Below are 69571 nucleotides of genomic sequence, written 5' to 3' on the forward strand. Positions count from 1 at the left end.
CCTCTGCCACCCTGCACTGGTCCCTATCTGCTTCCCGGCCCTGGTCTCCTTCTACATCCAGGCCCGTTGAGTCTCTCCCCATCCCAGCCCTAGGTCACCTCTACCTCCCAGCCCTGGTACCCCATTTCCCGGCCTAGGTAACCCTCTGCCTCCTGGCCCTTGTCCCCCTCTGCCTCCCCACCCTGGTCCCTCTCTGCCTCCCGGCCCTGGTCCCCCTCTGCCTCCCGGCCCTGGTCCCCCTCTGCCTCCCGGCCCAGGTACCCCTCTGCCTTCCAGCCCTAGTCGCCCTGTCTCCCGGCCCAGGTACCCTTCTGCCTCCTGGCCCTTGTCCCCCTCTGCCTCCCCACCCTGGTCCCTCTCTGCCTCCCGGCCCTGGTACCTGGCCCTGGCTCCAGGCCCTGGTCCCTCTGTGCTTCCTGGACCTTGTCTCCTTCTACCTCCAGGCCATTGGGTCTCTCTCTGTCCCGGCCCTGGGTCCCTTTTACTTCCTGGCCCTGGTACCAATGTCTCCCAACGCGGGTATCCCTTTGCCTCTCGGCCCTGGTCCCCCTCTGCCGCTCTGCCCTGGTACCCCTCTGCATCCCAGCCTTGCTCCCCCTCTACCTCCCTTCCCTGGTCCCCCTCTTCCTCCTGGCACTGGTCCCCCTTCGCCTATCTTCTCTGGTCCTGCTGTCTACCGGCCCAGGTACCCCTCTGCTTCCAAGCCGTGGTCCCTCTCTGCCTTCCGGCTCTGGTCTCCCTATGCTTCCCGGACCTGGTCCCCCTCTACCTCCCTGCCCTTGTTGCCCCTGTTTCTCCGTCCTGGTCCCCCTTTGCCTCCCGGCCCTGGTAAGCCTCTGCGTCTATGACCTGGTCGCCCCCTGCCTCTCAGCCCTGGTCCCCCTGTCTCCCAGCCCAGGTACCCTTCTACCGCCCGGCCCTGGTCCCCCTCTGACTCTCTGTCCTTGTCAACCCCGCTTCTCAGCCCTGGTCCCCTTGGCCTCCCGTCCCTGGTACCCCCCTGCCTCCTGGTCCCAGTCCCCATCTGCTTCCCTGCCCAGGTACCTCTCAGCCTGTTGGCCCTGGTCCCCTTCTACCTCCCCGCCCTGGTCCCCCGGCCCAGGTATCTCTCTGCCTCCCTGCCCTGGCCCACCTATCTCCCAGCCCAGGTACCCCTCTGCCTCCCGGCCATGGTCCCACTGTCTACCGGCCCTGGTCCCCCTCTTTCTCCCAGCCCTGACCCCCCTCTGATTCCCTGACCTTGTGCCCAGTGCTTCTCGGCCCTCGTCCCCATCTCCTGGCCCAGGTATCCCTCGGCCTCCCGACCCTGGTCCCCCGTCTACCGGCCCTGGCCACCCTCTGCTTCCCAGCCCTGGCCAGCCACTGCCTCTCTGACCTGGTCACCCCGCTCCTCTCGGCCCTGGTTCCCCTCTGCTTCTCAGCACTAGGCCCCGTCTCCTGGCCCAGGTAACCCTCTGGCTCCTGGCCCCGGTTCTCCTGTCTAGCGGCCCTGGTCCCCCTCTATCTCCTTTCCCTGGTCCACCTCTACCTCCCTGACCTTGTCACCCATGTTTCTCAGCCCTGGTCCCCCTTTGCCTCCCGGCCCTGATCCCCGTTTCCCAACCCTGGTCCCCCTCTGCCTCCTGGCCCTGGTCCCTCTCTGCCTCCCTGCCCTGGTGCCCCTCGAATTCCAGGCCCAGGCCAGCCTCTGCCTCTCTGACCTGGTCACGCCCCACCTCTCAGCCCTGGTTCCGCTCTTCTTCTCAGCCCTAGTCCCACTGTCTCCCGGCACAAGTACCCATATGCCTCCCAGCCCTGGACCCCCATCCCCTGGCCCAGGTACTCCTCTGCCTCCCGGCCCTGGACCCCTATCTACCGGCCCTGGTCGCCCTCTGCCTCCCTGACCTTGTCACATCGCTTCTCAGCCCTGGTCCCCCTTTGCCTCCTGGCCCTGGTTCCCCATCAACCAGCCCGGGTACCCTCTGCCTCCTGACCCTGGTCCCCTGCTGCCTCCTGGCCCTGGTCCCCCGCTGCCTCCTGGCCCTGGTCCCCCGCTGCCTCCTGGCCCTGGTCACCCATTCATTCATTCAATCATATTTATTGAGCGCTTACTGTGTGCAGAGCACTGTACTAAATGCTCGGGAAGAACAAGTTGGCAACATATAGAGACGGTCCCTACCCAACAACAGGCCTCCCAACCCTAGTTCCCCGTCTCCCGGTCCCTTTGGGCCTCCTGGCCCTGGTCTACCACTACCTCCAGGCCAATGGGTCTCTCTCCGTCCCAGCCATGGGTCCCGTTTACCTCCATGCCCTGGCCCCCTGCTCTGACAGCCCTGGTCTCCCTCTACCTTCCGGCTCTGGTCCACCTGTCTCCTGGCCTAGGTACCCCTCTGCCTCCCTGCCCTGGTCCCTCTCTCCCTCCAAGCCATGGGCCATGGGTCTCTCTCCGTCCCGGCCATGGGTCGCCCTGTTCTGCCAGCCCTGGTTTCCTGCTACCTCCAAGCTCTGGCCCCTTTCTCCATGCCGGCAACGGGACCCTCTACCTCCCAGCCCAGGTCCCCCTGTCTCAGGCCCTGGTCCACCTGACTGCAGGCCCAGGTCCCCCTCTGCCCCCCGGCCTTGGTCCCCCTCTGCGTCTCAGCCCTGGTACCCCTCTGCCTCTTGGCCATGGTCCCCCTCTGCCACTTGGATGTGGTACCCCTGTCTCCCGGCCCAGGTACCCCTCTGCCTTCAGGCCCTGCTCCCCCTGTCTCCCAGCCCAGGTAGCTCTCTGCCTCCAGGCCTTGGTCCCTCTGTGCCTCCTGTTCCTGGTCTCCCTCTATCTCCAGGCCCTAGTGTCTCTCTCCGTCCCGGCCCCCGGTCCCGTCTACCTCCCGGCCCTGGTCCCCCTGTCTCCTGGTCCAAGTAACCCTCTGCCTCCTGGACATGGTCCTCTTCTGCCTCCCGGCCCTGGTCCCCATCGGCCTCCCGGCTCTGGTCCCGCTCTACCTCCCTGTTCTGCTCCCCCCTACTTCTTGGGACTGGTCCCGCTGTTTCCTGGCCCAGCTACCCCTCTGCCTCCCAGCCATGGACCCCCTCTGCCTCCCGGCCCTGGGCCCCCTCTGCCTCCGGGCCCTGGTCCCTCTGTGCCTCCCGGCTCTGGTCTCGTTCTACCTCCAAGCCCTTGGGTCTCTCTCCATCCCAGCCCTGGGTCTCCTCTATCGCACAGTCCTTATCTCCCCATTTCCTGGCCCAGGTACCCCTCTGCCTACTGGCCCTGGTCCCCCTCTGCCTCCCTGATAAGGTCCATCCCTGCTTCCCGGCCCGGGTTCACCTCTGGCTGCCTGCCCTGGTCCCCCACTCCTCTTGGCCCTGGTCCCCCTCTGCCTCCCGGCCCTAGTCTACTTCTACCTCTAGGCCCTTGGGCCAATCAATCAATCAATCGTATTTATTGAGTGCTTACTGTGTGCAAAGAACTGTACTAAGCGCTTGGGAAGTACAAGTTGGCAACATATAGAGACAGTCCCTACCCAACAGTGGGCTCACAATCTAGAAGGGGGAGACAGAGAACAAAATCAAACATATTAACAAAATAAAATAAATAGATATGTACAAGTAAAATAAATAAATAAATAGAGTAATAAATATGTGCAAACATATATACATATATGCAGGTGCTGTGGGGAAGGGAAGAAGGTAAAACGGGGGGATGGAGAGGGGGACGAGGGGGAGAGGAAGGAAGGGGCTCAGTCTGGGAAGGCCTCCTGGAGGAGGTGAACTCTAAGTAGGGCCTTGAAGGGAGGAAGAGAGCTAGCTTGGCGGATGTTGGGAGGGAGGGCATTCCAGGCCAGGGGGATGACGTGGGCTGGGGGTCGATGACCAGACAGGCGAGAACGAGGCACGGTGAGGAGATTAGCGGCAGTGGAGCGGAGGGTGCGGGCTGGGCTGTAGAAGGAGAGAAGGGAGGTGAGGTGGGGGGGCGAGGTGATGGAGAGCCTTGAAGCCGAGGGTGAGGAGTTTCTGCCTGATGCGCAGATTGATTGGTAGCCACTGGAGATTTTTGAGGAGGGGTGTAACATGCCCAGAGTGTTTCTGGACAAAGACAATCCAGGCAGCAGCATGAAGTATGGATTGAAGTGGGGAGAGACACGAGGATGGGAGATCAGAGAGAAGGCTGATGCAGTAGTCCAGACGGGATAGGATGAGGGCTTGAATGAGCAGGGTAGCAGTTTGGATGGAGAGGTAAGGGCGGATCTTGGATATGTTGCGGAGCTGAGACCGGCAGGTTTTGGTGATGGCTTGGATGTGAGGGGTGAATGAGAGAGTGGAGTCGAGGATGACACCAAGGTTGCGGGCTTGTGAGACGGGAAGGATGGTAGTGCCGTCAACAGTGATGGGAAAGTCAGGGAGAGGGCAGGGTTTGGAAGGGAATACGAGTTCAGTCTTGGACATGTTGAGGTTTAGGTGGCGGACAGACATCCAGATGGAGATGTCCTGAAGGCAGGAGGAGATGCGAGCCTGGAGGGAGGGGGAGAGAGCAGGGGCAGAGATGTAGATCTGGCGTAGAGATGATAGTTGAAGCCGTGGGAGCGAATGAGGTCACCAAGGGAGTGAGTGTAGATCGAGAACAGAAGGGGACCAAGAACTGAACCATGCAGAACTTCCACAGTAAGGGGGAGGAGGAGCCTGCAAAAGAGACTGAGAATGAATGACCGGAGAGATAAGAGGAGAACCAGGGGAGGACGGAGTCTGTGAAGCCAAGGTTGGATAGCGTGTTGAGGAGAAGGGGGTGGTCCACAGTGTCGAAGGCAGCTGAGAGGTCGAGGAGGATTAGGATAGAGTATGAGCCATTGGATTTGGCAAGCAGGAGGTCATTGGTGATCTTTGAGAGGGCAGTTTCCGTGGAATGTAGGGGACGGAAACCAGACTGGAGGGGGTCGAAGAGAGAGTTGGTGTTGAGGAATTCGAGGCAGTGCATGTAGACAACTCATTCAAGGAGTTAGGAAAGGAATGGTAGGAAGGATATGGGGCGATAACTAGAAGGTGAGGTGGGGTCGAGAGAGGGTTTTTTTAGGATGGGAGAGACATGGGCATGTTTGAAGGCAGAGGGGAAGGAACCAGTGGAGAGTGAGCGGTTGAAGATGGAAGTTAATGAGGGGAGAAGGGATGGAGCAAGAGATTTCATGAGATGAGAGGGAATGGGGTCAGAAGCACAGGTGGCCGGAATAGCACTTGAGAGGAGGGAGGAGAGCTTCTCTGAGGATACTGCTGGGAAGGATGGGAGAGTAGCTGAGAGTGTTGAGAGCCGGGGGGTTGGAGAAGTAGGGGGAGTGACTTTGGGGAGGTCAGACCTGATGGATTTAATTTTGTTAATGAAGTAGGAGGCCAGACCGTTGGGGGTGAGGGAAGGAGGAGGGGGAGAAACCGGGGGCCTGAGAATAATAATAATAATAATAATAATAATAATAATAATAATGGCATTTATTAAGCACTTACTATGTGCAAAGCTCTGTTCTAAGCGCTGGGGAGATTACATGGTGATCAGGTTGTCCCTCGTGGGGCTCACAGTCTTCATCCCCATTTTACAGATGAGGGAACTGAGGCACAGAGAAGTTAAGTGACTTGCCCAAAGTCACACATCTGACAATTGGCGGAGCCGGGATTTGAACCCATGACCTCCGACTCCAAAGCCCGGGCTCTTTCCTATTGAGCCACGCTGCTTCTCTGAGAAGGGAGTTGAATGTACAGAAGAGCTGACGGGGATGATGGGCATGGGTGTCAATAAGGGAGGAGAAATAGTTTTGTCTGGCAGAGGAGAGGGCTGAGTTAAGGCAGGAAAGGATAAACTTGAAGTGAACGAGGTTGGCACGGCATTTAGACTTTCGCCAGCAGCGTTCGGCAGCTCGAGCATAAGAGCAAAGGAGGCGGACAGTGGCAGTGATCCAGGGCTGTGGGTTAGTGGTACGAAAGTGGCGAAGGGAAAGGGGAGCGAGTTACTCTAGCTGAGTAGAAAGGGTAGAGTTGAGAGCAGTAATCTGATCATCAAGACTGTACCCAGGAGAGGAGAGGAGAGGAGAGGAGAGGGAGGCGAGGTGGGGTGTGAGGCGCTTAGAAAGTTGGATGGGGTCAAGAGAGCAGAGATCTCTGTGAGGGAGTAATATGGATTTACAGGGGAAAGTAGTGTGAGTGAGGAGGCAGGTGAGAAGATTATGATCAGAGAGAGGGATTTCACAGTTGGTGAGGGTGGACACAGTGCAGCGGTAGGAGATGAGGAGGTCGAGGGTATGACCAAGTTGGTGAGTGGGTGAGGTGGGGTGGAGCAAGAGGTTGGCAGCATCAAGGAGAGATAGAAGGTGGGCGGCAGAGACACCAAGTTCATGGTGAGGTCATGGCAGGGATATCCATGTGGATGTTGAAGTCTCAGAGGATCAGAGTGGGCATGGAAAAGGAGAGAAGGAAGGTGAGGAAAGGGTCAAAATCGTTAAAGAAGTTGGAGGTGGGGCCTTGGGGGCGGTAGATGATGGCTACAATAATCTGGAGGGGGTGGTAGAGGCGAATAATGTGGGCTTCAAAGGAAGGGAAGGAAAGGGAAGGGGGAGGAGGGATAGTGCGAAAACGACATTGGGGGGCGAGAAGGAAACCGACACCTCCTCCTTTTCCGGTGAGTCTGGGGGAGTGGAAGAAGAAGAGGCCTCCACTGGAGAGAGCAGCAGAAGAGACCGTGTTGTCCGGAGACAACCATGTTTCAGTTAGGGCGAGGAGGAGTAGAGAGCTGGAAAGGAATAGGTCCAGGATGAAAGGGATCTTACTTAAAACGGAGCGGGGGTTCCAGAGGCCACACTTGGCAGTAGCTGTCGAGGGAGGGGAGGGAGGGGGAAGGGTGCGAGGGGTGGGGAGGGTTTGGATTGGGATGAGTTGGCAGGGGCCTAGGCGGGGAGAGTGGGAAGAGGGGTGGCGATGGGAAAGGAGAACTGGGATGGGCTCGGGGCGGGGAGAAGGGGAGGGGGGGCGCTGGGAGGGAGTAGCAGAGGAGTGGCGCTGGTACAGAGGGATCCTTGGTAGGGGGTAAGGAGGAGTGGTCTTGGTGGGGGAGAGGGAGGGAAAAAGCTGGGTGGGAGAGGGGAAGGGGAAGGTGAGGAATGGGAATGGCAGTTGGGAGCAAGGGAATTGAAAGTTCATGGTGAGGTCAGCAGGGTGAGCTGGAGGGAGGAGCGGGAGGGAGGTTAACAATTGAGATGCAGAAGCGATAAAACAGTAGCAATGATATAAATAGGCGATGGCATCACAGGGGGTAGTTAAACGATTAACATGCTTTGGCAATAATAAAATTGGCAGATAATGATGTCACAGAGAGCAGAGCCGGGACGTAGAAAGGACCCATGGCTGGGACGGAGAGACCCAGTGGCCTGGAAGTAGAGGAAGAGCAGGACCGGGAGGCTTAAAGGGAGCAGGGCAGGGAGGCAGAGGGTGACCAGGGCCTGGAGATAGAGGGGTACGAGGGCCAGGAAGCAGAGGGGTACCTGGGCCCCGAGATGGGGGACTGGGGTCGTGAGGCAGAGGAGGACCAGGGCCAGGAGGCAGAGGGGGACCAGGGCCAGGAAACAGTGACCAGGGCCGGGAGGCAGAGGGGGACCTGGGCTTGGTGGCAAAGGGGGCCAGGGCTGAGAAGCATGGTGGACAAGGGCTGGGAGGTAGAGGGGGACCCGGGCTGGGAGGCAGAGGGTTACCTAGGCCGGATACAGGGAGAGTAGGGCCAGAAGGCAGTGGGGTACCTGTGCCAGGAGACAGGGACAGTAGGGTTGAGAAGCAGAGGGGAACAAGGGCCAAGGGCCAGGGGGCGATCGGGTCAGAGAGGCAGAGGCAGACCAGGGCCGGGAAGCAGAGGGGGACCAGGGTGGGAAGGCAGAAGGGGACCAGGGCCAGGAGGCAGAGGGTTACCTGTGCCAGGAGAAAGGGGGACCTGGGCCGGGACACAGAGGGGACCCACGGCTGGGATGAAGAGACCCAGTGGCTTGGAGGTAGAGGGAGAGCAGGACCGGGAGGCTTAAAGGGAGCAGGGCCGGGAGGCAGAGGGTGACCAGGGTCTGGTGGTAGCGGGGGACGAGGGCCAGGAGGCAGAGGGGTACCTGGGCCCAGAGACGGGGGACCAGGGCCGGGAAACGGTGACCAGGGCCGGGAGGCAGAGGGGTACCTCTGCCTCCCTGTCCTTGTCCCCCCAGCTTCTCAGAAGTAAGGGGAACTAGGGCCAAAAATCAGAGGGAGACCAGGGATGAGAGGCGGGGGGGTGGGGGGGGGAACCAAGGCACGGAGGCAGCGGGGTACCTGGGCCGGGAGCTGGAGGGGGACCTGGGCTGAGAAGTTGGGGGGGACAAGGGCAGGGAGGCAGAGGAGGACCAGGGCCCGGTGGGGACCAAGGCCTCTAGACAAGGGGACTAGGGCCGTTTGGAAGAGGGGTACCTGGGCCGGGAGAGAGGGGAACCAGGGCCGGGAGGCAGGGGGATCAGGGCCGGGAGGCAGTGGGGCACCAGGGCCTGTAGACAGGGGGACCAGGGCCGGGAGGCAGAGGGGGACCAGTACCGGTAGACAGAGGGGTACCTGGGTGGAGAGACTGGGGAACCAGGGCTAGGAGGTAGAGGGGGACCAGGGCCGGTAGACAGAGGGGTACCTGGGTGGAGAGACTGGGGGACCAGAGCCGAGAGGCAGAGGGTGACCAGGGCAGAGAGGCGGGGGAACCAGGGCAGGGAGTCAGAGGGAGACCATGGCCAGGAGGCCGAGGTGGTCCAGGGCGGGGAGGCAGAGTGGGACCAGGGCCAGGAGGCAGAGGGGTACATGGGTCGGGAGACAGGTGTACCAGGGCCGGGAGGTAGAGGGGACCCAGGAACGGGATGGTGAGTGACCCAAGGGCCAGGATGTAGAAGCGGGCCGGAGCTGGGAGGCACAGAGGGACCAGGGCCGGGAGACAGAGGGGGACCAGGGTCAGGAGGCATAGGGGTACCTGGGCCGGGAGACATGGAGACAGGGGCAGGGAGGCAGATGGGTACTTCTGCTGGGAGAAGGGGGACCAGGGCCGGGAGGCAGAGGGGGACCAGGGCCAGGAGGCAGATGGGTACCTGGGCCGGGAGGGTTACTTAGGCCAGAAGATTGGGGGACCAGGGCCGGGAGACAGTAGAACCTAGGCCAGGACCTAGAGGGTCCCAGGGCCAGGATGGAGAGAGGGGCCAGGGCTTGGAGGTAGAGGAAGACCAGGGCTGGCAGAACAGGGGGACCAGAGCCTGGAGGTAGTGGGGACCCATGGCTAGGATGGAGATCATCATCATCAATCGTATTTATTGAGCGCTTACTATGTGCAGAGCACTGTACTAAGCACTTGGGAAGTACAAATTGGCAACATATAGAGACAGTCCCTACCCAACAGTGGGCTCACAGTCTAAAAGGGGGAGACAGAGAATAAAACCAAACATACTAACAAAATAAAATAGAGTAGATATGTAGAAATAAATTAAATAGAGTAAAAAAAATATGTACAAACATATATACATATATACAGGTGCTGTGGGGAAGGGAGGGAGGTAAGATGGGGGGATGGAGAGGGGGACGAGGGGGAGTGGAAGGAAGGGGCTCAGTCTGGGAAGGCCTCCTGGAGGAGGTGAGCTCTCAGCAGGGCCTTGAAGGGAGGAAGAGAGCTAGCTTGGCGGATGGGCAGAGGGAGGGCATTCCAGGCCCGGGGGATGACGTGGGCCGGGGGTCGATGGCGGGACAGGCGAGAGCGAGGTACGGTGAGGAGATCAGCGGTGGAGGAGCGGAGGGTGCGGACTGGGCTGTAGAAGGAGAGACGGGAGGTGAGGTAGGAGGGGGCGAGGTGATGGAGAGCCTTGAAGCCCAGGGTGAGGAGTTTCTGCCGCATGCGCAGATTGATTGGTAGCCACTGGAGATTTTTGAGGAGGGGAGTGATATGCCCAGAGCGTTTCTGGACAAAGATAATCCGGGCAGCAGCATGAAGTATGGATTGAAGTGGAGAGAGACACGAGGATGGGAGATCAGAGAGAAGGCTGATGCAGTAGTCCAGAAGGGATAGGATGAGAGCTTGAATGAGCAGGGTAGCGGTTGGGATGGAGAGGAAAGGGCGGATCTTGGCAATATTGTGGAGCTGAGACCGGCAGGTTTTGGTCACGGCTTGGATGTGAGGGGTGAATGAGAGAGTGGAGTCGAGGATGACACCAAGTTTGCGGGCTTGTGAGACAGGAAGGATGGTAGTGCCGTCAACAGAGATGGGAAAGTCAGGGAGAGGGCAAGGTTTGGGAGGGAAGACAAGGAGTTCAGTCTTTGACATGTTGAGCTTTAGGTGGTGGGCAGACATCCAAATGGAGATGTCCTGAAGGCAGGAGGAGATGCGAGCCTGGAGAGAGGGGGAGAGAGCAGGGGCAGAGATGTAGATCTGGGTGTCATCAGCGTAGAGATGATAGTTGAAGCCGTGGGAGCGAATGAGGTCACCAAGGGAGTGCGTGTAGATTGAGAACAGAAGGGAACCAAGCACTGAACCTTGGCGAACCCCCACAGTGAGAGAATGGGAGGGGGAGGAGGAGCCTGCAAAAGAGACTGAGAAAGAACGACCAGAGAGGTAAGAGGAGAACCAGGAGAGGACGGAGTCTGTGAAGCCAAGGTCAGATAGCGTGTTGAGAAGAAGGGGGTGGTCCACAGTGTCAAAGGCAGCTGAGAGGTCGAGGAGGATTAGGACAGAGTAGGAGCCGTTGGATTTGGCAAGCAGGAGGTCATTGGTGACCTTTGAGAGGGCAGTTTCCGTGGATTGTAGGGGACGGAAGCCAGACTGGAGGGGGTCGAGGAGAGAGTTGTTATTGAGGAATTCTAGGCAGCGAGTGTAGACAACTCGTTCAAGGAGCTTGGAAAGGAATGGTAGGAGGGATATGGGACGATAACTAGAAGGTGAGGTGGGGTCAAGAGAGGGTTTTTTTAGGATGGGAGAGACATGGGCATGTTTGAAGGCAGAGGGGAAGGAACCAGTGGAGAGTGAGCGGTTGAAGATGGAAGTTAAGGAGGGGAGAAGGGATGGAGCGAGAGATTTCATGAGATGAGAGGGAATGGGGTCAGAAGCACAGGTGGCAGGAGTAGCACTTGAGAGGAGGGAGGAGAGCTCCTCTGAGGATACTGCTGGGAAGGATGGGAGAGTAGCAGAGAGTGTTGAGAGCCGGGGGGATGGAGAAAGGGGGGAAGAGACTTTGGGGAGGTCGGACCTGATGGATTTAATTTTGTTAATGAAGTAGGAGGCCAGATCGTTGGGGGTGAGGGAAGGAGGAGGGGGAGGAACTGGGGGCCCAATGGCCTGGAGGTAGAGGGAGACCAAAGGTGGGAGGCTTAAAGGGATCAGGGCCGGGAGGTAGAGTGGGACCAAGGCCTGGAGGCAGAGGGGGACCAGGGCCAGGAGGCAGAGGGGTACCTGGGCTGGGAGATGGGGGGCCAGGGTCGGGAAGTAGAGGGGACCAGGGCCGGGAGGCAGAGGGGCACCATGGCCCAGAAACGGGGACCAGGGCCGGGAGGCAGAGGGGGACCAGGGCCTTGGAGCCAAAGGGGTAGAATGGCAGATAATGATGTGCCTCCCGGCTCTGGTCTCCCTCCTGGTCCCTCTTTCCATCACGGCCCTAGTCCCCTCTACCTCCCGGCCCTAGTCCCTGTTTCCTGGCCTACGTACCAGCCTGCATCCTGGCCCTAGTCCCCCTCTGCCTACCTGCCCTGATCAACCTCTGCCTCTAGGGCCTGGTACCCCTGTCTCCTGGTCCAGGGACCCTTCTGCCTCCCTGTTCTGGTCCCACTGCCTCCCGGCCAGGTACCCCTCTGCCTTCCTGCCCTTGTCCCCCCCATCCCCGCTTCTCGACCCTGGTGCCCCTTTGCCTTCTGGCCCAGGTACCCCTCTGCCTCCTGGCCATGATCCCCCCTGCCTCCATGCCCTGGTCCCCCTCTGCCTCCTGGCCATGATCCCCCCTGCCTCCATGCCCTGGTCCCCCTCTGCCTCCCAGACCTGGTCCCTCTGTGCCTCCTGGCCCTGGTCTCCTACCTCAAGGCCCTTGGGTCTCTCTCTGTCCTGACTTTGAGTCCCCTCTACCACCCAGGTCTGGTCCCCCTGCCTCCTGGCCCAGGTACCCTTCGGCCTCCTGGCCCTGATCCCCCTCTGCTTTCCTGTCCTGGTCCCCCTCAGCCTCCTGAACCTGGTCCCCTTCTTCCTCCCTGCCCTGGTCCCACCGGCTCTCGGCCCTGGTCCCCCTCTGCCTCCCGGCCATGGTCCCTCTCTGTCTTTCAGCCCTGGTCACCCTCTACCTCCAGGCCCTGGTTCCTCTCTCGTTCCTGGCTCTGGGTCCTCTATCCCTTCTGGCCGTAGTCCCCTTGTCTCCCGGCCCAGGTACCCCTCTACCACCCAGTCCTGGTCCCCATTTCCCAGTCCAGGTACACCTCTGCCTCCTGGCCCCCCTCTGCCTCTCTGCCCTGGGCCCCCCGCTTCTCAGCACCTGTACCCCTCTGCCTCCCGGCCCAGGTACCCCGCAGCCTCCTGACCCTGGTCCCCCGTCTCCTGGCCCAGGTACCCCTCTGTCTCCTGGCCCTGGTTCCCCCCCCTGCCTCCAGGCCCTGGTACCCCTCTGCATCCCTGACCTTGTCCCCCTGCCTTCTCGGCCCTGTTCCCCCCTTGCCTACCAGCCCAGGTATCCCTCTGCCTCCCGGCCCTGGTCCCCATTTCCCAGTGCAGGTATACCTCTGCCTGCCGGTCATGGTCCCCCTCTGCCTCCTGGCCCTGGTTCCCCTCTGCATCCCCACCCTGGTCCACCTCTGCCTCCTGGCCCTAGTCTCCCCCTGCCCCTCAGCCCTGGTCCCCCTCTGACTCTTGGCCCTAGTCCCCTTGTCCCCCACCCCAGGGACCCCTCTGCCTCCCTGCCCTGGTCCACCTGTCTTCCAATCCAGGTACCCCTCTGTCTCCTGGCCCTGATCCCGCTCTGCCTCCCGGCCCTGGTCCCTCTGTGCCTCCTGGACCGGGTCTCTCTCTACCCTCAGGCCCTTTGGTCTCTCTCCATTCCTGTCCTGGGACCCCTCTACCTCATGGCCCTGGTCCCCCTGTCTCCCGGCCCAGGTACGCCTCTGCCTCCATACCCTGGTCCCCCCAGCTTATCGAGCCCTGATCCCCCTCTGCCCCCCGGCCCAGGAACCCCTCTGCCTCCTGGCCCTGGTCCCCGTCTGCCTCTCGGTCCAGGAACCCTTCAGCTTTCAGGCCCGGGTGCCCCTCTGCCTCCGGGCCCTGGCCCCCCAGTGCCTGCCAGCCCTGGTCTCCCTCTACCTCCAGGCCCTGGCCACTCTCTTGATACCGGTCCTGGGTCCCCTCTACCTACCAGCCCTGGTCCCCATTTCCCAGTCCAGGCACCCCTCTGCCTCCTGGACCTGGTCCCCCTCTGCCTCCCTCCCCTGGTCCCCCCACCTTCTCAGCACCTGTACCCCTCTGCCTCCTGTCCCAGGTACCCCTCTACCTCCTGGCCCAGGTCCCCGTTTCGCAGTCCAGGTACCCCTCTGCCTCCTGGCCCTGGTTCCCCTCTGCCTCCCTGCCTTGGTCCTCCCAAATTCTCAGCACCTGTACCCCTCTGCCTCCAGGCCCAGGTACCCCTCTGCCTCCCGACCCTGGTACCCCCTGCCTCCCATCCCTGGTCACTCATTCATTCGTTTTTATTGAGTGCTTACTGTGTGCATAGCACTGTACTAAGCGCTTGGAAAGTACAAGTTGGCAACATATAGAGACGGCCCCTACCCAACAACGGGCCTCCCAACCCTAGTCCACCATCTCCCGTTCCCTTTGGGCCTCCCGGCCCTGGTCTCCCACTACCTGCAGGCCGCTGCGTCTCTGTCCGTCCCGGCCGTGGGTCCCCTCTAGCTCCATGCCCTGGTCCCCCTCTCCCTCCAAGCCATGAGCCATGGGTCCCCCTGTTCTGCCAGCCCTGGCTTCCCTCAACCTCCAAGCCCTGGCCCCTTTCTCCATCCTGGCCCTGGGACCCTCTACCTCTCGGCCTAGTTCCCCCTGTCTCCGGCCCTGGACCTCCAGTCTCCCTGCCCAGGTCCCCCCTCTGCCTCCCGACCCTGGTCCCCCTTCTCCGGTCCCCGGTACCACTCTGCCTCCTGGCTCTGATCCCCCTCTGCCTCCTGGCCCTGGTCACCCAAGCCTCCCGAACCTAGTCCCCCATCTCCCGGCCGAGGGACCCCTTGCCTCCAGGCCCTGGTCCCTTTCTGCCTCCAGGCCCTGGTCCCCCTCTGCCTCCCTTCCCTTGTCTGCCCCCTTTTTGGCCCTGGTCTCCATTTACCTTCTAGTCCAGGTACCTCTCAGCCCCCTCTGGTCCTGGCACTGGTCCCCCTCTGCCTCCCGGCCCTTGTCCACCTGTCTACTGGCCCAGGTTCCCTTCTAAATCCTGGCACTGGTCCCCCTCTGCATCCCGGCCCTGGTCCCCCTCTGCCTCCCTGCCTTGGTCCCGCCGTGCCTCTCGTCCCTGGTTCCCCTCTGACTTTAGGCTGTAGTTCCCCTTTACTTCTGAGAACCAGGAGGGACAAGGGCAGGGAGGCAGAAGTACCCCTCTGCCTGCCAGTCCTGATCTCCGTTTCCTGGCCCTGGTCCCCATCTTCTGCCCTGCCCTGGTCCCCCTCTGCCTCCCGGCCCTGGTCCCTCTGTGCCTCCCGGCCCTGGTCTCCCTCTACCTCTAGGCCCTTGGGTCTCTTTCCATCCCAGCCCTGGGTCCCATCTACCTCCTGGCCCAGGTACCTCTACACCTTCTGGCTCTGGTCCCCCCATCTCCCAGCCCAGGTACCACTCTGCCTCCCGGCCCTGGTCCCCCGTCTCCCAGCTCAAGTACCCATCTGCCTCCCTGCCCTTGCCCCATGTCTCCTGGCCCAGGTCCCCATCTGCCTCCCGGCCCTCGTCTCCTTCTACCTCCAGGCCCTTGGGTTTCTCTCCGTTCGGCCCTGGGTCCCCTCTACCTCCTGGCCCTGGTCCCTCTGTCCCCAGACCCACCTACCCTTCTGCCTCCTGGCCCTGTTCACCCTCTACCTCCAGGCCCTGGTCCCTCTCTCTGTCCCGGCCCTGGTCTCCCGGTCTTCCAGTCCAGGCACCCCTCTATCTCCCGGCACTGGTGCCTCTGTTTCCTGGCCCAGGTACACCTCTGTTTCCTGGCCCTGATTCCCCTCTACCTCCCGGCCCTGGTCCCCCTCTGCCTCCCGGTCCTGGTCCCTCAGTGCCTCCCAGCCCTGGTGTCCTTCTACTTCCAGGCCCCTGGGTCACTCACCGTCACATCACTGTATCCCCTCTACCTCCCGGCCCTGGTCCCCCATCTCCCAGCTGAGGTACCCCTTGCCTCCTGGCCCTGGTCCCCATGTCCCGGTCTAGGTCCCCCTCTGCCTCCTGGCCCTGGTCCTCCTCTGCCTCCCAGCCTGGTCCCCCTCTGCCTCCCAGCCTGGTCCCCCTCTGCCTCCCAGCCTGGTCCATCTCTGCCTTCCAGGCCTTGCCCCCCTCTGCCTCCCTGCCCTTGTCCCCAAGGCCTCTCAGCCCTGGTCACCCTCTGCCTCCCGGCCAAGGTACCACACTGCCTCCTGGACCAGGGCCTCTTCAGCCTCCCAGCCCTGGACCCTGTTTCCCAGCCCAGACACCCCTTGACCTCCCAGCCCTGGTCCTCCTGTCTTCCATCCCAGGTACTCCTCTGCCTCCTGGCCCTGATCCCCACCTGCCTCCTGGCCCTGATCCCCATCAGCCTTCTGGCCCTGGTCCCCCTCTACCTCCCAGCCCTGGTCCCCCTGTTTCCCAGTCTAGGTTCCCCTCTGCCTCCTGGCCCTGGTCTCCCTCTGCCTCCCGGCCCTGGTCGCCCTCTGCCTCCCTGCCCTGGTCCCCAGGGCCTCTCAGCTCTGGTCCCCCTCTGCCCCCGGCCAAGGTAGCACACTGCCTCCTGGATGAAATACCCTTCAGCTTCCTTGCCCTGGCCCCCATCTACCAGCCCAAGTACCCCTTGGCCTCCCGGCTCTGGTCCCCCTGTATCCCTTCCCAGGAACCCCCTGTCTCCTGGCCCTGGTGCCCCTCTGCAGCCTGCCCTGGTCCTGTGCCTCCTGGCCCTGGTCTCCTTGTACCTCCAGGTCCTTGGGTCTCTCTCCGTCCCAGCCCTGGGTCCCCTCTACCTCCAGGCCCTGGTCCCCTTCTGCCTCGCGGCCCTGGTCCCCTTCTGCCTCGCGGCCCTGGTCCCCCTGTCTCCTGGCCCAGGTACCCTGCTGCCTCCTCGCCCTGGTCCCCCTCTGCCACCCTGCTCTGGTCCCCCTATGCCTCCCGGCCCTGGTCCCTGTGTGACTCCCCGCCCTGGTCTCCTTCTATCTCTATCTCTACAGCCTTGGGTCTCTCTCCGTTCCGGCCCTGGTCTCCGTCGCCCGGCCCAGGTACACCTCTGCCTCCTGAACCTGGTTCCCCTCTGTCTCCCCACCTTATTCCCCCACTGTCTTGTGGCCCCGTCCCACTATGACTCCCTGCCCCTGTCCTCCGCCCCCCGCCTCTCGTCCCTCGTCCCTCTCTGCTTCCCAGCCCAGATACCTCTTTGCCCCTCTACCTCCCTGGCCTGGTTCCCCTGTCTCCTGGCCCAGGTACCCATCTGCCTCCTAGCCCTGGTCCCACTCTGCCGCCTTGCCCTGGTCCCTCTGTGCCTCCTGGCCCTGGTCTCTTTCTACCTTCAGGCCCTTGGGTCTCTCTCCGTCTCGGCCCTGGGTCCCCGCTACCTCTCGGCCCTCGTCACTTCCTCTCCCGGCCCAGGTACCCTTCTGCCTCCTGGTCCCCCTCTCTCCTGGCCCAGGTACCCCTCTGCCTCCTGGCCCTGGTCCCCGCCTGCCACCCTGCCATGGTCCAGCTCTGCCTCCCGGCCCTGGTCTCCTTCTAGCTCCAAGCCCTTGGGTCTCTCTCCATCCCGGCCCTGGGTCCTCTCTACCTCCCAGCCCAGGTCCCCCTGTCTCCTGGCCCAGGTAACCCTCTATTTCTTGGCCATGATCCCGCCCCGCCTTCCTGCCCTGGTCCCCGTTTGCCTACCTGCCCTGGTCTCCCGCCTGCCTCTTGGCCTTTGTCCCCTTCTGCCTTTCGGCCCTGGTATCCCTGTCTCCCAGCCTAGGTACCCATCTGCTTCCTGGCACTGGTCCCCCTCTGCCTCTAGGCCCTGGTCCCCTTCTGCCTCCCGGACCTGGTCCCTTTATGTCTCCAGGCCCTGGTCTCCTTCTACCTCCAGGCCCTGGTCCATCTCTGCATCCTGGACTTGAGTTCCCTCCACCTCCCGGCACTGGTCCCCCTGTCTTCCGGCCCAGGTACCACTTTGCCTCCCGGTCCCGGTCCCCCTCTGCCACCCTGCCCTGGACCTCCTCTGCCTCCTGGCCCTCATCCCTCTGTGCTTCCCGGCCCTGTTCTCCTTCTACCCCCAGGTTCTTGGGTCTCTCTCCATCCCAGCCCTAGGTCCCCTCTACATTCCGGCCCTGGTCCCCCTGTCTCACGGCCCAGGAACCCCACTGCCTCCCAGCCTTGGTTCCCCTCTGACTCCCTGCCTCGGGCTCCACTGCGTCTCGGTTCTGATCGCCCTCTGCCTCCCCGCCTTGGTCCCCCTCTGCCATCCAGCCCTGGTCCTCCTATGCCTCCCTGCCCCGGTCCCCACTGCGTCTTGGTTCTGATCCCCCTATGCCTCCCAGCCCTGGTCCTCCTATGCCTCCCTGCCCCTGTCCCCCCGGCCTCTCAGCCCTGGTCCCCCGCTATCTCCTGGCCCAGGTAAACCTATTCCTCCTGGCCCTGGTCCCCCTCTGCCTCCCAGCCCTGGTCCCCATCTCCCTGCCCTGGTCCCCCTGTCTCCCGGCCCAGATACCCCTCTGCCTTCTGGCCCTGGTCCCCCTCTGCCATCCGGCCCTGGGATCCCTCTGCCTCCCGGCCCTGGTCCCCCATCCCCCGGCCCAGGTACTCCTTTGCTTCCCTGCCCTGGTCCCCCGTATCCCGGCCCAGGTACCCCTCTGTCACCTGGCCCTGGTCCCCCATCCCCCGGCCCAGGTACCCCTCTTCTTCCCCGTTCTGGTCCGCCTGTCTCCAGGCCCAGGTAACCCTCTGCCTCCAGCCCTGGTCCCTCTCTGCCTCCTGCCCTTGTCCCCCTCTGCCTCCTGGCCCTGGTCCACCCCCCACCCCCCGAATCTTGGCCCTGGTCCCCCTGTCTCCCGACCCAACAACCCCTCTGCCTCCCAGCCCTGGTCCCCCTCTGCCTCCCAGCTATGGTCACATGTGCCTCCCTGCACTGGTCTCCCCCTCTTCTCGGCCCTGGTCATTCATTCATTCATTCATTCAATCGTATTTATTGAATGCTTACTGTGTGTAGAGCACTGTATTAAGCTCTTGGGAAGTACAAGTCAGCAACATATAGCGCTCAGTACAGTGCTCGGCACACAATAAGCGCTCAATAAATATGACAATGAATGCATGATTTTGTTAATTATATCTGTAACCGTATTTTTTGAATTGATGCCTGTTTCCTTGTATTGATGTCCTGATGCCTTTTTACTTGTATTAGTACCTGTCTCCTCCTCTAGACTGGAAGCTAGTTGTGGGCAGGGATCGTCTCTCTTTTTTGCTGTACTGTACTTTCCCAAGCGCTTAGTACAGTGCTCTGCTCACAGTAAGCATTCTATGGCTTAGTGGAAAGAGCACAGGCTTGGATGTCAGAGGACTTGGGTTCTAATCCTGGCTCCGCCACTTGGAAGCTGTGTGACCTTAACTTAAGTCAAGCCACTTAACTTCTCTGTGCCTCGGTTACCTCATCTGCAAAATGGGGATTGAGACTGTGAGCCCCTGGTGGGACAATCTGATGACCATGTATCTACCCCTTGCTTAGAACAGTGCTTGGCACATAGTAAGCACTTAACAAATAACATTATTATTACTATTGTTATAAGTACGATTGAATGGATAAATGTAGTGTGGGTTGAACCAAAAATTTGCTAGCCTCTCATACACACACCCATAAATACACACACATGAACACACACCTTTGGAGGACTGTGCCACCCAAGACTCCATCTTGACAGCAGGGCATGTCTGGGCATTGACCTCTGTCCACATTAGAAAGAAGCACCTCAAGGCTGGAGAGATGCATTGAGCAGTTTTTATTTAAATGAGTAGTAGCTAGATTCTCCCCTCGGCTATCCTGCCCTGAGCTGTGTGTTTCCAGAGGATTTTGGCTGGAGGGCTTTGAGCAGCCTGGACATGCTATTGCAGGAAGGGGGACCTCGGGACTCACTCAGTCCTCCTCTGGGGATGGGCAGAAGAACCTCGGTCTCATCAGAGTGAAGTGGCACTGGAGCTTCTCCTCTGGTCCCAGCCCGAGAACATGTCGAGTTATGAACCCTGGCGGGGGGAAGCACAGACAACCTAGTTTAGCCAACACTTTTGACCACTCTCCCTGCCCCCTCCCGGCCCAACATGGTTAAGTGGATCTGCAGCTACGCTGACTGCCACACTCTGCCCTACAAACACTTACCCGTCCCTTCCTCACATCCCTAGAAGGGGCTTGTTCTCCATACACTGGAGGGACAGAACTACACACTGTATAGAATTCAATACAGGAGGCCTTCCCAGACTGAGCCCCCTCCTTCCTCTATCCCTCCTTCCCCCTCCATCCCCTCTGCCTTACCTCCTTCCCTTCCCCACAGGACCTGTATATATGTAAATGTTTGTACGTATTTATTACTCTATTTATTTATTTTACTTGTACATATTTATTCTATTTATTTTATTCTGTTAATATGTTTTGTTCTCTGTATCCCCCTTCTAGACTGTGAGCCCACTGTTGGGTAGGGACCGTCTCTATATGTTGCCAACTTGTACTTCCCAAGCGCTTAGTACAGTGCTCTGCACACAGTAAGCGCTCAATAAATATGATTGATTGAATGAATGAATGAATGAATTCCATTTCTAGAAAAGAAAACCTGCTTTGTCCTCCCACCTGCACCCCCAGTTCTGTTACTCTAGGAACTCCAGTCCCTCCGATAAGGTAAGCGCTTAGAACAGTGCCAGTGCCTAAAACAGTGCTTGGCACATAGTAAGCACTTAACAAATACCAACATTACCGTTAATATTAATCTTATTGTGGGGAGGGAATGTGTCTGTCATACCGTACTCTCCCAAGGGCTTAGTTTAGTGCTCTGCACACAGCAAGAGCTCCATCAACCCAACTGATCGATTGAAGGTGCAGAACCGCACAGTAGATAGAGTGTAATTTCTAGTACAATACCTGTCTTTTGTCCTCCCCACCCACACCCCTGCTTCCTGGACCTCAGGTAGGAGTCTGCACACTTTGCTTCTCAGGGAAAAATAGGATAGAGACCCTGATAGACACTCTGTCCTCCTCCTGACACTGGATCCCTCAAGCTTCTGTGTTATGCCCAGAAATGTCCTTTCTCTGGGGACTGAGACTTCGCAGTGACCCTGAAGAAGGACTACAGACACAGCAAAGCTTGCCCCATCTACAGAATTAAGGACCCTGGCTCTTCTCGGTCCCAATAGAGTCAGACAGAACTAGCTTCCTGCACAGAGCCCCAGACCCTGTTCTCCCACGACTGGCAGCTGCTTCATTACTCCTCTTCCCCCCAATTATTCACACACACAAACACACTCCCTGTGGGGTAGCAATACAGGTCACTTAGTAATGGGGTAAATCTGGGGGTGGAATGTGCCCACGGTGTAATAGGCAGAGGCAAAGCACTGAGCAGCTGCTCTGGAGAGATGCCCCTGGAACCAGAACCATTCTCTGGTCGGAGCGCAGCAGCCTGCCCCCTGGTGGCACCAATCGTTATTCTCGGAGGCTGCAACTCTCTATCACCCCCTGGAGGCAGCAGTGGGCTTGTTCGAGGGGCTGCGCTTGGTGGCAGTACAATACACTATAATGGTAAAATAATAATAATAATAATAGTACTTAATAATAATGATGATGGCATTTGTTAAGAGCTTACTATGTGCAAAGCACTGTTCTAAGCACTGGGGTATACAAGGTGATCAGGTTATTCCACGTGAGGCTCACAGTCTGAATCCCCATTTTACAGATGAGGTAACTGAGGCACAGAGAAGTTAAGTGACTTGCCCAAAGTCACACAGCTGACAATTGGTGGAGCCGGGATTTGAACCCATGACTTCTGACTCCAAGGCCCGGGATCTTTCCACTGAGCCACGCTGCTTCTCTATTGTTAAGCACTTACTATGTGCCAAGCACTGTTTTTCTGGCATGTATTAGGGATTTACTATGTGCAAAGCATTGCTCTAAGCACTAGGGAGGTTACAAGGTGATCAGGTTGTCCCACTGGGGGCTCACAGTCTTAATCCCCATTTTACAGATGAGGTAACTGAGGCACAGAGAAGTTAAGGGACTTGCCCAAAGTCACACAGCTGACAATTGGCAGAGCCAGGATTTGAACCCATGACCTCTGATTCCAAAGTCCGTGCTCTTTCCACTGAGCCACACTGCTTCTCTGTTCTAAGCACGCTGCACGGTTCTAAGCACTGGGGTAGATACAAGGTAATCGGGTTGCCCCACACGGGGCTCACGGTCTTAATCCCCATTTTACATTCACTCATTTATTCAATCGTATTTGTTGAGCGCTTACTGTGTGCACAGCACTGTACTAAGTGCTTGGGAAGAACAAGTTGGAAACATATAGAGTCGGTCCCTACCCAACAACGGGCTCACAGTCTAGGTAACTGAGGCACAGAGAAGTTAAGTGACTTGCCCAAGGTCACACAGCAGACAAGTGGCAGAGCTGGAATTAGAACTCATGACCTCTGACTCCCAAGCCCGTGCTCTTTCCACTAAGCCAGCAAGGCTTCTTGGCTTAGTGCATAGGACGGGCCTGGGGGTTAGAAGGTACTGTGTACTAATCCCGGTTCTGCCACATGCTTGCTGTGTGACCTCAGGCAGTTACCTCAGTTACCTCACCTGTAAAATGGGGATTAAGACTAATATGGGCCTCATAGGCCCATATGGGACAGGGACTGTGTCCAACCTGATTAACTTGGATCTACCCTAGCTCTTACAACAGTGCTTGGCACAAAGTAAGAACATAAAATGTACCGTTATTATTATTATTATAATTATACAGCAGTAAGCTTGTTCTGGGATGTTGCTCTTCTCTACCGCCCCATAGTGCTACTAGGCAGTATTCTGTGAAGCTGCACCTCTCAATCACCCCCTCACGGCATCAGGTGTCATTCTGGGAGGCACGGGCCTGGAAATCCGAGGATGTGGGTTCCAATCCCAGCTCCGCCACATGTCTTCTCTGTGACCTTGGGCATGTCACTTCACTTCTCTGAGGCTCAGTTAACTCATCCATAAAATGGGGATGAAGACTGTGCGTCCCATGTGGGACATGGACTGTGTTCGATCTGATTACCCTGTATCTACCCCAGGACTTAGAACAGTGTTAGGCACACAGTAAGTGCTTAACAAATACCACCATAATAACTATTATGATGATTATGATGATTTTATTATTATTAGCCTTATTTCAGAGACAAGATAACTGAGGCATAGAAGAGTGAAATGACTTGTCCAAGGTCACTCAGCAGACACACAGCAGGGCCTGGATTAGAAGTCAGGTCTGACCCCCCCAGGCTCTACCCACTAGGCAGCGATGCTTCTCTCCCACACCGCGCCTCTCTATCGCCACCTGGTGGTACTTTGCTCTTCCAGCGCCGGCTTACCCCATGGGCCTCCATCTCGTCCATCTGGCCGGCGCCTCCTTTTCCAAGTCCCTCCTCTGGTCTGGAACTCCCTCTCCCTCCCTTCACATGTGCCAGACCGTCATTATCCCCCTCTCCAAAGCATTAAGGTCACAACTCCGCCAAGAGGTCTTCTCTGATTAAACCCTCTTTTCTCCGGCTCCTTCTCCCTTCTGTATTGTCTACACCCTGGGATTTGTGAAATTTGAACAATTGCTTTTGGCCCTGCATCATTTGTATGCATATCCGAGCAATCAAACAGAAAGAGTCGAGGCCTAACAAACACTAAAATAATGACTGAAATTAAGAAATGAAAAATGTCAGATGGCAAGAGGAAGGAGAAGAGCACCTACGCTGATCAATCCCCCAAAGACTGACCAAATCCAACTTCCCAGATAATAATAATAACAACTGTGGTCTTTGTTAAGCACTTATTATCTGCCAGACACTGTACTAACCACTGGCTTAGACACAAGATAATTGGGTTGTACACAGTCCCTGTCCCACACTGGGCTCACAGTCTTAATCCCTATTTTATAAATGAGGAAACTGAAGCAGAGAGATTAATGGAGAAGGGAAGGTCAGCGGTTTTGAATGGTTCCTGCCGGATCACTTGGGAAGTATCAAGGATGGGGAAGAGAGAGGCAGGGGTGCTGGATGGTCCATGCTGGGTCACTGATGGAGAGTCAGGGATGAGGAGGGCAAAGACACGGGGGTTGGATGCTCACACTGCCAAGCAAGTGGTGGTGTGACTATTTGGTTTGGGGTTATTGTTCAAGTTTTCACGGGGACAAATGACCAACTACCAGTGGCCTGAAAGGGTTTCTGCCCTCACCCCACCAACAGGGCCAAGCCCCTCACTGAGCAGAATTCATCAGTCAGCCAGTCAATTCGATTTACTGGGTAATAACTGTGTGCAGAGCACAATATGAAGCAGTTGGTGGAGTACAATATAACAATATTCATGCATTCATTCAATCACATTAATTGAGCGCTTACTGTGTTCACAGCACTATACTAGCGCTTGGAAAGTACAATACGGCAACAGATAGGGACAGTCCCTACCCAGCAACGGGCTCACAGTCTAGAAGGGGGAGACAGACACCAAAACAAAACAACAGGCATCAATAGCATCAAGAAAGATAAATAAAATTATATAAACACATCATTAATAAAATAAATAGAATAAGAACTATGTACAAATATACACATGGGCTGTGGGAAGGAGGAAAGCAGAGGGAGGGAGTCGGGGAGATGGGGAGGGGAGGAGGAGCAGAGGATAAGGAGGGGGCTCAGTCTGGGAAGGCCTCCTGGAGGAGGTGAGCTCTCAGGAGGGCTTTGAAGGGAGGAAGAGACCTAGCTTGGCGGATGTGTGGAGGGAGGGCATTCCAGGCCAGAGGTAGGACGTGGGTCAGGGGTCAACGGCGGGACAGCTGAGAACGAGGCCCAGGGAGGAGGTGAGCGGCAGAGGAATGTGCAGGCTGGGTTGTAGAAGGAGAGAAGGGAGGTGAGGTAGCAGGGAGCAAGGGGATGGAGACCTAACAAGTCAATAGTGAGGAGGTTATGCTTCATGCGAAGGTTGATGGGCAACCACTGGAGATTTTTGAGGAGGGAAGTGCTATGCCCAGAGCGTTTCTGTAGAAAGGTAATCAGGGCAGCAGAGTGAAGTATAGACTGAAGCGGGGAGAGACAGGAGGATAGGAGATCAGAAAGGAGACTGATGCAGTCATCCAGTCGGGATAGGATGAGAGATTGAACCAAGAAGGTAGCAGTTTGGGTGGAGAGGGAAGTACAGATCTTGGCGACGTTGTGAAGGTGAGACTGGTAGGTTTTGGTGATGGATTGGATGTGTGGGGTGAATGACAGAGCGGAGTCAAGGATGACTTGACTGGACCCAATATAACAGAGGCATTCCTTGATTCTTCTTCTTCTCATTATTATTTATGTATTATTTATTTTTTATTATTATGGTATTTGTTAAGCGCTTACCATATGCCAAACAATTACAAGCATTAGGATGGATACAAGATAATCAAGTTGTCCCACATGGGCTCACAGTCTTCATTCCTATTTTAAAGGTGAGGTAACTGAGGTACAGAAAAGTGAAATGACTTGTCCAAGGTCGCACAGCAGACAAATGGCGGAGCTGGGATTAGAACCCACAGACTCTGAATCCCAAGCCCATGCTCTTGCCGCTATGCTACACTGCTTCACTGACCACAGTGAGCTTACAGTCTAGAGGGGGAGACAGCACTCATATAAAGAAATACATTACACATATGGATGTAAGGGCTGAGGGGCTGGAAGGGAGGTGACGCATGAAGGGAGCAAGTCAGGGCAATGCAGAAGGGAGTGGGAGAAGAGAAAAGGAGGGCTCAGTCAGGGAAGGCCTCTTGGAGGGGATGGGCCTTCACTGAGGCTTTGAAGGTGGGTAGAGTCATTGTCTGTAGGATATGAGGAGGGAGGCCGTTCCAGGCCAGAGGCAGGACATGGGCGAGAGGTCGGCGGCGAGACGGACTAGGTCGAGGTACAGTCAGTGGGTTGGCATTAGAGAGGTGAAGGGTGTGGGATGGGTTGTAATAGGAGAATAACGAGGTGAGGTAGGATGGGGGGCAAGGTGAGCGAGTGCTCTAGTGCCCATAGTGGGGAGTTTCTGTTTGATGAGGAGGTGGATGGGCAAACACTGGAGTTTCTTGAGGAGCGGGGAAATGCACCCTGGATGTTTCTGTAGAAAAATGTTGGCAGCAGAGTGAAGTATGGACTAGACTGGGGGAGAGACAGAAGGACTGAGGATGTATAGACAGGGGCGCGGATGCAAGAAGGTTTGTTCCATCTGTCGAATTTGGGGCCCCGGGGCTTCGAGAAGCAGTGTGGCTCAGTGGGAAGAGCACGACGGGCTTGGGAGTCAGAGGTCATGGGTTCTAATCCTGGCTCTAATCCTGGCTCCTTGTCAGCTGTGTGACTTTGGGCAAGTCACTTCACTTCTCTGTGCCTCAGTTACCTCATCTGTAAAATGAAGATTAAATCTGTAAGCCCCACGTGGGACAGCCTGATTACCTTGTATCCTTCCCAGCGCTTAGAACAGGGGTTTGCACATAGTAAGTGCTTAACAAATGCTGTTATTATCATTATTATTATTATTCTCCATCCCAGTCAAGTCAGACTGAACCAGTTCCCTGCACAGGGCCCCATCCCCGTTTTCAGTATCAGCCTCTGCTAGATATGACAGCCCCCTCCTCATTCTCTCCTCCAGAGATGAACTTTTAAGCATGCAAATTCATAAACAAACATATTCACCAGCCATAAAACAACACCTTCCTTTAGAGGTGGCAGCCCAGCTCCTGGCTCCATCTCTCCACATGGACTAGGGTTGGGAAATCTGCTGCTCTGTACGCAGGCTGTGGTCACGGTAAGGGTCCCCACTCCCTCAGGTGGCATGAGACATGAGAACAGGAACTATGCTGATCAATCCCCCACAGAATGGCCAAATCCGACTTCGCGAATAATCATAATTGTGGTAATTGTTTGGCGTGTATCATGTGCCAGACACTGTCCTAACCGCTGGGGTAGATACACGATAATTGGGTTGGACACAGTACCTGTCCCACACTGGGCTCACACTCAATCTCCATTTTACATATGTGGAAATTGAGGCACAGAAATTAATGAAGAAGGGAAAGTCAGGGGTGTTGGATGGTCCCTGCTGGTTCCCTGGGGGAGGGTCAGGGATGGGGAGGGGAGAGGCAGGGTGTTAGATGGTCCATTCTGGGTCACTAGGGGAGAGTCTCCAATCTGGCTTCTGCCTCCTTCATTCCACTGAAAACTCCCTCTCAAAGATCACCAATGACCTCCTTCTTGCCAAATTCAAAGGCTCCTACTCCATCCTAATCATCCTCGACCTTTCAGCTGCCTTTGACACTGTCGACCGTCCCCTTCTCCTCAACACGTTAACCAACCTTAATAATAATAAAAATGATGATATTTAAGCGCTTATTATGTGCGAAGCACTGTTCTAAGTGCTGGGGTTGACATAAGGTAATCAGGTTGTCCCACATGGGGCTCACAATCTTAATCCCCATTTTACAGATGAGGCAACTGAGGCACAGAGAAGTGAAGTGACTTGCCCAAAGTCACACAGCAGACAAGTGGCAGAGTCGGAATTCGACCCCACGACCTCTGACTCCCAAGCCCGGGCTCTTTCCATTAAACCACGCTGCTTCTCTGACCTTGGTTTGGCTTAATTGACTCTATCTTCTCCGGTTCTCCTCTTATTTCTCTGGCCCTTCAATTCTCCATCTCCTTGGCGGGCTCCTCCTCCTCCTCCCATCTCCTTACTGTAGGGGTCCCGTAAGGGTCAGTTCTTGGTCCCCTTCTATTCTCCATCTACACTCACTCCCTTGAAGAACTCATTCGCTCCCTTGGCTTCACCTATCCTCTCTATGCAGATGATACCCAAATCTAGATCTCCTCCCCAGTTTTTTCTCTCTCTCGCTCTCCGTTGCATCTTCTCCTGCCTTTGGGACATCTCCACCTGGATGTCCTCCTGCCACCTAAGACTCAACACGTCCAAGACAGATCTCCATATTTTCCCTAGAGCCCGGGCTTGGGAATCAGAGGTCACAGGTTCTAATCCCAGGTCCCCCACTTATCAGCTGGGTGACTTTGGGCAAGTCACTTCACTTCTCTGTGATCAGTTACCTCATCTGGAAAATGGGGATTAGGACTGTGAGCCCCACATGGGACAACCTGATTACCTTGTATCTACCCCAGTCCTTAGGACAGTGCTTGGTACATAGTAAGTGCTTAAATACCATTATCATCATCGTCATCATCACCATCATTATTATTCCCTCCCAAATCCTGGTCTCTCCAGAACTTTCCCGTCACTGTAGACAGCATAACTTTCCTTCCTGTCTCACAAGCCTGTAACCTTGGTGTCATCCTTGACTCTACTCTCTCATTCATCCCACACAACCAAACCATCACCAAATCCTGCCAGGCTCACCTTCACACATCGCCAAGAGCTGCCCTTTTCTCTCCAAACCAAACTTCCACCACGTTAGTACAATCACTCATTCTACCCCCACTGGATTACTGATTCAGCATCCTTTCTGACCTCCCAACCTCCTGCCTCTCCCCACTTCATTCATTCATTCATTCAATCGCATTTATTGAGTGCTTACTGTGTGCAAAACACTGTACTAAGCGCTTGGGAACTACAATTCTGCAACAGAGACGATCCCTACCCAACAATGGGCTCACAGTCTTGAAGAGGGGAGACAGACAACAAAACAAAACAAGCAGACAGGCATCAAAAGCATCCATATAAATAAACAGAATTATAGATATATACACATCATTAATAAAACAGAATAATAAATATGTACATATATACACAAGTGCTGTGGGGTGGGGAAGGGGGGGGTAGAGCAGACAGAGGGAGTCAGGGTGATGGGGAGGGGAGGAGGACTAGAGGAAAATGGGGGCTCAATCTGGGAAGGCCTCCTGGAGGAGGTGAGCTTTCAGTAGGGCTTTGAAGGGAGGCAGTGTGCTTATCTGGTGGATGTGAGGAGGGAGGGCAGTCCATATTTCACTCTGCTTCCCTGATTATCTTTCTACAGAAATGTTCAGGGCATGTCACCCCCCTTCTCAAAAAATCTCCAGTGGTTGCCTATCAACCTCCTTATCAAGCAAAAACTCCTCACCATTGGCTTCAAACCTCTCGATCCCCTTGTCCCCTCCTACCTCACTTCCCTCCTCTCCTTCTCCAGCCCAACCCACACCCTCCGCTCCTCTGCCACCGCTAACCTCCTCACTGGGCCTAGTTCTCTCCTGTCCCGCCGTTGACCCCGGGCGACCCCTGGCCCACGTCCTTCTCCTGGCCTGGAATGCCCTCCCTCCACACATCCACCAAGCTAGTTCTCTTCCTCCCTTCAAAGCCCTACAGAGAGCTCACCTCCTCCAAGAGGCCTTCCCAGACTAAGCCCCCTTTTCTTCAGCTCCCCCTCACCTCACCCTGACTCACTCCCTTTGCTCTACCCCCCTCCCCACCAAACAGCACTTATGTAAATATGTACATATTTATAATTCTATTTATTTATATTAAACATGTGCATGTATCTATAATTCTATTTATTTATATTGATGTTATTGATGCCTGTTTACTTGTTTTGATATCCCTCTCCCCGCTTTTAGACTGTGAGTCCGTTGTGGGCAGGCACTGTCTCTGTTGCTGAATTGTACTTTCCAAGCACTTAGTACAGTATTCTGCACAGATTAAGCGCTAAATAGATTGAACGAATGAAGTGTAGTTTCCAGTACAATCCCTACCCACTGCGTGCCCAGCCCACACCCCTGCTGACTTGAGCTCAGCTAGGACCCCACACAACCCTGTCCGGAGCCTCTGCCACTTGTCAGCTGTGTGACTTTGGGCAAGTCACTTCACTTCTCTGTGCCTCAGTTACCTCATCTGGAAAATGGGGATTAAGACTGTGAGCCCCATGTGGGCCAAACTGATTACCTTGTATCCCCCTCCCTCCTCCCGCCACCCTGCGCTTAAAACAGTGCTTGGCACATAGTAAGCACATAACAAATGCCATTATTATAATTATAATTATTATTCTTGTCTTCCCTTGGGTTTCTGGCACTCAACGGATGAGCCTGTCACAGGGGAATTCATTCATTCATTCAATCGTATTTACTGAGCACTTACTGTGTGCAGAGCACCATACTAAGCGCTTAATACTAATAATGATGGTATTTGTTTAGTCCTTACTATGTGCCAAGCACTCTTCTAAACGCTGGGGGAGATACAAGGTAATCAGGTTGTTCCACGTGGGGCTCATAGTCTTAATCCCCATTTTACAGATGAGGTACCTGAGGCACAGAGAAGTGAAGTGACTTGCCCAAGGTCACACAGCTGACAAGTGCCGGAGCCGGCATTAGAGTCCATGACCTTTGACTACCAAGCTCATCAGGGAATTGTCTCCCCTTCAGTGTCAGGTGCTCGGGAACAAGTTGAAAAGTGAAACCAAGCCACCACCATGGGCTTTGGAGTCAGAGGTCAAGGGGTCGAATCCCAGCTCCGCCATTTGTCAGTTGTGTGACTTTGGGAAAGTCACTCCACTTCTCTGGGCCTCAGTTCCCTCATCTGTAAAATGGGGATTAAGACTGTGAGCCCCCTGTGGGGCAACCTTATCACCCTGTAACCCTCCCCCAGCGCTTAGAACAGGGCTTTGCACATAATAAGCGCTTAATAAATGCCATTACTATTATTACCACTCCATACAGCGGGAACATTTTAGTCCACGCTTAGCCTAATTAAAAGGGGGATGGATCGCGACACACACTCACTTACGCACACAATTATCACAAAAAATGGCTACCAATCCGACAGGCTTCCCCTTCTTTCGTGAAGATAGTCCCCTGTCAGAGGAGTGTGAAAGAGTCTGGCCCCCTCCGCAGCATGCCACCCTGGTTCCAGTCTTAGGTGCTTTGGCCTAGGCCCCAATAAGGTGTCTCAGCTCAGGTCTTGGATGGTTTTCTTTTCTTTGGTCCGCGGCCCCAGGGGAACAGTTCTTTCCCCCTTCTATGGGTTGTTGAAGTGGGGGAAGGGGGAGGCAGCGGCAGTTCCCCGTTGTTGCTCCGATTCCCCGGGGTCTGCAGCCCAGGCAGCTCATTACCAGGAGAAGCCAGGGTGGACCGCGACCACAACCGCCCCCAACCCCGTGCTCCAACCTCGGGCTCCAACCGATCTGCCAGGCTTTGTCCCGCCCGGGAGAACAATTTACCCGCTCCTCAAACTCCTCTGCAAAACAATCCGTTTCTCCTCATCCACTCCAGTGCTCCTTAGACTTTTCCGCAAAATCACTCAGTTTCGCCTCGGGAATTCAAGTGCTCCTCAGACTTTCGAGCAAGGTAGTTAAGTTTCCCTTCCAATTCCAGTCTGCAAGATAATTGAGTTTCCCTTCTGTTGTCCGCCAGCGGACTTGACATGACTGACTGTATCTTGTGCATACTGACAGTAATCCTCCATTTTGTGCAGGTCGAGAGCAACTCCTTTTTTTGTATTTTATGTAAGGCTCAACAACAGAATGTCCTCAAGTCCAGTAAACAAGTAACACCTGTCTATGCAAGGTTGTAGGGCTGAAAACAATCATCAATCGTATTTATTGAGCGCTTACTATGTGCAGAGCAAGTAACACAAAGCTGTGATAAGAAAACAATGAAAATTCACAACCATCCTGTCGGTCCTCATTGGTTCCCTTAAGTTCCCATTGCTCGCTCCCGCGTTGCTGTAACTCAGTAAAAGACACAGTGGGAATGGAACTCGGGGCTGCTTGTCATTCATTCATTCAATCGTATTTATTGAGCGCTTAATGTGTGAAGAGCACTGTACTAAGTGCTTGGGAAATACAACTCAACAATGTATAGGGACGGGCCCTACCCAATTGTCACTCGTACCTCTCTCGGGAGGTGAACGGGCAGGTAGCCACCTTCCTCCTTTACTGCTCTGACTCATGTTTCCCAGTCATTTTTCCTATAACAATAATAATAATGATGATGGCATTTATGAAATGCTCACTATGTGCAAAGCACTGTTCTAAGCGCTGGGGAGATTACACAGTGATCAGGTTGTCCCACGGGGGGCTCACAGTCTTCATCCCCATTTTACAGCTGAGGTCACTGAGGCACAGGGAAGTGAAGTGACTTGCCCAAAGTCACACAGCTGATAATTGGCGGAGCCTGGATTTGAACCCCTGACCTCTGACTCCAAAGCCCGGGTTCTTTCTGCTGAGCCACGCTGCTTTCCTATCTGCATCACCACTTTGGGTCCACTGTGAGCCCCACATGGGATGATGACCTTGTATGTACCCCAGAGCTTAGAACACGGTTGGGCACATAGTGAGCGTTTAACAAATACCATCATTATTATCATTATTATTATTACCTCCACCACATGTCTGCAGTGTGACCTTAGGCAATTCACTTCTCTGAGTCTCAGTTACTTCATCTGTAAAATGGGGATTAAGAGTGTGAGCCCTATGTGGGACAGGGACTATGTCTGACCTGTTACCTTGTATCTAACCCACCGTTTAGTACGGTGCTTGGCACACACTGGTCTGCTGTGTTACGTTGGGCAAGTCACTTCACTTTTCTGTGCCCCAGTCCCTTCATCTGTAAAATGGGAATTAAGACCGTGAGCCCCATGTGGGACAGGGATTGTGTCCAACCTGATTAGCTGGTATCTACCACAGCACTTTGTACAGTGCCTTGTACACAGTAAGCGTTTAACAAATGCCATTAAAAAAAAAAACTACTGCTGCTGCTCCTCCTCCTAACACCCATTCCCAGTGCTCACGACTCAGCTGAGACAAGAGAAGCACAAACCCTGGTGAGCTGTTGCTGTTTCAGGCCCCACCACAGACTCTGCTGGTGAGCCAGTCAGGATGGAAACCTTTAGTCAGTAGGATCCTGCCACCAAGATCAATAATCTTGGACCCTCTGGTCAGAGTAATTAGTGCCCTTGCAGGCCAGCTGCTGTTTGAATGCCAATGCCTTGGCCTATCCTAAACATTTTCATATGTATGGCATCTTCTGCCCAGGCCCTCCCCAACCAGGCCCCATGAGTGGTATTTGTTAAAGCACTTACTATGTGCTTTGTGTACGTTGGACACAGTCCCTGTTTCTCATAGGGCTCACAGTTTGAAGGAGGTTTTCCCCATTTTACAGATGAGAAAACTGAGCTCCATCCAACTGACTTTCCCAAGGTCACAACAGTGGGCAAGGGTCAGAGTGGGATTAGAACCCAGGTCTCCTGACTCTGCCCTCTCATTCACCCCTCACATCCAAGCCGTCACCAAAACCTGCCGGTCTCACCTCCACAACATTGCCAAGATCCGCCCTTTCCTCTCCATCCAAACCGCTACCCTGTTCATTCAAGCTCTCATCCTATCCCGTCTGGATTACTGTATCGGCCTCCTCTCTGATCTCCCATCCTCCTGTCTCTCCCCACTTCAATCCATACTTCATGCCGCTGCCCGGATTGTCTTTGTCCAGAAACGCTCTGGGCGTGTTACTCCCCTCCTCAAAAATCTCCAGTGGCTACCAATCAACCTACGCATCAGGCAGAAACTCCTCACCCTCGGCCTCAAGGCTCTCCATCACCTCGCCCCCTCCTACCTCACCTCCCTTCTCTCCTTCTACAGCCCAGCCTGCACCCTCCACTCCTCTGCCGCTAATCTCCTCACCGTGCCTCGTTCTCGCCTGTCCCGCCGTCGACCCCTGGCCCACGTCATCCCTTTGGCCTGGAATGTCCTCCCTCCGCACATCTGCCAAGCTAGCTCTCTTCCTCCCTTCAAGGCCCTACTGAGAGCTCACCTCCTCCAGGAGGCCTTCCCAGACTGATCCCCCTCCTTCCTCTCCCCCTCCTCCCCCTCTCCATCCCCCCCGCCTTACCTCCTTCCCTTCCCCACAGCGCCTGTATATATGTATATATGTTTTTACGTATTTATTACTCTACTTATTTTACTTGTACATATTCTATTTATTTTACTTTGTTAATATGTTTTGTTTTGTTCTCTGTCTCCCCCTTCTAGACTGTGAGCCCACTGTTGGGTAGGGACCGCCTCTACATGTTGCCAACTTGTACTTCCCAGGTGTGTAGTACAGTGCTCTGCACACAGTAAGCGCTCAATAAATACGATTGAATGAATGAATGAATTAGTATTATTAGATAGAGCATGATCCCGGGAGTCAGGAGGACCTGGGTTCCAATTCCAGCTCCAATACTTGTCTGCTGTGTTACATTAGGCAAGTCACTTAGCTTCACTTTTCCAGTTACCTCTTGTAACATGGGGAGTAAGACCATGAGCCTCATGTGGGACAGAGACTGTGTCCAACCCAATTTGCTTGTATCTATCCCAGCACTTAGTACAGTGCCTGGCAAATAGTAAGCTCTTAACAAATACCACTATTATTATTATTATCATTATTAGTAACCATAATGCTTCCCACTCTGCTGCCCCCAGGAGCTCTGTGCTTTCAAAACAAGTAGGTTTGAATCCCAGCCCTTCCCGATCCCATTTTTGGTCTTGCCATGCTGGACCAGTCACCCCGGTATTTCCCCAGAGTGCGGTTTCTGCTGCTTTCACGATACTCCAATAAGCACCTGGCCCCAAATGACTGCCGTCAAGCACCTCTTTGGGATTTTGTCAGCAGTAGGGGAACCAACAAAATGTAAATGTAGATTCTTTCCTTCCAGAAAGACAGAATTCCTTCTGCCATCAGTTGTTCCTACACGTGCACAAACATGGAACCCAGTCTCATAAACAAGATGATGACTGGAATTTTAAGTACTTACCTGTGCCAATGTCACCTGTCGTCCGGGGCGGGTTTATTCAGTGATCGGCGAGGCGAGAGAGAGAGAGAGAGAGAGAGAGGGAGAGAGGCCGGGGACAGAAAGCCTGAGTTTTATATAAAATTTATTCCGCGAGGCGAATTGAATTTATGGAATTGTTTAGGCCCAGTGGATTGAATTTCCCTTTCGGGAGGAATATAATCAATTAGCAATATTAGAGCTTCCCTACACGGGAGGAACACAATCATACGTTAATCGCACGTGGGTGGGGCGGCTAGCTCTCACCCATGTGCACTTTTCACTTGGGAAGAATCCACTTACTTTCCCAAATGGGAAGAATTCATTACATTACCCACGCACGTGGTGGGCGGCCAGCTCTCACAATGTGCTCTCCCTACAAGGGAGGAATCCACTCATGATTCCCATCAGCAGTGGGGTACCTGGGTCCCACCCACGAGACACTCACCCGTCCCGCGGCCCTTGCCTCAGTGTGTTGGTTCTGGTTGTAAAGCGGGCATCTGGCCTTCTGGGCAGAGAGACACGTGGGCTGCTGCTGCTGGTCCTCCTGCTGCTGCATGTCCTGGTATTCTGACCCCGAAGGTCAGAGGCGACAGGTATTTATGGCCTGTGCCCCATGGCCATTCCAGCTTCCGGCCTCAGTCTACCCAATCTCTGCCCTCCCCCCTCCCCCATACCTAATTTGATTGGCACAGGGGCGAGGGACACCTTCTGTATTCCTGGCTTGGGCTGTCAATCTGGCAGATTTGGTCATGGGGGCGGTATCCCACCCTCACTTCTGAGTTCTGCCTGCTGGTTCAGGTGGTCACGAGATAGCTTTTGACCTTGGGATGGCCGGTACCCCAGGGTCACCTCGGGACAGCCAAGCACTGAACTAAGCACTGGGACCTAGACCTAGCTGAGCACCCGTCTTGCAGCAGAGCTGAGATGCTTGAATCACTTTTATTTCCAGAACCGGAAACCTTCCTCCTGGAAGGGCAAAGGATGGTAAACATTCAGGGGAGCTTCTTGGGGTCATTTTCAAACCCTAATTTGGCAAGGCATGGGGATTGCAAGCTTTGTGTTTCCTTATGTGAAAAGCAATTTGGCCTAGACTGTGAGCTGGTTGTGGGCAGGAATGTGTCTGTTTGTTGTTATACTGTACTCTCCCAAGAGCTTAGTACAGTGCTTTGCACACAGTGAGCGCTCAATAAGTACGATGGAGTGAATTGAATGAATGGATGAATGAATGATGGAAATAAATCCATCGGTAACATTTGCTGACATATTGCCTGTGGGTCACAACAGTGAGCACAGATGAGCTCCTGCCCTCGAGGAGTTTACAATCTAGCAGCAGAGGCCAACCCTCGAGAAGCAGTGTGGCTTAGTGGAAAGAGCACGGGCTTGGGGGTCAGAGGTGGTGGGTTCAAACCCCGGCTCCGCCACTTGCCAGCTGGATGACTTTGGGCAAGTCACTTAACCTCTCTGGGCATCAATTACCTCATCTGTAAAAATGGGGATTAAGACTGTGAGCCCCCTTTTGGGTCAGGGACTTTGTCCAACCTGAGTTACGTGTATGTACCCCAGCATGTTGCCAACTTGTACTATATGTTGCCAACTTGTACTTCCCAAGCGCTTAGTACAGTGCTCTGCACACAGTAAGCGCTCAATAAATATGACTGAATGAATGAAGCTGGCTCCCCTATTTTTAACTCTTTCCCTGATACCTGAGCCATGAAGCCCCTAAAGCAAAGACTCAAATCAGCAGTTCATGGTATGAAGCTAGGCACGGTTTGCTGGCACCCTTATTTTTTATCTTTCTCTCTACTACCTGGGTCATGAAGACCCCAAAGGGAGTCAAGTTTGGGGATCATGGCATGAAGCCAACCTCCCTTTTGCCAGCACCCCACACTTTTATGGTTCTTCCCAGTACTTGAGCCAGGAAAACCCAAATGGGAAGACTCAAATCGAGGGGTCATGGCAGGAAGCCAGACCTGCGATTCCCAACACCCATGTTCTTCATCATGGGTGTGTGAGCCGTGAAGACCCAAGTGGGACGACTCAGATCTGGGGTTCAGGACATGAAGCCAGCCCTCTTTTGCTAGGACTCATGTGACTCTTCTTCCTGGCACCTCAGCCATGAAGACCCAAATGGGAAGACTCAAATCTTTGGTTAATAGCATGAAGCCAACCTCCCTTTTGTCAGAACAAATATTCCTAATCGCTCTTCCCAGGACATGGCCCGTGAAGACCCAAATAGGAAGACTAAAAGCTGGAGCTCTTGGTATGAAACCAAGCCTCCTTTCGCCTGCCCCCATTTCATTTTTCTTCCTGGTGCTTAGGCTATGAAGATCTCTCTGGGAAGATTCAAATCTGGGGTTCATGGCATGAAGCCAGTCTCTCCTTTTGCCAGCACCCCTACTTTTATTGTCCTTCCCAGCACCTGGGCCAAGAATATCCAAAAAGGAAGACTTGGATTTGGGGTTTGTGGCATGAAGCAGCATGGTCTAGTGGACAGAGCATGGGCCTGGGAGTCAGAAGGATCTGGGTTCTAATCCTAGCTCCACACCTGGACTTGTCCAAGGTCACACAGCAGACATTTAACTTCTTTGTGCCTCAGTCACCTCATCCGTAAAATAGGGATTAATACTGGGAGACAGGGACTAGATCCAACCTGATTAGTACAGTGCTCTGCACACAGTAAGCGCTCAATAAATACGATTGATTGGTTGATTAGATTTTATTTACCCCAGTGCTTAGAACGGTACTTGACACATAGTAAGCAGTTAATAAATATCATCATCACCATGAAGCCGATCCCCTTTAGCTAGCACCCATATTTTTATTAATCTTTCTGGTGCTTGCACCGCGAAGACTCAGATGGGAAGATTCAAATCTCGGATTCATGGCATGAAGCCAGTCTCCCTTTTGCCAGCATCCATGTTTTTTTCTCTCTCCCTGTTTCCTGGGTTCATGGCACATAGCCAGTTCCCCAACTCCCCACACTTCCTTTTGCCAGCACCCATGTGATTACTCTCAGACCCTGGGCCTCTGGGGTTTGTGGCTTGAAGCTAGCCCCTCGTTTGCTGGCACCCAAACTTTTAGTGTCCTTCCTGGCTCCCAGGCCACGAAGACCCAAATGTCAAATCTGGGCTTCATGGCATGAAGCCAGTCCCTTTTTACCAGCACCCATATTTGTATTGTTCTTCCCGGTGCCCTGAGATTTGAAGACTCAAATCTGGGGTTCATGGCATGAAGCTAGCCCCCTTTTCCATGCACCCATATTTTTCTCTCTCTCCCTGGTACCCGGGCCCTGCCCTCAGGGGGCTCACAAAGTCAGACAGGCTCACCTTTGCAGAGCCCCTGCTGTGGGAGGCTCACAATGTCAGAACGTCACAAAGTCCCTGTGGCCCTGTCTCCAGGGCAGGGGCTCAAAACATCAGACAGGCCTACTGTCAAGGTGACCTTGCCTGCGGGGGGCTCACAATATTAGACAGGCCACTGAGTGGCCTCACTGGGTTGGACAGGCCCTGTGGATCTCCCAACCTCCTGTCTCTCCCCACTCCAGTCTATACTTCATTCTGTTGCCCTGATCATCTTTCTACGGAAACATTCTGGGCATGTCACTCCCCTCCTCAAAAATCTCCAGTGGTTGCCTATCAACCTCTGTATCAAGCAAAAACTCCTCATTACTGGCTTCAAAGCTCTCCATCACCTTGTCCCCCCAACTTCACCTCCCTTCTCGCCTTCTATAGACCAGCCCGCACACTCCACTCCTCTGCTGCTAACCTCCTCACTGTGCCTCAGTCTCGCCTGTCCTGCTGTCAACCCCTAGCCCATGTCCTCCCTCTAGTCTGAAAAGCCCTCCCTCCTCAAATCCGTCAAACTAGCACACTTCTCCCTTCAAATCAATCAATCAATCAATCGTATTTATTGAACGCTTACTGTGTGCAGAGCACTGTACTAAGCGCTTGGGAAGTACAAGTTGGCAACATATAGAGACAGTCCCTACCCAACAGTGGGCTCACAGTCTAGAAGGGGGAGACAGAGAACAAAACCAAACATGCTAACAAAATAAAATAAATAGAATAGAAATGTGCAAGTTAAATAAATAGAGTAATAAATATGTACAAACATATATACGTATATACAGGTGCTGTGGGGAAGGGAAGGAGGTAAGATGCGGGGGGTGGAGAGGGAAGGGGAGGGGGAGAGGAAGGAGGGGGCTCAGTCCGGGAAGGCTGTCTTTGTCCAGAAAAGCTCTGGGCATGTTACTCCCCTCCTCAAAAATCTCCAGTGGCTACCAATCAATCTGCACATCAGGCAGAAACTCCTCACCCTCGGCTTCAAGGCTCTCCATCACCTCGCCCCCTCCTACCTCACCTCCCTTCTCTCCTTCTACAGCCCAGCCCGCACCCTCCGCTCCTCTGCCGCTAATCTCCTCACCGTGCCTCGTTCTCGCCTGTCCCGCCGTCAACCCCCGGCCCACATCATCCCCCTGGCCTGGAATGCCCTCCCTCCCAGCATCTGCCAAGCTAACTCTCTTCCTCCCTTCAAGGCCCTACTGAGAGCTCACCTCCTCCAGGAGGCCTTCCCAGTCTGAGCCCCCTCCTTCCTCTCCCCCTCGTCCCCTTCTCCATGCCCCCGTCTTGCCTCCTTCCCTTCCGCACAGCACCTGTATATATGTATATATGATTGTACATATTTACTACTCTATTTATTTTACTTGTACATATCTATTCTATTTATTTTATTCTGTTAATATGTTTTGTTTTGTTCTGTGTCTCCCCCTTCTAGACTGTGAGGCCACTGTTGGGTTGGGACCGTCTCTATATGTTGCCAACTTGTACTTCCCAAGCGCTTAGTACAGTGCTGTGCACACAGTAAGCGCTCAATAAATAGGATTGATTGATGGATTGATTGAGAGGGGGTCCCGGGCCTTGAGGCAGAGGGGGACCAGGTCCTGGAGGCATAGTGGGACCAGGGCCAGAAAGCAGAGGGGTACCTAGGCCGGGATACAAGGGGACCAGGTCAGGGAGGCAGTGGGGTACCTGCGCCAGGAGACAGGGGGAACAGGGCCAGGAGTCAGAGGGGTAACCCGGCCGAGAGATGGGGGAGCAGGGCCTGGAGGCCGAGGGGCACCAGGGCCTGGAACCGTGGGGGGACCAGGGTCAGAAGGCAGGGGAGTACCTGGGCCTGGAGGCAGAGGGTGACCTGGGCCAGGGGGCAGACGAGTACCTGGGCTGGGAGGCTAAGGGGAACCAGGGCGGAAAAGTGGGTGACAAGGGCAGGGAGGCAGAGGGGGACCAGGGCCAGGATGCTGAGGGAGACCAGGGCCTGGAGGCAGAGAGGGACCAGGGCTAGGAGGCAGAAGGGTACCTGGACCAGGAAACGGGGACCAGAGCTGGGATATTTAGGTCACCCAGGTCCGGGACTGAGAGAGGGATCAGGGCATGGAGGTTGAGGGCGACCAGGGCCTGGAGGCAGAGAGGGACCAAGAATAGGAGGCAGAGGGGTACCTGGACCAGGAAACAGGGGGACCAGGGCCGGGAGGCAGAGGGGTACCTGGGCTGGTAGACAGGGGGACCAGGGCCGGGAGGCAGAGGGGTGACCAGGTCATAGACGCCGATGTGGACCAGAGCCGGGAGGCATAGGAGTACCTGGGCCGGGAGGCAGAGGGAGACCAGGGCAGAGAAACAGGGGTGATAAGGGCAGGGAGGCAGAGGGGCACCAGGGCTGGGAGGCCCAGGGGGACTAGGACCTGGAGGCAGAGAGGGACCAGGGCTAGGAGGCAGAGGGGTTCCTGGGTCTGGAGACAGGGGGACCAGGCCCAGGAGGTAGAGTTGACCCAGGGCCAGGATGGAAAGAGACCCAAGGGCCTGGAGGTAGAAGGAGACCAGGGCTGGGAGGGTGGCAGTGCGGCGGAGGGGGACCAGGGCCAGGAGGCAGAGGGGGACTAGGGCCAGGAGGCGTGGGATACCCTGGCCGGAAGGCCGGTGGGGACCAGGGCCAAGAAGTGGGAGGGACTGGGCCACGGAAGCATAGGGGGACCAGGGCCAAGAGGGCAGAGAGGGACCAGGGCCAGGAGGCAGAGGGGTACCTGGGCCAGTAGAGAGGGGGACCAGGGCCAGAAGGTACAGGGGACCTAGGGCCGTGACGGAGAAAGACCCAAGGCCCTGGAGGTAGAAGAAGAATAGGGCTAGGAGGCAGAGGTACCTGGTCCGGGAGATAAGGGGACCAGGGCCTGGAGGTAGAGGGGACCCAGGGCCGGGATGGAGAGAGACTCAAGGGTAGGAGACCAGGGCTGGGAGACAGAGGGGCACCAGGGCCGGGAGGGAGAGGGGTACGTGGGCCGAAAGACGGGCACCAGGGCAGGGAGGTAAGATGGGGGGATGGAGAGGGGGGCGAGGGGGAGAGGAAGGAAGGGGCTCAGTCCGGGAAGGCCTCCTGCAGGAGGTGAGCTCTCAGTAGGGCCTTGAAGGGAGGAAGAGGGCTAGCTTGGCGGATGGGCAGGGGGAGGGCATTCCAGGCCCGGGGGATGACGTGGGCCGGGGGATGACGGCGGGACAGGCGAGAACGAGGCACGGTGAGGAGATTAGCAGCAGAGGAGCAGAGGGTGCAGGCTGGGCTGTAGAAGGAGAGAAGGGAGGTGAGGTAGGAGGGGGCGAGGTGATGGACAGCCTTGAAGCTGTGAGGAGTTTCTGCCTGATGCGCAGATTGATTGGTAGCCACTGGAGATTTTTGAGGAGGGGAGTAACTTGCCCAGAGCTTTTCTGGACAAAGACAGCCTTCCCGGACTGAGCCCCCTCCTTCCTCTCCCCCTCACCCTCCCTCTCCATCCCCCGCATCTTACCTCCTTCCCTTCCCCACAGCACCTGTATATACGTATATATGTTTGTACATATTTATTACTCTATTTATTTAACTTGTACATTTCTATTCTATTTATTTTATTTTGTTAGCATGTTTGGTTTTGTTCTCTGTCTCCCCCTTCTAGACTGTGAGCCCACTGTTGGGTAGGGACTGTCTCTATATGTTGCCAACTTGTACTTCCCAAGCGCTTAGTACAGTGCTCTGCACACAGTAAGCACTCAATAAATATGATTGATTGATTGACTGATTGTCATCTACTGGGCAGAGAACCCTAGTGAGCACATCTCATATTAAGGATATTTTTGCCTGCTAGGCACTGTGGGCGATTCAACACAGCCAAGACACACCATCACTGCTTTTAAGGAGTTGACCATGTGACATAAGACACTGCTTTGTACTCAACAAGCGCTCGATAAATACCACTGATTAGTATAATTCCTTATAGCTAGCAGGAAGAGGAAGGTGTAAGAAGACAGATCAAGCAGGGGGCAGCCCACTGAAGAAGAGACACAGTCTCTGCCCACACACACCAGATTCTTGCCCTCAGCCCTATAGGGGTAGAAGCAGTGGGATGAGCACTGCAGCTACAGAAGGAGCGGCTCCTCGACCAGTACCAACTGGGCACCGATCGCCGCGGTGAGGTCTAGGGGGATGGAGAGAACACCGTCCTGGCCCTCAATCTGGTGGGAACAGGGGAGACACAGAATGGACAGACCCACAGACACAGACAGACAATGAGCATGCACCAAGTCACGTTTTTATTTTTTTTTACAATGGCATTTATTAAGAGCTTACTCTGTGCAGAGCACTGTTCTAAGCACTGGGGAGGTTACACAGTGATCAGGTTGTCCCATGAGGGGCTCACAGCCTTCATCCCCATTTTACAGATGAGGTAACTGAGGCCCAGGGAAGTGAAGTGACTTGCCCAAAGTCACACAGCTGACAATTGGCGGAGCCTGGATTTGAACCATAACCTTTGACTCCACAGCCCGGGCTCTTTCCATTGAGCCACGCTACATACCCCTGTGCACAAGGTGTCATCTATCCCAGCCTCCCAGGTCCCTCAATCCCAGGTCCAGCAGTCACCCCCAACCCAGGCCCGGCCTTACCCAAGCCCATCTGATCACAAAGTCTTCCTCCATACCCTCTCCTCTTGCATATGCTCTCCACCCCCGGCCTGAAAAAGCAAAGGCAGCTTTCAGCCTCCGGTCCCCATCCTTCCTCCTCAGACCCCACCCCAGCCCAGCAGCAGTATCCTCGAAACATCATCAGAACCCCCAAAACAATCATCACCACCCCAACTCCTCCCCAGTTTCCCTACTGCCCCACACCCAGGCAACGCACAATGTATACATGGCATTAGCAGCGCCACAACCCATCAACATCAAGCACCTCTCCCTTGCCCCCACAATCTTCATCCCCACACAGTTCAACAAAATGACCATTTAAATCATTTCTGAGACGGTGTAATCAACACCTCCTCCAACCTCCTCTCCACCCCACCTGCTCAACCCTGATAACCCCACATCATCATTATTGTCATTGTCATCCTCATCACCAATACAATAGGCATCAACAATTCCAGCAAGCCCAATCCCAGACCCCTCTAAAAAAGGGAGGGGGAAGGTGAAGTAGCCAAAGCCCCCTACTCACCAAAGCCCAGGGCAGGCCATGCGCTGTCTCCTTTCCATTGCAAACTGGGACAATCCTACTCACCTCCCCCTCCTAGGGGGACCCAAAAACCCACTTGAGCCTTTGGAGGCCCCAGTGACCTTTTACCTTTGGTGGGCCCCAATGACCCACTTAGGTCGTGGGAAACCCAAAAACCCATCCTGACCTTCAGGGTAGCCCTCTAACCACTTCGAACCCAGGTTCTGATGACTCCCAGCCCACTAGGCCACACACAGCAGTCCTGGGAAGTAGGCCAACAAATGCCTGGGAGTCAGAAGACCTGAGTTATAATCTCGGCTCAGCCACTTTGCCTGTTGTAAAACCGTGGCAAGACACCTAACTTCCTTGTGCCTCAGTTTCCTCATCTGTAAAATGGGGATTACATAACTGTTTTCCCTCCACCTTAACCTATGAGCCCCATTTGGGACAGGGATTGATTCTGATCTGATCACATTGGATCTACCCAGTACTCAGTGCAGTCCTTGGATCATAGTAAGCCCTTAAAAATATCACAGACATTATTTCATAATAAGTATTATTATTAATGCCACTTTTCCAGATGAGGAAACTGAGGCCCAGAAAGGTGAAGTGTCTGGCTCAGGCTCATACATCAGGCCTGTGGCAAGGCTGAGAAACTCAATCAGTGGTATTTGTTGACAGCGTATCGTGTGCAGAGCGCTTAATACAGTGGCAGAATATAATAATAATGATAGCATTTGTTAAGCGCTTACTATGTGCAGAGCACTGTTGTAAGCGCTGGGGGGGGGGGAATACAAGGTGATCAAGTTGTCCCACGTGGGGCTCACAGTCTTAATCCCCATTTTACAGATGAGGTAACTGAGGCTCAGAGAAGTTAAGTGACTTGCCCAAGGTCCCACAGCAGACATGTGGCAGAGCTGGGATTCAAACCCATGACCTCTGACTCCAAAGCCTGTGCTCTTTCTACTGAACCATGCTGCTTGGTACACTGCATTACAGAGTATGGTAAGGTAGAGTTGGGAAACATGATCCCTGCCCTCAAAAAGCTTACTGTCAGATTCTCTGACTATCAGGCCATCTTCCCAGACTGAGCCCCTTCTTTCCTCTCCCCCTCGTCCCCCTCTCCATCCCCCCATCTTACCTCCTTCCCTTCCCCACAGCACCTGTATATATGTATACATGTTTGTACATATTTATTACTCTATTTATTTATTTATTTTACTTGTACATATCTATTCTATTTATTTTATTTTGTTAGTATGTTTGGTTTTGTCTCCCCCTTTTAGACTGTGAGCCCACTGTTGGGTAGGGACTGTCTCTATATGTTGCCAATTTGTACTTCCCAAGCGCTTAGTACAGTTCTCTGCACACAGTAAGCGCTCAATAAACACGATTGATGACGATGATGATGATGATCAGGCCCAGGCTCTGGCCATTAGTCTGTGCCAACTTCCACGATTTGCCCATTTTCCCATTTTCAGTGGGCTGCACCCAAAACCTTATCTGTCCCGGGAGAGGAGCCAGGGTGGCAAAAAACCCAACTTTCTTTTTTATTTTTTTTTATGATATTTGTTAAGTGCTTACTATGTGCCATTCAATCAATCAGTTGTATATATTGAGTGTTTACTATGTGCAGAGCACTGGACAGTTGGTATTCCTTAAGCACATCTCTTTTTTCTTACAGTATTTGTTAAGTGCTTCCCATGTGCCAATCAATCAGTCAATATTTATTGAGCCCTTACTATGTGCAGAGCACTGGACTAAGCTCTTGCCCATTGTTGGGTAGGGACCATCTCTATATGTCGCCAGCTTGTACTTCCCAAGTGCTTAGTATAGTGCTCTGCCCACAGTAAGCACTCAATAAATACAATTGAATGAATGAATGATATTTGTTAAGCACCTTTTTTTTCCCTTAAGGCATTTGTTAATCATTTACTCTGTGCCAGGTACTGTACTGGGGTGGATACAAGCTAATCAACTGAGACACAGTCCCTGTACCACCTGGGGCTTAAAGCCTTAATCCCCATTTTGCTGATGAAGGAACTGAGGCCCAGAGAAATGAAGTGACTTAACCAATGTCACACAGCAGACAGGTGACCGGGCTGGGATTAGATTCCAGGTCCTTCTAACTTCCAGGCCCGGGCTCTATCCACTAGGCCACGCTGCTTCTCTATTCTCAATTTCCTCTGTTTTCCTAGAAGAAATTCAGCTTGGGATCCCGCTCTGCCTGGGGCAAACAGACCTGGTCCTACACCCCACCCTGCCAGGGACCTTGTGCTCAGTTTGCCTGCCGATCAGTGAGACCACTGCAACTTCTCTCCTGGTTCTCCTCTTATTTGTCTGGCCGTTCATCCTCAGTCTCTTTCGCGAGCTCCTCCTCTCCCTCCCCACCCCCTTACCGTGGGGGTACATCAGGGTTCAGTTCTGGGTCCCCTTCTATTCTCCATCTACACTCATTCCCCTGGAGAACTCACTCACTTCCATGGCTTCAACTACCATCTCTATGCAGATGATACCCAAATCTGCATCTCCTCCCCTGATCTCTCTCCCTCTCTCCAGGCTCGCATCTGCCCCTGCCTTCAAGATATCTCTACCTCGAATGTCCTCCCATCACCTCAAACTTAACATGTCCAAAACAGAGCTCCTTATTTTCCCACCCAAACCTTGTCCTCTCCTGGACTTTCCCATCACTGTAGACAGCACCACCATCCTTCCTTCACAAGCCCAGAATCTCAGCATTTTCCTTGACCCCTCTCTCTTACTCAATCCACATATCCAATCCGTCACCAAATCCTGTCGGTCTCCTCTTCACATCGCTACAATCCACCCTTTCCTCTCCATCCAAACTGCTACCTAGTACAATCACTCACTCTATCCCACCCAGGTGACTTCATCAGCCTCCTTTCTGACCTCACATTGTCCGCCCCGGCTTCTCGGCCGGGGTACCACTCTACCTCCTGGCCTTGCTCCCCCTGTTTCCCGGGGCAGGTATACCTCTGCCTCCTGGCCCTGGTCCCCATCTGACTCTTGGCCCTGGTCTCCTTGTCCCCTGGCCCAGGTACCCATCTGCCTCCCTGCCCTGGTACACCTGTCTCCCAGCCCAGGTACCCCTCTGCCTCCAGGCTCTGGTCCCCATCTGCCTCCCAGCACTGGTCCCTCTGTGCCTCCCGGCCCTGGTCTCCATATGCCTCCCGGCCCAGGTCTGCCTCTGCCTCTATATCCTGGCTCCCCCTGCTTAACGGCCCTGATCCCCCTCTGCCTCCCGGCCCAGAAACTCCTCAGCCTCTTGGCCCTGGTGCCCCTCTACCTCTGGGCCGTGGTAGAGGGCCCAGCCCTCCCAGCCCTACCTCTGCCTCCCAGCCCTGGTCCCCTTGCGCCTGCCAGCACTGGTCTCCCTCTATCTCCAGGCCCTGGCCACTCTCTCGGTCCCGGCCCTGTGTCACCTCTACCTACCAGCCCTGGTCCCCCTGTTTCCCAGTGCAGGTATCCTGGCCCTGGTCCCCCTCTGCCTGCCAGCCCCGGCTGGCCTTCTCTCGGCCCAGGTACTCCTCTAATTTCCGGCCCCGGTCCCCATGTCTCCCGGCCCAGGTACCCCTCTGCCTCCCAGCCCAGGTACCAATCTGACTCCCGACCCTGGTCCCCCCTGTTTCTCGGCCCTGGACACCCTCTGCCACGTGGCCCTGGTCCGCCTGACTGCAGGCCCAGGTCCCCCTCTGTCTCTTGGCTCTGGTGCCCCTCTACCTCCTGGGCCTGATCCCTCTCCTTCACTGCCCTGGTTCCCCTCTACCAACTGGCCCTGGTCCCCATGACCTCCGGCCCAGGTACCGCACTACCTCCCGGCCCTGGTCCCTTTGTTTCCCGGTCCAGGTACCCCTCAGCCTCCCAGCCCTGGTCACACTCTGACTCCCAACCCAGGTCCCCCTCTGCCTCCCAGTCCTGGTCCCCTTCTGTGTCCCTGCCCTGGTCCCTTCCACCTCTCAGCCCTGGTGCCCCCCTGCCTCTAGGTCATAGTCCCCCTCTGCATCTCGGCCCTGGTCCCCCTGTCGCCCGGCCTTGGTCCCCCCCATCTCTTGGCCCTGGTCCCCTTCTGCTGCTTGGCCCTGGTTCCCCCGTCTCCTGGCCCAGGTACCCCTCTGCCTCCTGGCCCTGGTACCCCTCTGCCTCCCTGCCCTGGACCCTCTGTGCCTCCCACCCTGGTCACCCTCTACCTCCAGGCCCTGGGCCCTCTCTCCTTCCCAGCCCTGGTTCCCCTCTGCCAACTAGCCCTGGTCCCCATGACTTCCAGTCCAGGTACCCCACTAACCTCCCAGCCCTGGTCCCTTTGTTTCCTGGTCCAGGTACCCCTCTCCCTCCCGACCCTGGGTCCCCTCTACCTCCTGACCCAGGTCCCCCTCTGCCTCCCAGTCCTGGTGCCTCTATACCTCCCTGCCCTGGTGCCTCCTGCCTCTCGGCCCTGGTCACCACTCTGCCTCCCGGCCCAGGTACTGCAGTGCCTACTGGCCCTGGTCCCCCTCTGCCTCCCAGCCCTGGACCCCGTATCCTAGCCCAGGTGCACCTCTGCCTCTAGGCACTGGTCACCCACTGCATCTCGGCCCTGGTCCCCCTCTGCCTCTCAGCCCTGGTCCCCCTGTCTCCGGGCTCAAGTACCCCTCTTCCTGCCTGACCTGGTCCCCCATCTCCCGGCCCAGGTAACCCTCTGCCTCCTGACCATGGTCCCCTTCTGCCGTGTTTCCCCGGTCCCCCTCTGCCTCCCGGCCCTGGTAGCTCTGTGCCTCCTGGCCCTGGTCTCCTCTCCGTCCCAGCCCTGGGTCCCCTTTAGCTGCTGGCCCTGGTCCCCCTGTCTCCTGGCCCAGGTACCCCTCTGCCTCCTGGCCCTGGTCCCTCTCTGCCACCCTGCTCTTGTCCCCCTCTTCCTCCCGGCCCACGTCACTAAGTGTCTCCCGGACCCGTTTTTCTTCTGCCTTCAGGACCTTGGGTCTCTCTCCGCCCCGGCCCAGGGTCCCCTCTACTTCCCGGCCCTGGTCCCCCATGCCTCCCTGCCCCAGTCCGTCCCGCCTCTCAGCCCTGGCCTCCCACTACCTCCTGTCCCTGGTCCCCAATCTCCTGGCCAAGGTACGCCTCTGCCTCCCTGACCTGGTTCCTCTGGGTCAAGGCCCAGTTACCCCACTGCCTCCTGGCCCTGGTACCCCTCTGCCACCCTGCCCTGGTCTCCCTCTGCCGCCCCGCCCTGGTCCCCCTCTGCTTCGCGGCCCTGGACCCTCTGTGCTTCCAGACCCTTGTCTCTTTCTACCTGCAGGCCCTTGGGTCTCTCTCCTCCCCGGCTGTGGGTCCCCTCTACCTCCAGGCCCTGGTCGCCTTGTCTCCCACCCTAGGGACCATTCAGCCTCCTTGCCCTGTTCCCCCTCTGCCTCCCAGCCCTGGACCCTTTGTGCCTCAAGGTTCTGGTCTCCTTCTGCCTCCAGGCCCTTGGGTCTCTCTCTGTCCCGGCCCTGGTCCCCCTCTGACTCTTGGCCCTGGTCCCCTTGTCCCCCAGCCCAGGTACCCCTCTGCCTCCCTGCCTTGGTCCACCTGTCTCCCAGCCCAGGTAGCCCTCTGCCTCTCGGCCCTGATCACCGTCCGCGCCTCCGGGCCCTGGACCTTCTGTGCCTCCTGGTCCTGGTCTCCATCTACCTTCAGGCCCTTGGGTCTCTCTCTGTCCCGGCCCTGGGTCCCCTCTACCTCCCTGCCCTGGTCCCCCTGTCTCCCGGCCCAGGTACCTCTCTACCTCCCGACCCTAGTCCCCGGGTCACCTGGCCCAGGAACCCCTCTGCCTCCCGGCCCAGGTACCCCTCTGCCTCCCGGAACTGGGTCCCCTCTACCTCCCGACCCTGGTCCCCTGGTCTCCTGGCCCAGGTACCCCATCTGCCTCCCAGAACTGGGTCCCCTCTACCTCCCGACCCTGGTCCCCTGGTCTCCTGGCCCAGGTACCCCATCTGCCTCCCGTCCCAGGTCCGTCTGTGCCTCCAGGCCATGGTATCTCTGTGCCTCTCAGTCCTAGTTTTCCTCTACTTCCAGGCCCTTGGGTCTCTCTCCTTCCGGCACTGGTCCCGCTGTCTCCCTGCCCAGGCACCGCCCCCCCCCCCCCCCGCCCCCGTGTCCCAGCCCAGGTTCCCCTATGCCTCCTTGCTCTGGTCCCCCACCCCCACCCCCTTGGCCCTGGACTCCCTCTGCATCCCGGCCCTTGTCCACTTCTACCCCCAGGCCTTTGGGACACTCACCGTCCCATCCCTGGGTCCCCTCTACCTCCCCTCCCTGGTCCCCCATTCTCCCGCCCAGGTACCCCTCTACCTCCTGGCATTGGTCCCCCTCTGCCACCCTGCCCTGGTCCCCCTCTGGCTCCCATCCCTGGTTCCCCTGTGCCTGCCAACCTTAGTTCCAAGAAGAGGGGGGACAAGGGCAGGGAGGCCCCCTCTTCCTTCCGGCCCTGGTCCCCGTTTCCCGGCTCAGGTCCCCCTCTGCCTCCCGACCCTGGTCCCCCGTCTACAGGCCCAGTTACCCCTCTGCTCCTGGACCTGGTCCCCCCTGCTTCCCGGCCCTAATTCCCCTCTGCCTCCCGGCCCTGTTCCCCTGTCTCCCACCCCAGGTACACCTCCGCCTCCTGGCCCTTGGCCCCCCTCTGCCTCCAGGCCCTGGTCCCCCTCTGCCATCCTTCCCTTGTCCCCCCCTGCTTCTCGACCCTGGTGCCCCTTGGCCTTTCGGCCCAGGTACCCCTCAGCCTCCGGGCCTTGGTCCCCCTCTGCCTCCCGGCCATGGTCCCCCTCTGCCTTCCAGCCCTTCGTCCCCTCTACTTCCCGGCCCTTGGTCCCCTCTACCTCCAGGCCCTGATCCCCCCCGTCTCCCCACCCAGGTACACTTCTGCCTTCTGGCCCTGGACCCTCTGTGCCTCCTGGCCCAGGTACCCCCTCTGCCTCCTGGCACTGGTCCTCCTCTGCCTCCCGGCCCCGGCCTCCTTCCTCCAGGCCCTGGCCCCTCTCTCCATCCTGGACTTGGGTCCCCCTCTACCTCCGGGCCCTGGACCCCCCGGCTACCGGCCCAGATACCCCTCTACCTCCCTGCCCTGGTCACTCTGTTTCCCAGCCCGGCTACCCCTTCGCCTCCCGGCCCGGGTCCCCCTCTGCCACCCTGCCCTGGTCCTCTGCTGCCTCCCGGCCCCGGTCCCCCTCTGCCACCCTGCCCTGGTCCTCTGCTGCCTCCCGGCCCCGGTCCCTCTGTGCCGCCCAGCACTGTTCTTCTACCTCCAGGTTCTTGGGTCTCTCTCCGTCACGGCCCTGGGTCCCCTCTACCCGCAGGCCCTGGTCCCCCTGTCTCCTGCCCCAGGTCCCCCTCTACCTGCAGGCCCTGGTCCCCCTGTCTCCTGCCCCAGGTCCCCCTCTACCTGCAGGCCCTGGTCCCCCTGTCTCCTGCCCCAGGTCCCCCTCTGCCTCCCGGCCCTGGTCCCCCACCCCCCGCCCCCGTCTGAGCCCTGGTCCCCATCTGCCTCCCGGCCCAGGTAGCCCTCTGCCTCCTGGCCCTGGTTCCCCTCTGCCGCCCTTCCCTGGTCCCCGCCCTGCCTCCCGGCCTTGGTCTCCTTCCACCTCCAGGCCCTTGGGTCTCTCTGTCTCTCTGTCCCGGTCCTGGGTCCTCTATACCACCCATCCCTAGTCCCCTTGTCTTCCGGCCCAGGTGCCCCTCTCCCTCCCTGCCCTGGTCCCCCCTCTCCCTCCCGGCCCTGATCTCCTTCTACCTCCAGGCCCTTGGGTCTCTCTCCGTCACGGCCCTGGTCCCCCTCTGACTCCTGGCCTTGGTCCCCCCGCTTCTCGGCCCTGGACTCACTCAGCCTTCCGGACCAGGCACCCTTCTGCCTCCTGGCCCTGGTCCCCCCCTCTGCGGCCCAGCTCTGGTCCCCCTTTGCCTCCCATCCCTGGTCGCACCCTGCACCTCGGCCCTGGTCCCCATCTGCTTTCTCATTCATTCATTCTTCATTCATTCATTCGTATTTACTGAGCGCTCACTGTGTGCAGAGCACTGTACTAGGCGCTTGGGAAGTACAAGTTGGCAACACATAGAGACGGTCCCTACCCAACAGTGGGCTCACAGTCTAGAAGGGGAAGACAGACAACAAAACAAAACAAATTAACAAAATAAAATAAATATGTACAAGTAAAGTAAATAAATGAATAGAGTAATAATGGTACTTTCCAAGCGCTTACCCCAGCACTCTGCACCTAGTCGGCGCTCAATAAATCCGACGGAATGAAGGAATGAAGGGATGTTACGTCCCCTTTAAGGGCGGCGGGTCCGTCCGGCTCCACTTCCGGCTCGGAAGGCCCCCCCCCCCCTCCCCCGCCCCCGCGGCTTCCGGCAGCGCCTGAGGAAGTGTGTCCGTGGGCGCGCGCCGTCGGCGTCAATGTCCGCGCAGGAACGGCGACTTGGTCCACTTCCGGCCTAGGAGGCCCCGCCCCCTTGGCGTCCGACAGTGCCTGAGGAAGTTTGTTCCTGGGCTTGCGCCAGCGGCGCTGCTGCCCGCGCGGGAACGGCGAGTTGCTTCACTTCCGGCAGCGCATGAGGAAATTTGTCCCTGGGCGCGCGCGCTATCGGCGCCCCCGCCGACGCGGGAACTTTCGGCTGAGTAAGGCCCGCCCCTCGGCGTCAGGAAGCGCGTGAAGAAGCTTGTCCCTGGGCGCCCGCCGTCCTCCTTCCTGCCCTCGCGGCGGCGGCGAGTTGCTCCACTTCCGGCTTGGGAGGCCCCGCCCCCTCGGCTTCCGGCAGCGCGTGAGGAATTTGTCCTTGGGCGCGCGCCGTCGGCGCTCCGGCCCGCGCGGGAACTTCTGGCTTAGGAGGCCCCTCCCCTCGGCGTCCATCAGCGCGTGAGGGAGTTTGTCCGTGGGCGCCTCCGGCTGAGGAGGAGCTTGGAGGGCGGCATGGCGTTCCTGCAGGCGCTGAAGCTGGCGGCGTTGGGGCTGGCCGGGGGCTCGGCCGCCGTCATCTTCTCGGGCGGGGGCGCCGGGGACGGCTTGGCACGGCCCCCGCAGCCCCCACAGCCCCCACCCGACGGAGGAGGCCGCGGGGGATTGGTCCTCCTGTCTCTGGACCCAGATACCCCTCTCCCTCCCGGCCCAACTACACTTCTGCCTCCTGGCCACGGTATGCCTCTGCTGCCCCGCCCTCGTCCCCCTCTGCTGCCCCGCCCTCGTCCCCCTCTGCCTCCCGGCTCTGGTCTCCTACCTCCAGGCCCTTGGGTGTCTCTCCGTCCCGTAGCTGGGTCCCCTCCACCTCCCGGCCTTAGCCCCCCCCCCTCCCGAACCAGGTATTCCTCTGCCTCCGGCCCCGGTCCCTCTGTGCCTCCTGGTCCTGGCCTCCCTCCACCTTCAGGCCCTTGGGTCTCTCTCAGTCCCAGCGCTGGGTCACGTCTACCTCGTGGCCGTGGTCCCCCTGTCTCCTGGCCCAGATCTGACTCTGTCTCCATACCCTGCTGCCCCCTGGTTATCGGCCCTGATGCCCCTCTTCCTTCCGGCCCAGGAACCCCTCAGCCTCCTGGCCCTGTTGCCCTGGCCCTGCCTGTTGGCCCTGGTCCCCATCTGTCTCCTGGCCCAGCTCCGACTGTGCCTCCGTATCCTGCCCCCCCCCCCCCCCTGCTTATCGGCCCTGATCCCCCTCGGCCTCCCGGCCCAGGAACCCCTCGGCCTCCCGGCCCTGGTACTCCTCTGCCTCCCGAACCCGGTTCCCCTGTGCTTGCCAGTCCTGATCTCCCTCTACCTCCAGGTCCTGGCCGCTATCTCAGTCCCGGCCCTGGGTCCCCTGTCACCCGGCCCAGGTACCCCTCTACCTCCCAGCCCTGGTCTCCCGGTTTCCCAGTCCAGGTCCCCCTCTGCCTCTTGGCCCTGGTCCCCCTCTGCCTCCCTGCCCTGGCCCCCCTCGGCTTCTCAGCACCCGTACCCCTTTGGCTCCCAGCCCGGGTCTCCCCCCCCCCTCCCAGTCTCTCGGCCCTGGTCCCCCTCTGCCCCCCAGCCCTGGTCCCCCTGACTGCCAGCCCAGGTACTCCTCTGCCTCCCGACCGTGGACCCCGTCTCCCAGCTCGGGTACCCCTCTGCCTCCTGGCCCTGGTTCCCCTCTGCCTCCCTGCCCTGGTGCCCCTCTACTTCCAGGGCCTGATCTTTCTCCTTCACAGCTCTGGCGCCCCTCTACCAACTGACCCTCGTCCCCATCACCTCCCGGCCCTGTACCCTCTGTGCCCTGGTCCCCCTCTGCCACCCTGCTCCATTCCCCCTCTGCCTCCCGTGCCTGGTCCCCCCTTTTCCAGCCCTGGTAACCCTCTTCCTCTGGGCCCTGGTCCCCCTCTGTCTCCGGGCCCTGGTCCCCCTCTGTCTCCAGGCCCTGGTCCCCCTCTACCTCCCGGCCCTGTTCTCCTTCTACATCCAGGCCCTTGGGTCTCTCTCCGTCCTGGACCTGGGTCCCCTCTACGTTTCGGGCCTGTTCCCCCGTCTTCGAGCCCAGGTACACCTTTGCCTTCCGGACCCGGTCCCCCTCCCCCTCTGACTCTTTGCCTTGCTTCCCCCTGTCTCTTGGCCCTGGTCCCACACTGGCCCATTCCGGCCAGGGTACCCCTAGGCCTCCCAGCCCAGGTACCCCTCGGCCTCCCGGCCCTGGTCTCCTTCTACCTCCAGGCCCTTGGGTGTCTCTCCGTCCTGGCCCTGGTCCCCCTAACTCCAGACCCAGATACCCCTCTGCCTCCTGGCCCTGGTCCCCCTCTGCCTCCCGGCCCTGGTCTCCTTCTACCTCCAGGCCCTTGGGTGTCTCTCCGTCCTGGCCCTGGTCCCCCTAACTCCAGACCCAGATACCCCTCTGCCTCCTGGCCCTGGTCCCCCTCTGCCTCCCGGCCCTGGTCTCCTTCTACCTCCAGGCCCTTGGGTCTCTCTCCGTCCTGGCCCTGGTCCCCCTAAACTCCAGACCCAGATACCCCTCTGCCTCCTGGCCCTGGTCCCCCTCTGCCTCCCGACCCTAGTCCCCCATCTCCCGGCCCAGGTACCATTCTGCTTACCGGCCCTGGTCCCCCTGTATCCCGGGCCACGTACCCCTCTTCCTCCCGGCCCTGGTCCCTCTGTTCCTGGCACAGGTACCCCTCTGCTACTCAGCCCTGGTCCCCCTGTCTACCGGCCCTGGTACCCCTCTGCCTCCCTGCCCTGGTGCCCCTCTACTTCCAGGGCCTGATCTTTCTCCTTCACAGCTCTGGCGCCCCTCTACCAACTGACCCTCGTCCCCATCACCTCCCGGCCCTGTACCCTCTGTGCCCTGGTCCCCCTCTGCCACCCTGCTCCATTCCCCCTCTGCCTCCCGTGCCTGGTCCCCCCTTTTCCAGCCCTGGTAACCCTCTTCCTCTGGGCCCTGGTCCCCCTCTGTCTCCGGGCCCTGGTCCCCCTCTGTCTCCAGGCCCTGGTCCCCCTCTACCTCCCGGCCCTGTTCTCCTTCTACATCCAGGCCCTTGGGTCTCTCTCCGTCCTGGACCTGGGTCCCCTCTACGTTTCGGGCCTGTTCCCCCGTCTTCGAGCCCAGGTACACCTTTGCCTTCCGGACCCGGTCCCCCTCCCCCTCTGACTCTTTGCCTTGCTTCCCCCTGTCTCTTGGCCCTGGTCCCACACTGGCCCATTCCGGCCAGGGTACCCCTAGGCCTCCCAGCCCAGGTACCCCTCGGCCTCCCGGCCCTGGTCTCCTTCTACCTCCAGGCCCTTGGGTCTCTCTCCGTCCTGGCCCTGGTCCCCCTAACTCCAGACCCAGATACCCCTCTGCCTCCTGGCCCTGGTCCCCCTCTGCCTCCCGGCCCTGGTCTCCTTCTACCTCCAGGCCCTTGGGTGTCTCTCCGTCCTGGCCCTGGTCCCCCTAACTCCAGACCCAGATACCCCTCTGCCTCCTGGCCCTGGTCCCCCTCTGCCTCCCGGCCCTGGTCTCCTTCTACCTCCAGGCCCTTGGGTCTCTCTCCGTCCTGGCCCTGGTCCCCCTAAACTCCAGACCCAGATACCCCTCTGCCTCCTGGCCCTGGTCCCCCTCTGCCTCCCGACCCTAGTCCCCCATCTCCCGGCCCAGGTACCATTCTGCTTACCGGCCCTGGTCCCCCTGTATCCCGGGCCACGTACCCCTCTTCCTCCCGGCCCTGGTCCCTCTGTTCCTGGCACAGGTACCCCTCTGCTACTCAGCCCTGGTCCCCCTGTCTACCGGCCCTGGTACCCCTCTGCCTCCTGGCCCTGGTCCCCATCTGCCTCCCGGCCCAGGTCCCTCTGTGTGTCCATGCCCTGGTACCTCTGTGCCTCCCAGCCCTAGTCTCCCTCTACTTCCAGACCCTTGGGCCTCTCTCTGTCCCAGCCCTAGGTCCCCTCTACCTTCTGGCTCTGGTCCCCCTGTCTCCCGGCCCAGGTACCCCTATGCCTCCCTGCTCTGGTCCCGCTCCCCCTCCCGGCCCAGGTACCCCTCTGCCTCCTGGCCCTGCTCCCCCTCGGCCGCCCTGCCGTGGTTTCCCTCTACCACCGGGACCCGGTCCCTCTGTGCCTCCCGACCCTGGTCCCTCAGTGCTCCCGGCCCTGGTCTCCCCATACCTCCAGGCACTTGGGTCTCTCTCCATCCCGGCCCTGGGTCCCCTTTACTTCCCGGCCCTGGTACCAATGTGTCCCGGCCCGAGTATCCCTCTGCCTCCCGGCCCTGGTCCCCCTCTTCCTACTTGCCCAGGTACTCCTCTGCCTCCTGGTCCCGCTCTGACATCCTGCCCTGGTCCCCACCCCGGCTTCTCGGCCCTGGTCCCCCCCCTCTTCCTCCCGGCCCTTGTCGTCCCCCCCCCCGCCGCCTTTCAGCCCTGGTCCCAATTAACTCTCTGGCCCTGGTCCCCCCACCCCACCCCCCGCCCTTCCGGCTCTGGTCCCTTTCTCCCCCCGGCTCGAGTTCTCCTCTACCTCCCTGCCTTGGTCCCCATCTATCGCCCAGACCTGGTCTCTCAGCCTACCGGCTCAGGTCCCCCTGTGCCTGCCGGCCCTCGTCTCCCTCTACCTCCTGGCCCTTCTCTCCGTCCCGGCCCTGGGTCCCCTCTACCTTCAGGCCCTGGCCCCCTGTCTCCGGACCCGGTACCGCTCTGCCACCTGGCCCTGCTCCCCCTCTGTCTCCCGGCCCTGGTCCCTCCCGATCTTTTCGCCTTGGTCACCCTCTACCTCCAGGCCCTGGTCCCTCTCTCATTCCCCGCCCTGGGTCCCCTATACGTTCTGGCCGTGGTCCTCCTGTCTCCCGGCCCAAGTACCCCTCTACCTCCCATCCCTGGTCCCCATTTCCTAGTCCAGATACACCTCTGCCTCCTGGCCCTGGTGCCCCTCTGCCTCTCTAACCTGGTCCCCCCCGGCTTCTCAGCACCTGTGCCCCTCTGCCTCCCAGCCCAGGTACCCCGCAGCTTCCCGGCCCTGGTCCCCCTCTGCCTCCCGGCCCTAGTCCCCCTTTGTCTTCTGGCCCTGGTCCCCCTCTGCCTCCAGGCCCTGGTCCCCCTCTGCATCCCTGCCCTTGTCCCCTACCGCTTCTCGTCCCTGTTCCCCCTTTGCCTTCCGGCCCAGGTCCCCCTCTTCCTCCTGGCCCTGGTCGGCATTCTCCTGGCCTGGGTATCCCTCTACCTCCCGGCCCTGGTCCCCCAGTTTCCCAGGGTAGGTATACCTCTGCCTGCCGGCCGTGGTCGCCCTCTGCCTCTTGGCCCTGGTTCCCCTCTGCCTTCCCACCCCGGTCCACCTCTGCCTCCTGGCCTTAGTCCCCCCCCCGCCCCTCGGCCCTGATCCCCCCCCCCCCGCCCCCCGGCCTCTCGGCCCTGGTCCCCCTATCACCCAGCCCAGGTACTCCTCTGCCTCCTAGCCTTGGTCCTCCTCTGACTCCTGGCCCTGATTCCCCCCTCTGGCTCTCGGCCCCTGGTCTCTCTGTGCCTCCTGGTCCTGGTCTCTCTCTACCCTCAGGCCCTTGGGTCTCTCTCCATTCCGGCCCTGGGACCCCTCTACCTCGCGGCCCTGGTCCACCTGTCTCCCGGCCCAGGTACCCCTCTGCCTCCATACCCTGATTATCGGCCCTGATCCCCCTCTACCTCCTGGCCCTGGTACCCCTCTGCCTCCCTGCCCTGGTGCCCCCGACTTCTCAGCATCTGTGCCCCCTGCCTCTCGGCCCTGGTCCCCATTTCCCAGTCCAGGTACCACTCTGCCTCCTGGCCCTGGTCCCCCTCTGCCTCCCTGCCTTGGTTCCCCCTACTTCTCAGCACCGCACCTGTACTCCTCTCCCTCCTGTCCCAGGTACCCCTCTACCTCCCGGCCCTGGTCCCCATTTCCCTGTCAAGGTACCCCTCTGCTTCCTGGCCCTGGTCCTCCTCTGCCTCCCTGCCCTGGTTCCCCCAACTTCTCAGCACCTGTACCCCTCTGCCTCCCGGCCCAGGTACCCCGCTACCTCTTGGCCCTGGTCGTCCGCCTCTGCCTCCCGGCCCTGGTCGGCCTTCTCCTGGCCCGGGTACCGCTTTACATTCCGGCTCCGACTCTGGTCCCCCTGTCTCCTGGCCCTGGTCCCCCTCTGCCTCCCTGCTCTGGCCCCCCCAGCCCCCCCCCCCCCACCGTCTCTCGGAACTGGTCCCCCACTGCCGCTTGGCCCTTGTCACCCTGACTGCCGGCCCAGGTACCTCTCTGCCTCCCGGCCGTGGACCCTGTCTCCCGGCCCAGGTACCCCTCTGCTCCTGGCCCCGGTCCCCCTCTGCCTCCCTGCCCCCGTGCCCCTCTACCTCGAGGGCCTGGTCCCTCTCCTTAACAGCCCTGGTTCCCCTCTACCAACCGGCCCTGGTTCCCATGACCTCCGGCCCAGGTACCCCACTACCTCCTGGACCTGGTCCCTTTGTTTCCCGGTCCAGGTACCCCTCAGCCTCCCAGCCCTGGTCACCTTCTGACTCCTGACCCAGGTCCCCCTCTGCCCCTCAGCCCTGGCCCCCCTCTGCCTCCCGGCCCATGTACCCCACTGCCTCCCGGCCCTGGTCCCCCTCTGCCTCCCAGCCCTGAAACCCGTCTCCCACCCCAGGTACCCCTCTGTCCCCTGGACCTGATCACCGTCTGCCTCCCAGCCCTGGTCCCTCCATGCCTCCGGGCCCTGGACCATCTGTTCCTCCTGATCCTGGTCTCCTTCTACCTTCAGGCCCGTGGGTCTCTCTCCATCTCGGCCCTGGGTCCCCTCTACCTGCATTCCCTGGTCCCTCTGTCTCCCGGCCCAGGTACTCCTCTGCGTCCTGGCACTGGTCCCCCTCTGCCGTCCTGCCATGGTCTCCCCCTCTGCCGTCCTACCATGGTCTCCCTATGCCTCCTGAACCTGGTCCCTCTGTGCCCCCTGCCCTGATCCACCTGTCTCCCAACCCAGGTGCCCCTCTGCCTCCTGACCCTGGTCCCCCTCTGACTCCTGGACCTGACCCCTCTCTGACTCCCGGCCCTGATCCCCCTCTGCCTCCCAGTCCTGGTCCCTGTGTGCCTCCTGGTCCCTCTCTACCCTCAGGCCCTTGGGTCTCTCTCCATACCGGCCCTGGGACCCCTCTACCTCGCGTCCCTGGTTCCCCTGTCTTCTGGCCCAGGTACCCCTCTGCCTCCATACCCTGGTCCCCCTGATTATCGTCCCTGATCCCCCTCTGCCTCCCGGCCCAGGAACCCCTCTGCCTCTTGGCCCTGGTCCCCCTCTGCCGCCATGCCATGGTCACCCTATGCCTCCCCAACCTGATCCCTCTGTGCCCCCTGCCCTGATCCACCTGTCTCCCAGCCCAGGTACCCCTCTGCCTCCTGGTCCTGGTCCTCCTCTGACTCCTGGCCCTGATCCCCCCTCTGCCTGGTCTCCTCGCTACCTCCAGGCCCTTGGATCTCACTCCGTCCCGTCCCAGGGTCCCCTCTACCTCCCGGCCCTGGTCCTCCTCTGCCTCCAGGCCCAGGACCCCGTCTCCCAGCCCAGGTACCTCTCTGCCTCCCGGCCCTGGTCCCCCTCTGCCGCCATGCCATGGTCACCCTATGGCTCCCCAACCTGATCCCTCTGTGCCCCCTGCCCTGATCCACCTGTCTCCCAACCCAGGTACCCCTCTGCCTCCTGGTCCTCCTCTGACTCCCGGCCCTGATCCCCCTCTGCCTGGTCACCTCACTACCTCCAGGCCCTTGGATCCCACTCCGTCCCGTCCCAGGGTCCCCTCTACCTCCCAGTCCCGGTCCTCCTCTGCCTCCAGGCCCAGGACCCCGCCTCCCAGCCCAGGTACCTCTCTGCCTCCCGGCCCTGGTCCCCCTCTGCCACCCTGCCCTGGTCCCACTATGCCTTCAGGCCCTGGTCCCCCTCTTCCTCAAGACCCGGGTCCCCCTCTCCGTCCCAGCCCTGGGTCCCACAAACCACCCGGCCATGCTGCCCATCTCCCGGCCATGGTCCCCCTCTGCCTCCTGGCCCTGGTCCCCTGTCTCCCGGCCCAGGTACCACTCTGCCTCCCTCCCCTTGTCCCCCACGCTTCTCGGCCCTGGTGTCCCTTTGCCTCCCGGCCCAGTTACCCCTCTGCCTCCTGGCCCTGGTCCCCCCTTACCATCCTGCCATGGTCCCCCTCTGCCTCCCAGACCTGGTCCCTCTGTGCCTCTCGTCCCTGGTCCCCCTCTGCCGCCCTGCCCTGGTCCACCCCTGTCTCTTGGCCCTGGTCCCCCTGTCTCCCGACCCCGGGAACCCTCTGCTTCCCTGCCCTAGTCCCCCTGCCTTCTGGCCCAGGTACCCCTTTGCCTTCTGGCCCTGGGCTCCCTCTGCCTACCTGCCCTGGTACCCATCTGCCTCCCGACCCTGGTCATTCATTCATTCATTCCATCGTATTTATTGAGCGCTTACTGTGTGCATAGCACTGTACTAAGCGCTTGGGAAGTACAAGTTGGCAACATAAAGGGATGGTCCCTACCCAACAGCAGGCTCACAATCTAGAAGGGGGAGACAGACAACAAAACAAAACATGTTAACAAAATGAAGTGAATGAAATAAATATGTACAAGTAAAATAAACAGAGTAATAAATATGTACAAACATATATACATATATACAGGTGCTGTGGGGAGGGGAAGGAGGTAAGGTGGAGAGGGGGGATGGGGAGAGGGAGGAGGGCTCTGGCCCTTCTGGCCCCGCTAGCTCCAGTCACTACCTGTCCCCACCCCTGGGGACGGTGTCACGTGACCTGGGAGCGCGCCCGGCTCACGTGACCTCCTCGGTCACCGGGCCCCGGTCCGCCTCTGCCTCCCTGCCCTTGTCACCCCCGCTTTTCGGCTCTGGTCCCCTTTTCCCTCTCGGCTCATGGCCCTGGTCCCGGTCCCCCAACTCCCGATCCAGGTACCCCTCTGCCTCCTGGACCTAGTCCCCCTCTGCCTACCTGCCCTGGTCCCCATCGGCCTCCAGACCCTGGTCCTCTGCCTCCCTGCCCTTGCCCCCCCACCCCCCACCACCACATCACAACCCTGGTCCCTCTTTGCTTCCCTGCCCAGGTACCCCTCTGCCTCCTGGCCTAGGTCACCCTTTGCCTCCCAGCCCTGGTCCCCCATCTCCCGGTCCAGTTACCCTTCTGCTTCCTGGCCCTGATTCCCGGCCTTGGTTTCCTTCTACCTCCAGGCCCTTGGGTGAGTCTCTGTCCCGGCCCTGGTCCCCCTGTTTCCCGGCCTAGGTACCCCTCTGCCTCTCGGCCCTGGTCCCCGTCTCCTGGCCCAGGTAACCCTCTGCCAGCAGGCCCTGGTCCCTCTCTGCCACCAGGCCCTGGTCCCTCTCTGCCACCAGGCCCTGGTCCCCCTCTGCCTCCCTGCCCTGGTTCCCCTCTGCCTCTTGGGCCTGCTTCTCCTCTGCTTCTCAGACCTGGTCATCCTGTCTCCCAGCCCAGGTACCCCTCTGAATCCCGGCCCTGGTCCCTCTCTGTGTCCTGGCCCAGGGTCCCCGCTACCTCCCGGCCCTGGTCCCCCTGTTTCCCGGTACAGGAAGCCCTCAGCCTCCAGGCCCTGCTCCCCCTCTGCCTCCAGGCCCTGGTCCCCCTCTGCCTCTCGGCCGTAGTCAACCTCTGCCTCTCAGCCCTGGCCCCTCTGTCTCTTGGCCCAGGTAGCCCTCTGCCTCCAGGCCTTAGTCTCCCTATGCCTTCCAGGCAGGTACCCCTCTGCCTCCTGGCCCTGGTGCCCCCCTTGCCTCCCAGCCCTGGTGCCCTTGTCCACTGGTCCAGGTAACCCTCTGCCTCCCTGCCATGGTCCCCCTGTCTCCCGGCCCAGGTACCCCTCTGCCTCCTGGCTCTGGTACCTGTGCCACCAGGCCTTAGTCTCCCTGTGCCTTCCAGGCAGGTACCCCTCTGCCTCCTGGCCCTGGTGCCCCCCTTGCCTCCCAGCCCTGGTCCCTTTGTCCACTGGTCCAGGTAGCCCTCTGCCTCCCTGCCCTGGTCCACCTGTCTCCCAGCCCAGGTACCCCTCTGCCTTCTGGCCCTGGTGCTCCTCTGCCTCCAGGCCCCGGTCCCCCTCTGCCTCCTGGCCCTGGTGCCCCTCTACCTCCTGGGCCTGGCCCCTCTCCTTCACTGCACTGGTTCCCCTCTATCAAGCGTCCCTGATCGCCAAGACCTCTGGCCCTGGTCCCTTTTTTTCCTGGTCCAGGTACCCCTCTGCCTCCTGGCCCTGGTCATCCTCTGCCTCCCGACCTAGGTCCCCGTCTGCTTCCCATTCCTGGTCCCCCTCCGCGTCCCTGCCCTGGTCCCTCGTGCCTCTCAGCCCCGGTCCTCCTCTGCCTCCCAGCCCATATACCCCACTGAATCCTGGCCCTGGTCCCCCTCTGCCTCCCAGCCCTGAACCCCGTCTCACAGCCCAGGTGCCCATCTGCCTCCCCGACCTGGTCATTCATTCAATCGTATTTATTGAGTGCTTACTATGTGCAGAGCACTGTACTAAGCGCTTGGGAAGTACAAGTCGGCAGTCCCCACCCAACCACAGGCTCACAATCTAGAAGACTAGAAGAACTCCCGGCCCTGGTCTCGCTCTACCTCATCTAGACTAGAAGAACTCCCGGCCCTGGTCTCGCTCTACCTCCAGGCCCTTGGGTCTCTCTCCATCCCAACCCTGGGTCCCCTCTACCTCCCGACCCTGGTACCCCGTCTCATGGTCCAGGTACCTCTCTACTTCCCGTCCCTGGTACCAATGTCTCCTGGCCCAGGTACCCCTCTGGCTTCCAGCTTGGATGCCAGAGCAGCGTGGCTCAGTGGAAAGAGTACGGACTTTGGATTCAGAGGTCATGAGTTCAAATCCCGGCTCCGCCGACTGTCAGCTGTGTGACTTTGGGCAAGTCACTTAGCTTCTCTGTGCCTCAGTTACCTCAACTGTAAAATGGGGATTAAGACTGTGGGCCCCCCTTGGGACAACCTGATCACCTTGTAACCTCCCCGGCGCTTAGAACAGTGCTTTGCACATAGTAAGGCAAGCACTTAATAAATGACATTATTATTATTATTATTATTTATTGTTATTATTATTATTATTATTATCATTATTATTATTTTTATCATCACCCCTGTCTGCCTCCAGGCCCTAGTCCCCCTCTGCCTCTCTGCCCGGATCCCCCCATCTTCTCAGCCCTGGTTCCCCTCTGCCTCCTGACCCTTGTCTCCCTCTGCCTTTCAGCCCTGGTCCCACTTTAATTTTTGGCTCTGGCCGCCCCCGACCTTCCGGCCCTGGTCCTCTCCTCCCTCTGGCCCTAGTTCACCTCTACCTCCCTACCTTGGTCCACATCCTCTGCCCGGACCTGGTCCCTCTCTGCCTACCGGCATGGTGCCCCAGTTCGACCCAGCCCTTGTCGCCTTGTACCTCCGGTCCCTGGTCCCCCTCTGCCTCCCGGCCCTGGTCCCCCTGTGCCTGCCAGCCCTCATCACCCTCTACCTCCGGGCCCTGGCCCTTCTCTCCGTCCCGGCCTTGGGTCCCCTCTACCTCCAGGCACTGGTCCCCCTGTCTCTGGACCCAGGTACCCCTCTACCTCCTGGACCAGGTCCTCCTCTGCCTCACCTCACTGGTCCCCCTCTGCCCCCCGGCCCTGGTCGCCCCCGGCCTCTCTGCCCATCGCTCTATACCTCCAGGCCCTGATCACTCTCTTGTTCCGGCTCTGGGTCCCCTCTACCTCCCGGCCCTGGTCCCCCTGTCTCCCAGCCCTGGTACCTCTCGAACTCCCGGCCCTGGTTCCCCTGAATCCTGGTGCAGGTATACCTCTGCCTCCTGGCCCTGGTCCCCCTCTGCCTTCCGGCCCAGGTTCTCCTGTCTCCCGGCCAGGCAACCCTCTGCCTCCCGGACCTGGTCGCCGTCTCCCAGCCCAGGTACCCCTCTGCCTTCTGGCCCTGGTCCCCCTCTTCCTACCTGCCCTAGTCCCACAATGCCTCCGGGCCTGGGTCCCCCTTTCCGTTCCAGCCCTGGGTCCAATATACCACCCGGCCCGGCTGCCTGCCTCCCGGTCCTTGCCCCCCATCACCGCTCGGCCCTGGTCACCCTCTGTCTCTTTGCCCTGGTCCCCCTGTGTCTGGTCCAGGGAGGCCTCTGCCTCCCTGCCCTGGTCTAGGTACCCCTCTGCCTACCTGCCCTGGTCCCCCTGCCTCTTGGCCAAGGTACCCCACTGCCTCCCGGCCCTGGTACCCCTCTGCCTCCTGGACCTGGTCTCCATCTGCCTCCCGGCCCTGGTCCTCCTCGGCCTCCTGGCCCTTGCCCCCCACCCCCGCTTCTCAACCCTTGTCGCCCTCTGCCTCCGAGCCATCATCCCACTGTCTCCCAGCCCAGGTACACCTCTGCCTCCTGGCCCTGGTCCGCCTCTGCCTCCCAGTCCAGTTACACCTCTTCCTCCTGGCTCTGGTCCCCTCTGCCGCCCTGCCTTGGTCCCCCTCTGCCTCCAGGCCCTGGATCCTCTATGCCTCCTGGCACTGTTCTCCCTCTACCTCCGGGCCCTGGTCCTTCTCTCCGTCGTGGCCTTGGGTCCCCTCTACCTGCCAGCTCTGGTCCCAGTCTCCTGGCCCAGGTACCCCTCTACCTCCCAGCACATGTCCCCCGTTTCCCGGTCCAGGTACCCCTCAGCCTCCTGGCCCTGGTCCACCTCTGCATCCCTGCCCTGGTCCCCCTCTGCCAACTGGCCCTGGTCCCCCTCTGTCTCCTTGCCCTGGTCTCCCCAACTTCTCAGCCCTGGTCCCCCTCTGCCACCCGGCTCTGGTCCCGCTCTGCCTCCCTGCCCTGTTCTCCTATGACTCTTGGCCCGGGTGCCCCTCCGCCTCCCAGCCTAGGTACCCCGCAGCATCCTGGCCCTTATCCCCCTCTGCCTCCCGGGCCTGATCCCCTCTGTCTCCCGGCCCAGGTACCCTTCTGCCTCCTGGCCCTGGTCCCCCTCTGCAACCCTGCGCTGGTCTCCTACTACATCCAGGCCCATGGGTCTCGCTCCGTCCCGACCCTGGGTCACTTCTACCTCCCGGCCTAGGTACCTCTCTGGCTTCTGGCCCTGATCCCCCTCTGCCGCCCTGCCCTGGTCCCCCTTTACTAGCTGGCCCCGGTCTCCCCCACCCTTCTGGCCCTGGTCCCATTCTCCCTCCAGTGCTAGGTCCCCTCCACCTCCTTACCTTGGTCCCCATCTCCGGCCGGACCGCATTGTTGCCCCGGTTTTTCCCAGCCCTCGTCGCCTTGTACCTCCCGGCCGAGTCTCCCTCTGCCTCCCATCCCTGGTCTCCCTGTGCCTGCCAGCCCTAATCTTCCTCTACCCTCAGGCCCTGGCCCCTCTCCTCATCCCAGTCAACGGTCCCCTTTACCTTCAGGCCTAGCTACTCCTGTCTCCTGGCTCAGGTACCCCTCTACCTCCTGGCCCTGGTCCCCCTCTTCCTCCCTGCCCTGGTCTTCTTGTACTTCCAGGCCCTTGGGTCGCTCTCCGTCCCGGCCCTGGGTCCCCTCTACCTCCCAGCCCTGATCCCCCTGTCGCCCGACTAAGGTATCCCTCTGCCTCCCTGTCTGGTCCCCACCCTTCCTCCCGGCCCTGGTCCCGCTCTGCCTCTCTATTCTGGTCCCCCACCCCGTCTCCCGGCCCTGGTATGCTTTTTCCACCCGGCCCTGGTCCCCGTTTCCTGGTCCAGGTCCCCCTCTGCCTCCCAGTCCTGTTCCCCCTCTGCCTCCCAGCCACGGTCCCCCTCTGCCTCCATGCCAAGGTACCCCACTGCCTCCCGGCCCTGATCCCCCTCTGTCTCCCAGCCACGGTCCCCCTCTGCCTCCCATCCCTGGTCCCCCTCAGCCTCCTGGCCCTGGTCCCCTTCTGCCTCTCTGCCCTGGTCCCTCCCAATTATCAGCCCCGGTCACCCATTGCCTCCCGGCCCCAGTATCCCTCTGTCTTCTGGCCCTGGTTCCACTCTAACGCCCTGCCCTGGTGCCCCTCTGCATCTTGGGCCTGATCTCCTTCTACCTCCAGCCCCTTGGGTCTCTCTCCGTCCCGGCCCTGAGTACCCTCTAGCTCCTGGCCCTAGTCCCCCCGTCTCCCTGCCCAGGTATGCTTCTGCCTCCTGGCCTTGGTCCCCATATGCCTCCCTGCCCTGGTCGCCCCCCCCCCGCCTCTCTGCCCTGGACCCCTCTGCCTTTCAGCCCTGACCCCACTTTACCTTCTGACCCTGGTCCCCCTGCCAACCTTCCGTCCCTGGTCCCCTTCTACCTCCAGCCCTAGGTCCCCTCTACCTCCCTGCCTTACTCCCCATCTTCCGCCTGGACCTGGTCCCCCTCTGCCTAGCGGCATTGGTGACCCGGGTCTTCCCAGCCCTCGTCGCCTTGTAGCTCCCGGCCCCGGTCCCCCTCTGCCTCCCGGCCCAGGTCCCTCTCTGCCTCCTGGACCTAGACTCCCTCTCCCTCCAGGCCCTTGGGTCTCTCTCCTTCCCAGCCCTGGGTCCCCTCCACCAACTGGCCCTGATCCTCCTGTCCCCCGGCCCTGGTACCCCTCTACCTCCAGGCCCTGGTCCCCCTGTTTTCCGGTCCAGGTCCCCCTGTGCCTCCCGGCCCTGGTCCCCCTGTGCCTCCCGGCCCTGGTCCCCCTCTGCCTCCCGGCCCAGGTACCCCCCTGCCTCCCGGCCCTGGTCTCCCTGTCTCCCGGCCCAGGTATCCTTCTGCCTCCTGGCCCTGGTTCCACTCTGCCAGCCTGCCCTTGTCCCCCTCTGCCTCCCGGCCCTAGTCTCCTTCTACCTCCAGCCCTAGTCCCTCTCTCTCTGTCCCAGCCCCGGGTCCCCTCTACCTCCCAGCCCTAGTCCCCTGTCTCCTGGCCCAGGTACCTCTCTGCCATCCTGCCCTGGTCCCTCATCTCCCGAACCAGGTAACCCTCTGCCTCCTGGCCCTGGTCCCCCTCTGCCTCCCCACGCTGGTCCCCCTCTGCCTCCTTGCCCAGGTCCCTCTGTGCCTCCCAGCCCAGGTCATTCTCTGCTTCCCGGGCCTGGTCCCTCTCTGCCTCCCGGCCCTGGTCTCCCTCTACCTCCAGGCCCTTGGGTCTCTCTCCTTCCCGGCCCTGGGTCCCCTCTAGCAACCGGCCCTGATCCCCCTGTCTCCCGGGCAATGTACCCTTTTGCCTCCTGGCCATGGCCCCCCCTCTGCCTCCTGGCCCTGGTCCCCCTCTGCCTTTCAGCACTGGTCCCACTTGACTTTCTGGCCCCAGTCCCCTTCTCCCTCTGGCCCCAGGGCCAATCTACCTCCCTGCCTTGGTCCCCATCTTCTGCCCAGACCTGGTCACCCTCTGACTACGGGCATTGGTGCCCCGATCACTCCCAGCCCTCGTCGCCTCGTACCTCTCGGCCCTGGTCCCCCTGTGTTTCCCGGCACTGGTCCCCTTGTACCTGCCAGCCCTGGTGTCCCTCGTCCTCCAGGCCCTGGCCCATCTCTCCATCCCGGCCCTGGATCCCCTCCACCTACCGGCCTAGGTACCCCTGTCTACAGGCCCAGGTACCCCTCTGCCTCCTGACCCTGGTCCCCCGCCCCCCGGGCCCTGGTCTCCCTCTGCTGCCAGGCCCTGGTCACCCTCTGCTTCCCGGCCCTGGTCCCTTTGAGCCTCCGGACCCTGGTCTCCGTCTACCTCCAGGTCACTGGGTCTAGCTCCGTCCCGGCCATGGGTCCCCTCTACCTCCGGGCCTTGGTCCCCCTGTTCTGCCAGCTCTGGTCTCACTCTACTTCCAGGGCCTGGCCCCTCTCTCCATCCCGGCCCCAGGACCCTCTACCTCCTGGCCTAGGTCCTCCTGTTTCCCGGCCCAGGTACCCCTCTGCCTCCCTGCCCTGGTCCCCGCCGCTTCTCGTCTCTGGTACCCCTCTGCCTCCTGGCCCAGGTACCCCTCTGCCACCCTGCCTTGGTCCACCCGTGCCTCTAGTCCCTGGCCCCCCTCTGCCCTTCGGCCCTAGTTCCCCTTTACATCTGAGAAGCGAGGGGGACAAGTGTAGGGAAGCAGAGGTACCGCTGTACCTGCGGGCCCGGGTCCCCGTTTCCCGGCCCTGGTCCCCCTCTGCCTCCTGGCCCTGGTCCCCCTCTGCCTCCTGGCCCTGGTCCCCCTCTGCCTCCTGGCCCTGGTCCCCCCTGCCTTCCGGCCCTGGTCCCCGTCTGCCTCCAGACCCTAGTCCCCCTGTCTCCCGGCCCAGGTACCCCTCTGCCACCCGGCCCTGGTCCCCCTGTCTCCCGGCCCAGGTACCCCTCTTCCTCCTGGCCCTGGTCCCTCTGTTCCCGACACAGGTACCCCTCTGCCACCCGGCCCTGGTCGCCCTGTCTATTGGCCCTGGTCCCCCTCTGCTTCCCGGCCCTGGTCCCCCTCTGTCTTCCGGCCCTGGTCCCCCGTCTCCTGGCACAGGTACCCCTCTGCCTCCTAGCCCTGTCCCTCCCTGCCTCCAGGCCCTTGTCTCCCCCTGCTTCTCGGTCCTGGTCTCCCCACTGCCACCCTGCCCTGGTCCCCCTCTGCCTGCCAGCACTGGTCTCCCTCTACCTCCAGGCCCTGGCCCCTCTCTCCATCCTGCCTGGGTACCCTCTTCCTCGTGGCCTAGGTCCCCCTGCTTCTCGGACCTGGTCCATCTCGGACCTGGTCCACCTGTCTTCCCACTCAGGTACCCCTCCGCCTCCCAGACCTGGTCCCCCCCTGTCTTCTAGACCGGGTACCCCTCTGCCTCGTGGCCCTGGTCCCCCTCTGCTTCCCCACCCTGATCCCACTCTGCCTCCTGGCCCTGGTTCCCCTCTGCCTCCCGGCCCAGGTGCCCCTCTGCCTCCTGGCCCTGGTCCCCCTCTGCCTCCTGGCCCTGGTCCCCCTCTGCCACCCTGCCCTGGTCAACCTCTGCCTCACGGCCCTGGTCCCTCTGTGCCTCCCGTCCCATGTCTCCTTCTACCTCTAGGCCCTTGGATCTCTCTCCCTCCTGGCCCTGGGTCCCCTCTACCTCCTGGCCCTGGTCTCCGTCTCCTGGCCCAGGTACCCTTCTGCCTCCTGGCCCTGGCCCCCCTCAGCCGCCCAGCCCTGGTTCCCCTCTGCCTACTGGCCCTGGCCCTCTGCTACTACTGGCTGTGGTCTCCTTCCACCTCCAGGCCCTTGGGTCTCTCTCCGTGCCGGCCATGGTCCCCTCTACCTCCCGGCCTTGATCCCCCAGTCTCCCACCCAGGTCCCCCTCTGCCTCCCAGCCCTAGTCCCCCGCTGTGCTTCGGCCCAGGTACCCCTCTTCCTTCCAGCCCAAGTAACCCTCTGCCTTCCAGTCCTGGCCCCCCTCTGCCCCCCTGCCCTGGTCACCAAGGCCTCTCAGCCCTGGTCTCCCTCTGCCTCCTGGCCAAGATACCTCACTGCTTCTTGGACCAGGTCCCCTTCAGCCTCTCAGACCTAGACCCCGTCTCCCAGCCCAGGTACCCCTCTGCCTCCCGGCCCTGGTCCCCCTCTTCCTCCCGGCCCTCGTCCCTAAGTGCCTCCTGGACCTGTTTTTCTTTTGCCTTCAGGACCTTGGGTCTCTCTCCGTTCCAGCCCAGGGTCCCCTCTACTTTCCGGCCCTGGTCCCCCATGCCTCCCTGCCCCAATCCGCCCCGCCTCTCAGCCCTGGTCTCCCACTACCTCCCTGCCCTTGGGCCACTCACCGTCCCATCCCGGGGTCCCTTCTGCCTTCCAGCCCTGGTCCCCTCGTCTCCCGACCCACATACCCCTCTGCTTCCTGGCCCTGGTCCCCCTCTGCTTCCTCGCCATGGACCCCATCTGCCTCCCATCCCTGGTCCCCCTCTGCCTCTCTGCCCTGGTTCCCCCTACCTCTCGGCCCTGGTCCCCCTCTGCCTCTCTGCCCTGGTTCCCCCTACCTCTCGGCCCTGGACCCCCTCTGCCTCTTGGCCCTGGACTCCCTCTGCCTCTCGGCCCTGGTCCCCCCCTGCCTCTCGGCCCTGGTCCCCCGCTGCTTCCCGGCCCTGCTCCCCCTCTACCTCCCTGCCTTGGTCCCCCCCCTGCCTGCAAGCCCAGGTACCCCTCTGCCTCCCGGACCAGGAGCCCCTCTGCCTCCCGGCCCTGGACCCCCTCTGTCTCCTGGCCCTGGCCCCCCCTCTGCTTCCCAGCCCTGGTCCCCCTTCTCCCAGCCCAGGTACAGTCTGCCTCCTAGGCGTGGTCCCCCTCTGCCACCCTGCCGTGGTCCCCTTCTGCCTCCCGGCCCTGGACCCCCTTGCTTCTCGGCCATGGTGCCCCTCTGCCTCCTGGCCCAGGTACCCCTCTGCCTCCTGGCACTGGTTGCTCTCTGCCTCCGGGCCCTGGACCCCCATCTCCTGGCCCAGGTACCCCTTTGCCTCCTGGCCCTGGTCCCCCTCTGCTGCCCTGCCCTGTTCCCCCCCTTTGGCTCCCAGCCCTGGTCCCTCTGTGCCTCCCGGCCCTGGACCCTCTGTGCCTCCTGGCCCAGGTACCCCTCTGCCTCCTGGCTCTAGTCCTCCTCTGCCTC

General features: G+C 59.1%; 1 long non-coding RNA gene across 1 annotated transcript; it reads right to left on the reverse strand.

Annotated features, from left to right (window-relative positions):
• Positions 1 to 19122: 19122 nt before the first annotated feature.
• On the reverse strand, positions 19123 to 50888 carry LOC119922516. The gene is made up of 4 exons (XR_005448653.1): positions 50849 to 50888; positions 42080 to 42147; positions 34104 to 34118; positions 19123 to 19378 (listed from the first exon to the last, which is right to left on the reverse strand). It is a non-coding gene; the product is annotated as an uncharacterized LOC119922516 (long non-coding RNA).
• Between the last annotated feature and the right edge of the window lie 18683 nt (positions 50889 to 69571).

The sequence above is a fragment of the Tachyglossus aculeatus genome, unplaced genomic scaffold (genome assembly GCF_015852505.1).
Source record: "Tachyglossus aculeatus isolate mTacAcu1 unplaced genomic scaffold, mTacAcu1.pri scaffold_105_arrow_ctg1, whole genome shotgun sequence".
NCBI lineage: Eukaryota > Metazoa > Chordata > Mammalia > Monotremata > Tachyglossidae > Tachyglossus > Tachyglossus aculeatus.